The sequence below is a fragment of the Pelophylax lessonae genome (genome assembly GCF_965119305.1).
Source record: "Pelophylax lessonae genome assembly, chromosome: 2".
Taxonomy (NCBI): domain Eukaryota; kingdom Metazoa; phylum Chordata; class Amphibia; order Anura; family Ranidae; genus Pelophylax; species Pelophylax lessonae.
This window is the reverse complement of record NC_138769.1, coordinates 332,900,834-332,972,922: the sequence shown is the minus strand read 5'-3', so window position 1 is coordinate 332,972,922 and position 72,089 is coordinate 332,900,834. Positions and strand designations below refer to the sequence as shown.

Below are 72,089 nucleotides of genomic sequence, written 5' to 3'. Positions count from 1 at the left end.
ACTCTGTATGTAACCACTCCCCCCAAACTCTGCATTTTGTGCGAAATGCACTCCTGGTATTTAAGTAAAATTTGACCACACTCACTATTTCATGCGGTTTAAAGGTGGAGGAGGAGGGGGGGGGGGGGGGCTTTGGGGGTCGTGGTTGTGTTCCTGTACCTATTTTCTGAGAAAAAAAGCCCTGGTTGAAAGCATCAGACCTGGCCAGCAAACTAGAATTTCAGCAAAAGGTTATCTATGCTGTTAATTTCCAGCAATGGGATTACTTTAACCTACAGTACATTATTTTGTACGATTGTTTTTAAAAAAAACTGTTAGAATGGACATTTCCTTCTTTTTCATGCTGCGTTCCCTTTACTTGCTCAGTTAGAGAATTATAAAGTACCTTCTAGGTGCCTACTTATTTTAAAACGTGTATGACTGAAGCATGCAATTGTCATTTCAGTGTCCAACCTACAACCTGTATCAGATGCCAATTAGGTGATGGTTGTACCAAAATAAACCATCCAATGATTTGCAGTATATAAGGCACCTTCAAAAAAAAAAAAAACTAAAGTAAACTCTATAAATTATTATTTTTTAATATTTTGTATTACAGATAAAAAGAAATGATAAGCCCATTCAATTATGATGTACAAGTAAGACAAAACATAAATATTCAAATATTACTTGACATGGCAGTGTTTTATGAAAGCCCAGATCCTTGTTACAATACAGTATGAAATGAATTACAGGAAAGCCACACTAATAATCTTTCTGGAGGGTCAAGCTGCAGAGCATGTTCAGAGTTCCTACAAGTTTTCTGCCATAGAGTAGGAAACTTAAGGCCCGTGCACACGTACCGATTGTCGGCCGTAAATGTTCGGCCAACGTCCGATCGGCCGATTGTAGGCTTGTTAGTATGATGCTTCCGACAACCGACTGTGACTTTTTGGCCGAACAAAATCTGGTGTGCAGGCTATAAAATTTTCGTTGGCCAACAACAGAACGGCCGATTGTTCGTCAGTCAGTACAGATTTCGGCCGACAAACATCAGATGAGCAAGACTGGGCATGCTCAGAGAAGAAAAAACACACGAAAAGGAGACTAGAACATGACATCACTTCTGAAGTTGGTTGTTGTTGGCCGACAAAATTCATGTGCAGTCTAGAGCACATTTCAACCAACATAACAACACTGGACAAAAGACGGCCGATCGTTCGGCCGACAATCGGTGTATGTGTACGGGGCTTTAGAGCCCAAAGTGTGTGCTTGAATTTAAAATGTGAAAGCAATTTTAGTGTAAAACAAATTCTGTCATTTTAGTGGTATTTGATCACCTATGCGATTTTTACTTTTTGCGCTATAAACAAAAAACAGCGACAATTTTGAAAAAATAACAATATTTTTCAAATTTTTTTATATGAAATTCCCCAAAAAAAATTTAAAAATCTAAATTTTTTAACATTTTAGGCCAATTTGTTTTCTGCTACATATGTTTGGTAAAAAAAAAAATCGCAATAAGCGTATTTTGATTGGTTTGCACAAAAGTTATTGCGTTTACTAACTAAGGGAAAGATTTTTGTCATTTTTATTGTTTTTTTTTAACGAATAATGGCGGCGATCTGCGATTTTTTTTGCAGGACTGCGACATTGTGGCGGACAGATCGGACCCTTGACTGACATTTTTGACACTTTTTGGGGTACCAGTGACATTACTACAGTAATCAGTGCTATACATATGCACTGTTACTGTAAAAAGGACACTGGCAGGGAAGGGGTGAACTTTATTGGTGATGCAGAGGTTAAGTGTGTCCCTAGGGGCATGCTTCTTACTGTAAAGGGGTGTAGCTAGTGATGAAACCACAGAGGCATACGATCCTACATAGCAAGACCGTATTATCTCTGCAGTTAGATCAGGGAGAATGACAGGCGGCTTTGTTTACATTAGCCGCCTGCCTTTCTCCCTCTCCACGGGGAGATCGCGGGTGACCGGCGGACATTCTCGTAAGGGAAAGAACGGGGGCGGGAGCGCACCTCCGTCGGCGCGTGCTCGCCCCCTAGAGGCTCTCAGGCTAGCGACGTAGTACTACGTCACTTTGCCTGTACGGGGCTGACTGCCGCAGTAAATATACTGTGGGTGGTCGGCAAGTGGTTAAGGAACTACAATCCCCATCATGCCTAGTCATGTCTGTAAATGTCAGAGTTTTACAATGCCTTTTGGGACGTTTAGTTCCGCAACAGCTGGAGGGCCGTAGTTTGGAGATCCCTGGTCTAAGGAGATTTGGCCTGCTCTCATTCCCTAGGAATTTTGACGAAATGATGGTGACATCACATCCAGCAATGTGATGTCACCATCGTGAACCTCATTTTTTTATTTTGCACCTTTTGCACCTTTTAAAAGCAAGTGATTTTTACAGAGGGAGGGGACCTTCCTTTACATAAGGATTTGGGTCACCATCTATCTACCTTTATGGGTTCACACTGGTGCAAACACAGACTTCGCATTTCATTTGCACCACATTGCTGTGCAGATTACATGTTAAGTCTGTGCGATGCAAATTCAGCCATACGGTTTGTATCGCTGAATTTGCATCGTATTTGGACTAAAATGGTACAGGACCCTTTTTTTGGTCCACATTGGAATCGGATCGCATGGGTATTCATACCCATGCGATCCGGTTCCTGTACCATTTCACAGTTCGCACTGCGATCTGTGAACCAATCTGGGGGTGTTACATTGCAGATGTCAGTGTGAACCATCTGCGATTCATGTATGATGAGGGGACCAGCACAAGATTCGCAGGGTTTCCCGCTTCACACCAGGGTGAACCCAGTCTAAAAACAGCTTTGGTTTTCCTTGTCATGCCATCTCACAAATGGGCAAAAATGACCTTGCACTCTGTACGACACAACCCCAACCATTCCATAGTCAGATCTGGTGAATTAGGTGACCATGGAAATTGATCGACCTTATGCTGGTGTTCACAAAATCACTCCTAAATCTGTCTTACAATGCCTATAGGGGCAATATCATGACTGCTTTGACTGCTGGGGAGCAGGGGCATAAAATAAACTAATCTGAAAGAAGAGTTTTTTTCAATATTACATAAGGCAGAATAATTGGAAAGGGCTAGACCATGGTGGTTACTGCAAGCACACCTGGCTGAGATGATAACCATAGCACAGACAAACATAAATTTCCCCGCTTACTAAAGCTGGGTACACTACTACTAAAAAGTTCAGTTCCTGTCATAGCTGCTGTACTAACCATGCGAGGTTAGTTCAACGATCTCCGCTTCTGAGCTGGTGTGTTCTGACATGGGGGTGGCCCCCCCCACAATAACACTCTGATCAGCACTCTCTGTCATTGGCTGAGAGTGCTGATCGGGAGTCAGTCGGATGGTGGTTTACAAGTATGTACGTCTGACAGAAGCCAGCTGAATGGCCGGCTTCTCTCGGACAGACTGACATACACACGGGCTGATTGTTGGCTGTTTTTTTTTTTTTTTTACCGGCTGTTGTCCCCCAACATTTGGCCCGTGTGTACAGGGCTTTAAGCCTAGTACACGCTACCAGTTTTTTTAACCCATAAACCTGATAGCTCAGGTCAGAGCCACTGTACTAACAATCTGATGTTAGTACAGCCATCTTCTCCGCCTTTCTATTGTGTTCTGACGGGGGAGGGTTCCCCCCCCCCCACCAGAACACTCCAGTCAGTGGCTGAGAGCATTCAACAGGAGCCGGTCGGCAGACCTTTCTCGGTCATGACCCTTCGGCTGGCTTCTGTCGGACCGGCTGCCATACAAACGCGCCGAATGTCTGCCGATTTCTGTTGAACCAGCTGACACCGACATTCACCCTGCCTGGACTAGGCTTTACTAGCTATCCCACAAAAAAAAAATTTACATTAAAAAAAGAGGGTTTAGTTTACACACATTTGTCATCAAGGCTCGTCTGTATATGGCGGCCCTATCTCTATAGATTTGAGAGTCTCCAAATTGGAGCATACAGTATATAGCAGTGGATAGATTAAAGGCAGGTCTGCCTGGAGGGTGCCCACCCCTCCTTAAAGGCACAGGGAGGCATGAGACGATCAGCAAGAGAACAAAAGCAGCTGAAAGCATCTACTGCGTCCCTGCATCAAATTCAACCAACTGTACAAACAAGTGGCAACCACTCCACCCCAACTATCCACTGCTATATATATGCTCCAATTTGGAGACTCTCAAAACTATAGAGTTAGGGCTGCAGTATAGAGGAGCCTTGATGTAGGCACTGCGCCTTACACATATATTTGCAAATGTGTACAAAACTAAATCTTCTGTTTTTAACGTGAATTGTAAGAAAAGGACAATTTGTTTTTGTTTTTTTGTTTTTTTTGCAGGCTAGCTGGTAAGTGTGCTGGGAAGTTTTTGTTTGTTTGTAATGTGCGTTGCCCTTTTATGTGCACCTTACTGCAAAGGCTAGTAATAGATTAGGGTGGTTGCTACTTGTTTGTACAGTTGGTTGTATTTGATCTGGGGATGCACTGGATGCCTTCAGCTGCTATTGTGCTCTTGATAGGCGTCCCATGCAACCCTGTGCCTTTACGAAGGGGTGGGATCACTACAGGCAATCCTGCCCTTAACCACTTGCCGACCAGCCGCCGTAGGTTTACAGCGGCAGGTCGGCTCTATTACGCAAAACGACGTACCTGTACGTCACTTCGTGTAATAGACAGTGGGGGTGCGAGCACCGCCTAAGAGGGGGACCCAATCAGCGGGCCACCCATGATCGCTACCCATGGAGACAGATAGCCAGTCTGCCTATGTAAACAAAGCAGACTGCCGGTTTGTCACAGATGAACACAGGAATCTTGTGCTCCTACTTTTTAGGAACATAGGTCTCTGTGTTCATCTATTCAGTACATCCCCCACAAAGTTAGAAAGCACTCCCTAGGAACACACTTAGCCCTTCGATCTTCCCTCGTGTTAACCCCTTCCCTGCCAGTGTCATTAGTACAGTAACAGTGCATATTTTTAGCACTGATTACTGTAGTACTGTCACTGGTCCCCTCAAAGGTGTCAAAAGTGTCACTTAGTGTCAGATTTGTCTGCCGCAAGTAAAAAATACTGTTTTTTTTTTTTCCAGAATTGTCACTATTTTTTTGTTTATAGCGCAAAAAATAAAAACCGCAGAGGTAATGAAATACCACCAAAAGAAAGCTCTATTTGTGGGAAAAAAGGACATCAATTTTTTTCGGGTACAGCATCGCACAACTGCGCAATTTTCAGTTAACGTAAAGCAGTGCCGTATTGTGAAAAATGGCCTGGTCATTAACCACTTGCCGACTGCTCACAGTATATTTACTGCAGCAGTCGGCCCCGGCCAGGCAGAGTGACGTAGGTCTACGTCGCTCGCCTGTCACTCCTTCTAGAGCCAATAGCGGGCGAGCGCGCGCCCGCCTCGGCTCGTTCACGGAGGAGTGCGGGAGTGTGACTGGCGGACCCGATGTCCGCCGGTCACACTACGATCGCCGGTACAGCGGGAGAAAGACAGAGCGGCTTATGAAAACAAGCCGCCTGTCAGTTCTCCCTGTGTAAAAATGAAGATCAGACGGTTCTACAATGTAGAACCGTTGATCTTTGTTTTTACACCAATAGCAATGTCCCACTACAGTTAGAAGCACGCCCCTAGGACACACTTAACCCCTCCCTGTCCAATACAGTTAACCCCTTCCCTGCCAGTGTCATTTTTGCAGTAACAGTGCATATGTATAGCAGTGATTACTGCAGTAATGTCACTGGTACCCCCAAAAGTGTCAAAAATGTCAGTCAAGGGTCCGATCTGTCCACCGCAATGTCGCAGTACCGCAAAAAAAATCGCAGATCGCCGCCATTACTCGTTAAAAAAAAAAACACCAAAAATGACAAAAATCTTTCCCTTTGTTAGTAAACGCGATAACTTTTGCGCAAACCAATCAAAATACGCTTTTTGCGATTTTTTTTACCAAACATAGGTAGCATAAAACAAATTGGCCGAAAATGTTAAAAAATTTCGATTTTTACATTTTTTGGGGGGGAATTTCATATAAAAAAAAGTGAAAAATATTGTTATTTTTGCAAAAATTACGCTCTTTTTTTGTTTATAGCGCGTGATCAAAAAATCGCACAGGTGATCAAATACCACCAAAAGAAAGCTCTGTTTGTGGGAAAAAAAGGACGTGAAATTCGTTTAGGTACAGCGTCGCACGACCACGCAATTGTCCGTTAAAGTCACACAGTAAGAAAAAAATTGCAAAAAACCCCCTGGTCTTTTAGCAGGAAAATCCTCCGGTGGTAAAGTGGTTAAGGAGGTAAAACCTTTCCGGTCCTTAAGTGGTTAATCTATCCACTGTTATATACTGTATGCTCCAATTTGGAAACTCTCAAAATCAAAGCGATAGCACTGCAGTGTACAGAGGAGAATTGACGTTGGCTTACACATATATTTCCAAATGTGTGCAAACTAAACCCTCTGTTTTTTAAAGTGAACATTTAGACAGGGCTGGTTTTTTGGTTTTGGTTTTTTTTTTTGCAGGCTAGCTGGTAAGTGTGCTGGTTAATTTTTGTTTGTGATTTGTACCTTACTGCAAAGGCTAGTTGAAGATTGGGGCAGTTGCCTAAATGCCTGTCCTTACCATGAGTTGTGAATTGGCAACCAACTAATAACCCCCCCCCTCAGGAATGAGTCAGTAACCACAACTAACTGCTGGTAAGGTGAAACTGCCCATAGCGGCTGACAAAAGACAACAGACTAGGGGAGGCAGACTGAAACTCAGTGGGTTGATCTACTAAAGGAATAGAGACTGATGACATAGCAAATGTAATGGCCATCTAGGTAAGACTGTGGAGCTATCACTTCATGTGGGAAAGAAATTTAAAAAATAGGTTTTGCTTGCACATGACTGGGTGACTGAAGTAAACACAACTTCATCTTTATAACACAAAATAGAACCTCAGACCCTCCCTTTCAAGTAGCAGCCAGTCAGGCCCACCAAAATCGTAGACATGATTAGGGTACATAATTGCCAAAAACCTCTTTATGTAAAGCCAGCCATAGACAGTTTGAATCTTGGTCGGTTTAGCAGGGACCATGTATGGGCAGGCTAACAGTAACCAAGTTTATTGATCGATCAACTTGGGTAAAACCAGCCTGTCAAAATTTTCATGCGATTATTGCCAGCAGCTATAGCCACTAGCAATAATCACTGTGTTCTCCCAGCCGGGACAACTCCCCCACCCCCTGCCAGGAGAGCACAATAGCTTGGCAGGACACAGTTGATGTTGATGGATGAATCAAGCAATTTTCTTACCTGCAACCCGTGGTTGCAGGAAAGAAAACCGCACTGTCTAAGGCCAACTTTACACAAAAGTGCAGAGGGCACTCATCTTGGAATATGGGATGCTCAGTCATGAGGCAACAATGTTTGCACTAAAGGGTGCATCTGGTCTGATAAAATGGGCTTTGATTCCTTGTCTGTTATGTCATTAAACAGAGCAATCAATGATCCAATAACCCTAAGGGATGGTTTCCTACGCCATGATGGATTCCCTGTTATGTCTAACATGTCAGCAACAGACTTTGGGGTTCATTTATAACAGAACATAAGATTGTTCACTTTACAAGGTGAATGTTCACTATAGAAAATGAACAAAAAATGTGGTTAACTAAATTAACCAATCGTGTTTGTTAGTAAATACCCTGTTTAAATTTTACTCATGCATGATAGGGTATTTGAAGTGTACACAGTTTCACCTTATTTACTATCATATGCTTGTTCAAGTGAGCATTCAATTTTCTAAGTGAAGAAACGTTTCTTCATTAATAAGAAGTAAACTGTTTAGAGGTTTGAAGCAGGGTGATCATATCACTTTTTCCATTTCTCTGGGGTCCAGGTTTGCTGATCCTTACACCAGGTCATGCATCTTTGTGAACTGGATACAAGAAGTCTCTGAACAGTAACTTGCCATAAGTTCCAGCTTTGAAAATGCTGGGTTATGCAAACTGGTTTTATTGAAGATATTGGTAATGTTACTGATTGCAGAACTCGCTTTCTGCCACAAGATGGCAGTAACTGATATGCCTTGTGACTGACCTTAGGCAGTGGAACCATGGGCAGGGCCACTGATAGGGGGGGACCACCGGTCCTCCTGTAGAGACCCCGACAGCAGGAGGATCGGTGGAGCGGAGAAGGAACAACAATGCCCTCTGTTTCACTCACCCAGCAACTGGGGGGGGGGGGGCGTCAGGTAGGCTGTATGGGGCCTCATGATTTCAAACAATGGCCCTCACCATGGGAGATGTAAGACCAAAACTATGACTCAGAAACAACAACAATGCCCAGGGATGCTGTGCCATGCCAAACTGTTCCTGTCCTGAGTTTCACTGGGCACTGTAACATCCTAGGCCAAGAGGCTGAACTGAGCAAAGTTCCCAGCATAATCAGCCTTTCTGATGCCCACTCTGAGAAGCTCGCTATTGAGTCAGACCACCACCGTCCAGACCGGCTGAGCAATCACCATGGTGTTTGCCATCTTGCCTGCTGCGGTACCAGTCAGCTACAGGAAAGGGTCATAGACCCACTGTTTAGCTGTAGCAATTTGCAAAAAAAGCTGCAGCCATAGACCCTGTACCTGCTGTTGTGTGAACTGCTTATACTGTTCTAGGGCAGGCCGAATGCAGCTAAGTCATTTGATCTGCTTTCCAGAGTACTGCAACTGTGAATACCCTTACATCTGACTACTGTAACTGTGCACATCCTTTCATCTAACTACTGCAACCATGTACAACTTAACACCTGGATGCTGCAACTGGGCCTGCCTCTTACTAAGTTTTCATTTGTACCCAAAAAGCCCTTCCTCCACTATGATCAACTTTCTAGGGACATTGTTGGAACAACCAGTTTAAGGACATCCCCTTATTTCCCTGCGATCCAACCCCCCCCCCACCCCCACCATAGCCAACAGGGCCCCGCCGTAGCCGGCAGAAGATCCATCACAAAGACTTATTCAAACCACCCAATTCTGAGAGCAGATCTGCCTTTAACTATAAGTCTTTATCCCACAGGCCTAAACTTAGCACTTTTGTTTAAGAGCTCTCAATTGGTATAGTTGATTTACATTGTTAGTCTTGTTGGTTACTTGGGGCGATTTATCTCCTCTTATGCGCTTAGGGTCACAGTATACGCGGGTGTTTGAAGCTTCTAGAAGGGGGACCTGAGAGGTTAATCATACAGTCATTGTTGTTCTCATGCTAATATGCCAATATACTCTGTTATAATTTTATGACCTTAACTTGCCAATACAGTTTGTTTTTCTTTTGTAGAGTTGTGAGTCAAGATCTTGTGTGTGCCAGCTAAGACTTACAGAAAAATATACTGGTGGTGTCAGTAAGGGGGAGGTCTTACATAGGGCTGGAACTGAGCAGAGGACCCAAACTACTAGCGGCTCCTAGGGGGTAGTGCTACAGGTGCTTCAAGTTGCAACCAGCGTGCCACTGAACGCTTTCTTCATGTTTAGCGTATGGTATGCTGTCATTTTTCAGACTATCCCTTTTCATACATTACATTTCTCAGCTTTTTTGACTCATGTACCTGTAGTATGGGCGCTGACAATTTGTTTTTTTTGTTAGCTAGCTGTCCCTGATTACTTTGAAAACTCACATATTAAAGTTTCGTCTTATAGGCTGATGACCTGGGTGGCTCTTCCTAGCAGTCTAATGTAACAGGCAATTTAGGTCAAATATTTCTGTAAAAAGATTGTGGAAAGATAATTTATAGGAAGCATTATCATAGACAAATATTGCCCTAAAAATCGCTTAAAGGTGAGCTTTTGTATCTGTTTTTAACCAAAATGAACAATCTTTTCACCTTTTTTCCACCTTTAGATAATTGAGGGTACTGTTTATGCATGGATATTTCCTTGTCCTGCTGTTATCTGTTGTTCCTCTGCTGCATGCCAGTCCCCACTCCACTCATTGGGAGCCACTCTCTTTTCCTGGTTCAGGCAGCCTGCCCCCTGATGATCCACACCAGGTCCACCCTCCTCCAGTGCCATGTTCCTTCTCCTCCAGTACTATGTACATCCCAGAAGGCTCCAGGAACACAGACATGGCATTGTTACATATAGAACAGAGGCAGATGGCGGGCTAAAATGTACTCTTTAGGGGCTCACTACACAAGTTTAGCTCAGTGAAGAAAGATCTGTAGTTCATCACTTTTCAGAGTGCGTTCAGCAGGGAGTGAAGAACCCCTAAAAAACCCACAACCATGCATTGCATGCAGTTGCAGAGTGATTGCGACACAGCCCTATTCACTTGAATGGCCTTAAGGATCCTTAGAATTATTAATCTTTCAGTATGATGATCAGTCTCTGCAATGGACCATAGATTTTATTTAACGTTTCTGGAAAGGGAACAATTCTTACATTATACAATTTTCTTATTCAATTCCCTTTAGATTTACCTGCAACTATGTAATGGACTGCCTGATCGCATACAAATTGAAAGTGTTTAGGTTTAACTTCATATTATATGATTTTGGAAAATTGTATAATGTATGGCTAGCTTTACACTCTGCATCCTTTAAGTTAAAGTGTTAGTCACCCCTACATCTTATATTCCTGCTATGTGCCTGCTGTATCATGTACTTGTATGAGAAAGTATCCTGTTCTCTTTGCATTGCTTCCTTTGTGTGAAATCCCTGGTTGTTCATGTCAGTCCCTCTGCTTTTCTATTAAAAACTGACCACAGTAAGCAGGAGAACACACTGTGGTCAGTTCTCTAGCTATGCTGGAAACTCAATGTGCTCTCCTCCAATGATTAGACTTGTCCTGACATGCTTACCCTGCACAGCCATTCACTGGGAAGCTCAGTGTACTGTTGCTGCTCCTTCACTTATAAAAAAAAAAAAGGGGGGAGAAAAAGGTATTTATAATGTTTTTTTAATAATTATACACAGATGTTTTGCCTTTCATTTATATTTTAAACTAAATATCAGACTTGTCCTGACATGCTAACCCTGCACAGCCATTCACTGGGAAGCTCAGTGTACTGTTGCTGCTCCTTCCCCCAGCTTTTATGCAGCTGAGAACAGAAGGATCAGAGGGAATGTGATCACTTATAAAAAAAAGGGGGAGAAAAAGGTATTTATAATGTTTTTTTAATAATTATACACACATGTTTTGCCTTTCATTTATATTTTAAACTAAATATCAGACTTGTCCTGGCATGCTTACCCTGCACAGCCATTCACTGGGAAGCTCAGTGTACTGTTGCTGCTCCTTCCCCCAGCTCTTATGCAGCTGAGAACAGAAGGAACAGAGGGAATGTGATCACTTATAAAAAAAAGGGGGAGAAAAAGGTATTTATAATGTTTTTTTAATAATTATACACACATGTTTTGCCTTTCATTTATATTTTAAACTAAATATCAGACTTGTCCTGGCATGCTTACCCTGCACAGCCATTCACTGGGAAGCTCAGTGTACTGTTGCTGCTCCTTCCCCCAGCTCTTATGCAGCTGAGAACAGAAGGAACAGAGGGAATGTGATCACTTATAAAAAAAAAGGGGGAGAAAAAGGTATTTATAATGTTTTTTAATAACTATACACAAATGTTTTGCCTTTCATTTATATTTTAAACTAAATATCAGACTTGTCCTGACATGCTTACCCTGCACAGCCATTCACTGGGAAGCTCAGTGTACTGTTGCTGCTCCTTCCCCCAGCTCTTATGCAGCTGAGAACAGAAGGAACAGAGGGAATGTGATCACTTGTAAAAAAAAAAAAAGGGGGAGAAAAAGGTATTTATAATGTTTTTTTAATAAAATATACACAAATGTTTTTCCTTTCATTTATATTTTAAACTAAATATCAGACTTGTCCTGGCATGCTTACCCTGCACAGCCATTCACTGGGAAGCTCAGTGTACTGTTGCTGCTCCTTCCCCCAGCTCTTATGCAGCTGAGAACAGAAGGAACAGAGGGAATGTGATCACTTGTAAAAAAAAAAAAAAAGGGGGAGAAAAAGGTATTTATAATGTTTTTTTAATAAAATATACACAAATGTTTTTCCTTTCATTTATATTTTAAACTAAATGGATTGGTTTACAAGGTGATCCTTTACAATCAATTTAAAGACTTTTGAATTTAGGGATTTCAACCCCAGCAGCTTAATTTATGGTGATTGTTGGGATAATTAAATGAAACCTTATTAGCTTTGTCTTATTCCTGGTTACCCTAGGTAACTGTGAATGCATTACTATTTATATCCTTATCTAAAGGAACAATTTCTTGAAATGATGGATGGATGGATGGATGGATGGATGGATGGAGTGATTGGAGGAGGGTGGTGACAACTAACTGTCAATTTGGAAAATTATAACTTATCACCCAGAGTGAAACTTCTTTCCACCCAGTTTTCAGCATGAGCCTCCACCCTGCATAGAATACTTGTGATTAAGTAAAAAGTCAGCCCTCTGGCCATCACTATGTGGTAAATGCATGAGATCTACTAGCAGAAACTTCAAAGAACAGCATAGGAGGGGTATGAATCCATTCCCACTAACTGCAAAGAAGAGTCACCAATCCCCCCCCCCCCCTCTTTTTCCCTTTTGTGTGACTTCAAGTACTTCCCCAGGCAATAATAATTAGAGTAATGGCACACACTGGAGGGGGAGCGGAGTGCAACTTCTGGGGATCTTACACCATTTATTCATGTACTCTTGTTACATTGTATTGATAACTTGTTAATGACATAATATACATAAGCAGTAACACTTTTCTCTATAATGTAACAAAATCAACTTCCAACTACGATTCATTAAATTTAACTTCAAACCATTTTTTATTATTTAAAAAAAATAACTGTTCTGTATTATAGAAAGATTAGCCTAGCCCCGACAATTGCATGCCTTGATTTTCACAGATACATAAAGATTTTTTCCTTTCTGCCATGGCTTTGTTCTGATCATCACCTTTGTATAACACATTTTTTTTTATTCGGATTATAATGTAGCTATGTATTTTTTCTGCAATCTAGGAAACATATACCGTTCCTATGAATCTTTCTATTGGTTTGTTAGAATGCCTCCTAGGTGTGATGAGGCATCAATTGTCAGTTCTTGTGCCCATGCCAATGATGTGGGAGGCTTCAATGTAGACTGTGGCACCCCATTTATGTTAGATCGCCTTCTGATAATATGACATGCCCTGGGCTAGATCATTATATAGTGACCCAATACCAAAGACTTTATTACATGTCAATCCCAGTCATGCTGACGTTTTAATGGGTTGTATGTTGGATTCCTCAGTGCTCTGTTGTGTTCTTACATAAAGATGGGATAGCTTCTGTTTTGTAGATCTCAGGTTAGACCCTGGCGAATAAATACGGGGGAATAGTTGTGTCGATTTCAGATCTAACCAAATATTTGTGTCTCCTATGACTCCAATAGGAAAATCTAGGGTGTTGGGGTGGTCATCAAGCTTCCAGATTGTCAGATGTGACTGTGATCTGAGTGTGTTGTGGTTGTGTACAATTGACTGTTGTATGTCTATGTCTTTGTTCAGACTCCTAACTCATGTCTATGTGCTGGGATGTCTTGTGTCAGTCTCCAGCTGGTTCATTCAGTGCAAATCATTCCCAGAACCCCATCTTCTGCAAATACTGTCATCTGCCCAGCCACCCTGCTTTGTCATTTCTTCTCATTATTACAAGATCAAAGTTTATATCCCTTCATCGCCTATATAGACACCAAATAAAATAAGAACCACAAAAGCCTGAAAAACATGCACCATGTCATATTATTTAAAGGGCAGATATTATGTAAGTGGTTGACTGTCAATATTATAAACACCATCTTCATGCAGATGGGATCTGCATCCAGCAACCATAACTGATGCCACGAGCACTATTGTGTGTGTAAATAAATAAAGATCCCTTGTCTGTTTCCACATTTGCAATCAGCAGGAGGGAACAGTGGGGAGCAGACGAGCTGGCTCTTTAATGCGCGCTCCTGACCCCCCGGCGCGCTCCCGTGCCTATATCTGGAGTTCATGGAGATGCCTTAGGCTCAGAAGGAGAGTGAGAGAGAGAGGAGGGGGGCTGAGTTAGAAGAGGACACAGTCTACAAGCTTCACTATTGCAGCATAGACTCCTTCCTTGGATATGACAGGCAGCCTGTGATTTGGAGGAATCCACAGTTACTCTACACTCACTGCTCTTCTACTTTCTTCTTTCCCATCGGATCATCTCCCCAAGTCTGCACTCATGTTAGTCCACGCATACTCTGCCATGGTAAGTTGTAGGAAGGGGGGCTATGCAACCTGTCATCAGAGATGAAACTTTATACCTATTTACTTAGAAAGTGCAAGCCTGACAGATGGCTGCTCTGGGTTTTCTGGTGGGATTGTTTTTCTTTAGGGAATTGGGAATGTGAAGAAAAAGGGATCTTATTAAGGGAGGGAGACCTGGTAGTGATTGAGAAACTGTAAGGTATGCTACAGGCTGTAGATGTGGATGCAGAGGGGTCCCTTTAAGGGAAGGAGTCCTTGTAATGACTGGGAAGCTGGCCGGTACATGGTACTGGTGGAAGGTATGGGTGGAGAGGGGTCTTATGAAGACAGTTCTTGTAGTGATGGAGATGCTGGCTGTAAGGTAAATGGTATATAATGTAAGTATGGAGATGGAGAGGGGTCTTATGAAGACAGTTCTTGTAGTGATGGAGATGCTTGCTGTAAGGTATATGGTATAGAATGTAAGTATGGGTGGAGAGGGGTCTTATGAAGACAGTCCTTGTAGTGATTGAGATGCTTGCTGTAAGGTATATGGTATATAATGTAAGTATGGATGGAGAGGGGTCTTATGAAGACAGTCCTTGTAGTGATTGAGATGCTGGCTGTAAGATATATGGTATAGGTAATGAAGAGGGGTCTTATGAAGACAGTCCTTGTAGTGATTGAGATGCTGGCTGTTAGATATATGGTATAGGTAATAAGTATGGAGGTGAAGAGGGGTCTTATGAAGACAGTCCTTGTAGTGATGGAGATGCTGGCTGTAAGGTACAGTATATGGTTTGGTGTATGGATGGAGAGGGGTCTAATGAAGACAAGAAGTCTTTGTGGTATTTGGGAAGCTGGCTGTAAGGTACTGTATATGGTACAGGTTGTAGATGTGGATGCAGATGGGTCTTATAATGAGAAAGAGGTTTTGTAGTGCCAAGGAAGCTGGCTGGATGGTATATGGTGCAGATTGTAGGTGTGAAGGGAGAGGCATCTTATTAAGGGAAGGAGTCCTGTTAGTAACTGGGAAGCTAGCTGTAAGGTATACATTAGAGCCTATAGTGAAAAAAGAGGGTCTTATGAAGGTCATCACAGAACAGAACAAGTTAGCTGCATCATAACAGGGGCTAACTCTAGAGACAAGGAGGAAGGGAAATACTTTACCCCACTAGACATCCTAGTATAGGCACTGTATAGTCTTGTGAAGTTCTGTGTGCTTATGGATGTACAGTACAGTATCAGATCTCTGTGGGCTTGTGGATGTGAATAAACTGCATGAGATCCTTGTGAAGCTCTTTGGGCTTCATGAATGTGTATAACCATTGTATGAGATTCTTGTGGAGCTTTGTGGGCTCATGGATGTGTATAGGCATTGTATAAGATCCTTATAGAACACTAAGGGCTCGTGGTTGTGTATGAAACTGTGTAAGATCCTGGTGAAACTCATGGATGAGCATAGAACTGTATAAGATCTTTGTGGGGGAACACTGTGGGTTCATGGATGTATATGGGCACTGTATGAGATCCTTGTGAAGCTCTGTGCTCATGGATGTGAATAAGTACTGTATACGATTCTTGTGAAGCTTTGTGGGCAAATGGATGTGCATAGGCAAGGTATGTGCTCCTGGATGTGTATGGAACTATATGAGAACCTTATGGAACACTGGGTTTATGGATGTGTATGGTCACTGTATGGGATCCTTATGGAACATTGTGGGCTGGTGGATGTTTATGTGATTTGTATAAGATCCTTGTGGATTACTGTGGGCTCATGGGTGTGTAAGGGAACTATATGAGATCCTAGTGCAACACTATGGACTTATGGATGTGTATGGGCTCTGTATGGGATCCTTGTGGAGCACTGTGGATTCATTGATGTGTATGAGCACTGTATAAGATACCTGTGAAACATTGTGGACTCGTGGATGTGTTTGGGCTTTGCATAGGATCCACGTGGAACACTGTGGGCTCATAGGTGTGCATGGGAACTGTATGAGATCCTTGTGGAACACTGTGGACCCAAGGATGTGTATGGGCGCTGTATGAAATCCTTGTGGAACATTGTGGACTCATAAATGTGTACTGGAATTGTATGACATCCTTGTGGAACTCTGTGGACTCATGGATGTGTATGGGAACTGTATGAGATCCTTGTGGAACACTGTAGACCCAAGGATGTGTATGGGCAATGTATGAAATCCTTGTGGAACATTGTGGACTCATAAATGTGTACTGGCATTGTATGACATCCTTGTGGAACTCTGTGGACTCATGGATGTGTATGGGTGCTGTATGACATCCTTGTGGAATATTGTGGACTAATGAATGTGTTTTGAAATTTTATGAGATCCTTGTGGAACACTGTGGACTCATAATTGTGTATTGGCATTGTATGATATCCTTGTGGAACACTGTGGACTCATAATTGTGTATTGGCATTGTATGATATCCTTGTGGAACACTGTGGACTCATAATTGTGTATTGGCATTGTATGATGTCCTTGGGGAACACTGTGGGCTCATGAATGTGTATGGGGGTTATATGAGATCTTTGTGGAACACTGTGGACTCATTATTGTGTATTGACATTATGGGATCCTTGTGGAACACTGTGGACTCATAATTGTGTAGTGGCATTGTATGATATCCTTGTGGAACACTGTGGACTCATGAATGTGTATTGACATTATGGGATCCTTGTGGAACACTGTGGGCTCATTATTGTTTAGTGGCATTGTATGATATCCTTGTGGAACACTGTGGGCTCATTATTGTGTAGTGGCATTGTATGACATCCTTGTGGAACACTGTGGGATCATGGATGTGTATGGGTGCTGTATGAGATCTTTGTGGAACACTCTGAGCTCATGAATGTATATTGAGATTCTTGCGGAACACTGTGGACTCATGATTGTGTCACTTTGTACCTTGCAGGATCGCTCTGATGCCCTGAACGGAGGTTCCAGTGGTGGCCGATTGTCCCAGCTTTCCTCTCTGAACCAAGGGGCTTATTCCTCTGCTCCCCCACTCTGTCATACCCCGGCATCTGACTTCCAGCCCCCATACTTTCCTCCCCCCTACCCCCAGCCACCTTTATCCTACTCACAGAGCCAAGAACCTGGATACCCTCACCTGGGAGACCCATACACTGGCATCAACCCCATCCACCAGCACCAGCAGTCGGCATGGCACACACAGAGGGGGCGGCAGGACGAGGCTGGTCTGCTCTCTCAGGCTCACAGGGGGCTCAGCCTGGACCCTCGGAGGGACTATGGGGGAGTACCACGTCTGATACATACTCTAGGAGATGGTGGCCACAGCCTGGCAGAGAGTGCCCTATCCTTACATGCACTGTCACATCACAGTATGGAAGACATGCAGGTAAGACAGCTCACCTTTATCTCTCTCATCAGATCTGTACCTGAATGTGTCCTGATCACATCCTTTCCCCCATCTTCCAACCTGTCAAACTCCTATTAATATTATCTCCACAAAAATAAGCTGTATACACTGTATATGGATAATCACTTCTAGTCCTGAATCAATCCCTATCCATTGTCACTCCATAATGTCACCTTCAGTGGCCTTGATGCCCCGGGCTGGCCCCCAACATAATAGAGTTTACAGCTTCTCCTATTCATCATCATCATCATTTGTCATGGAAGACACGGCCAGCATTGAAATCTTTCTCATTGTCCAAGTCTACAGGACATGATGGAGCATTACAGGCAAAATTGAGGTTCTTTCCAGAAAAAAAACTTTGTACTTTACCCCTGTAATCATAAGAGAATAGCTTTATATAGATATATATATAATATTATGGCAATACTTAATTAAAAAAAATTTTGGTTTGATGAACGGTCAGTTATACAGAGAGAAAAAATATTATTCAAATGAAAAGTTTAAAAATGAAGGGCCACATTGTAGTTTAAGGAGATAGATACATACTATCACATTCACATGTAACAGATATCATTTTGTTAATTTTTCAAAAAGGTGTTAATGATTTGATCGTTCTTTTATCTGTCATTGTATCTATCCATACCTTTTTATGTATGTATGTATGTATGTATGTATGTATGTATGTATGTATGTATGTATGTATCTATCTATCTATCTATCTATCTATCTATCTATCTATCTATCTATCTATCTATCTATCTATTTATTTATCTATCTACCTACCTATTATCTATTTCTTTCTTTCTTTCTTTCTTTCTTTCTTTCTTTCTTTCTTTCTTTCTTTCTTTCTTTCTTTCTTTCTTTCTTTCTTTCTTTCTTTCTTTCTTTCTTTCTTTCTTTCTTTCTTTCTTTCTTTCTTTCTTTCTCCACGTTGTACATCTAAAGGTACTACTGTCTCCTTTCTTTCTTTCTTTCTTTCTTTCTTTCTTTCTTTCTTTCTTTCTTTCTTTCTTTCTTTCTTTCTTTCTTTCTTTCTTTCTTTCTTTCTTTCTTTCTTTCTCTCTCCACATTTGACATCTAAAGGTACTACTGTCTCCCTGATCTTCTTTCTTTCTTTCTTTCTTTCTTTCTTTCTTTCTTTCTTTCTTTCTTTCTTTCTTTCTTTCTTTCTTTCTTTCTCTCTCCACATTGGACATCTAAAGGTACTACTGTCTCCCTGGTCTTCTTTCTTTCTTTCTTTCTTTCTTTCTTTCTTTCTTTCTTTCTTTCTTTCTTTCTTTCTTTCTTTCTTTCTTTCTTTCTTTCTTTCTTTCTTTCTTTCTTTCTTTCTTTCTTTCTTTCTTTCTCTCTCCACATTTGACATCTAAAGGTACTACTGTCTCCCTGATCTTCTTTCTTTCTTTCTTTCTTTCTTTCTTTCTTTCTTTCTTTCTTTCTTTCTTTCTTTCTTTCTTTCTTTCTTTCTTTCTTTCTTTCTTTCTTTCTTTCTTTCTTTCTTTCTCTCTCCACATTGGACATCTAAAGGTACTACTGTCTCCCTGGTCTTCTTTCTTTCTTTCTTTCTTTCTTTCTTTCTTTCTTTCTTTCTTTCTTTCTTTCTTTCTTTCTTTCTTTCTTTCTTTCTTTCTTTCTTTCTTTCTTTCCTGTTGCCTATGATATTAAATCATTTAATATTTTCCTGGCATTGTGGATAAGATATCAGTTAGATAGACATCAGTTCCTGAAAACTTCTCAGCCCCACAAGTGCCCTCTACAATGAAATGTCCCCCTATGAGTCCTTGCCTTATTAAATAAAGAAGTCAAATCATTTTCAGAAGAGTCCACTGATCTGAGTAGATGTGTTTTATTTGAAGACCAGAAATAAAAAGGAATGCGTTAGGAAGTGGCACTTGTGATTCAATAAAGGAGTGTTACTGTGATCTCTGCTTTCTCTGTAATTATCTAATTGGTTTGGGATTTCACAGAAAATGATTTTAACCTTGATCGCATTTCCTCTATGACTTTCCCGTTGACCCCTCGGGCAAACGGATGTTTATTTAATTTAATGAAGCATATAACTTTCGTTTTTATAAATATATTGTGAAGCAATGTGCGGTATCTGCTACCTGTAGCGCCGACTTTGTACTCATCGCGCTGACGCATGTCGCTGCCGTTAATAGCGTCAAATGTTGCAGATTTATCGCCTGAAATGCCTTGTTCTTTAAAAGAAATGATAATGTTCGTTTGGCCATCACAGCGTTAATACATTTTCTGGTCAAATGCTTTTTTTTCTATGCAATAGGCTAATAGTTTTGTTTCGCATTCCATATATATTCTTATTGTATTTCAAAAAATGTCTAATATAAATGCCTAATAATATCATAACTGTTAAAAAGCGTAATAAATTGGTTGATGCTTCTTGAATAATACGAATGTACTCGCGTTTGAGCCATAAATACTGTTTGCAGCTTTTGGGCTGAAATTCTTTTGTGATGACTTTTTAAGGCTGACATCGGCCCCACTTCTATGTATTTCAGTGTATCCCTTGTAATAGTTATAGTGAATACACGGGGCTTTACATTGCCTAGGTGTCCTTTGCTGCAAAAAGGACTTTAATACAAGGGCAAAAAAAACACATTTTCTTCTGCAGAACAAAAATAATATTTCTTTTTTTTCGTTATATTCTTTTTAACATAACAAACCAAATATGATGTCTTGCTCTGTAGAATTTGCCTTTTTGCTTTTTTTTTTTTTGCTTAGCTTTTTGTTTATTTTAAAATACCAGCCTGTCTTATTGTTAAACATGTCCTAATAAGTATGCCATTAACAGATTTGGGTAAATAAATATACATTATATATATATATATATCTCTATGTGTGTCTGCCCTTTTGACACCTACAGTTAATTTAATCCCACTCATGCAAGCTTTATAGACATTGAAAGCAGGGATGTTTTTAATCAAACACATCTTGTCATTAGGAATCAGTGGAGCTAAGCACTGAATGGGGTTTAAAAGCAATTTGTAGTGCTGTAAATAAAGACTGGGTATTTGCCAATTGTTTATAGGCACTGGTCTTTGCCTGATGGCCTGAATTATTTTCTATGTAGTTATACAGTCACACAGGGACATGTTTGTGTTAGGCTGGCCATATATTATTCAATTTACTTGTACAATTTTCCTTTAGGTTTACCAAAACCATATAATATGAGGTCAAGCCTAAACACTTTCAATTTGTATGCAGTCAGACAGACCTTTGTACTACATAGTTGAAGGTAGAGCTAAAGGAAATTGAATAAGAAAACTGCATAATGTATGGCCAGCTTTAGTTTCAGCTAGCCCCTCGGATTCAGGTGAATACAATTACCCCAAAAAAAAGAATAAGAAAAGTTATAAATATATATAAATATATATATATATATATATATATATATATATATATATATATATAATAGTTTGTGTGTATAATATATATATATATATATATATATATATATATATATATATATATATAATATATTTTTTCTTCTTTATATGTATGTATGTATATATATGTATATATATATATATTTTTTACACACAAACTAATATATATATATATATATATATATATATATATATTGTACATATATACCATACTACATTATATACAGTATACAGGCAAATAAGGAAATCAGGCTGTTTGATTTCACATTTTGTTTAATCTAATTATTACTGATTCTCACACCCATGTGCAGTCTATTTATTCTTTTGGCAGCTTGGCCAACTGATAAATGTTTAAACAATTAAGCTGGGTACACACTATATAATTTTTGCCAGAGATCCAAACCATTTTGCAATTTGCCACGAATAATTTTGTAGTGTGGGAAATAAGGGACCACTATCTAGAAAAATATTGTAATTTGATAACCTAATCCTGTTAATACATGTGATAATTATTTGCAGTATTTTTTTTTTCATTTTACATTACTTCAGTTTTATATATATATATATATATATATATATATATATATATATATATATATATATATACCCCATATTTGCTTGCAGACAAACTGTATAGCAAAAGGGACAGTGGCAGGGGTTGATGCAAACTGTATCACTGCCAGGGGTGCTTGAGTGGTTGCAGTCAGTTTTTTCTTTTGCTCAGTAGATTTAAATCATGTATACATAAAAATGAACTGTTGTAAGCGCCCCTGGCAGTGTTATAGTTTCTCACAACTCCTGTCATTCATTGATTTCTTTTTGTTGTTGCTCTGCATGTAAATGTAAAGAAAAAATAAATAAAGATATAAAAATAATCATATACTGAATTCTATCATGACATGATTTTTTTTTTTACTTTTTTGGATGTTTCATGTATATACCTTTGGCTGCTGTTTTTTCCCAATATACCTGCTATAGCTGTATTTCAGTTAAGGAGTATTATAAAAGGATCAATCCTGTGCATATTTTGGAAATAATTACTGTTAGAGACTAAAGTCTGGTAGGTTTAAGTACATGGCATTTGCAACAAAAAGAATCTTCTGTTGATATATATATATATATATATATATATATATATATATATATATATATATATATATATATATATATATATATATATATATGCTGACCACAAAGACCCTGCTAAGATAGAACTGGTGGTTTTTTTTTTTTTTTTTAGTATTTATTTAAATTTTCATTGCTGAAAAACCAACACATGTAGTTGCATGATACCAAATGCTTATCAAAAATAGCCTTCTAATAGCTGTTATTTTGACCAAAAAGAAACAAGGTGTTTAAACCTAGTATAGTAATATAATAAATAAAAAAAAAATAAATTAATAAAATGTAAGGAGCTTCATTTTAATAAAAAAGCAAAAAAAAAAAAAAAAGGCTCAGTTGCATGAACTGGTAATTACATACAGCATTAAGGTATGTCTGTTTAGTGGACAGAGCTAACGATTATTTGGCCAGGGTTATGTATTGCTGTATTGCTGTACCTTTAAACGAGATATGATGAACATTTGTTGCCAGTTAATTTGTTGCTTTACATGCATATATGTATATGACTCATGAAGTAGGATTAGGCATTGTAGATGTAGCTTGACATATGTCTTCCACATATTTGTAAATATATGCAATTTAGAACTCTGTATCAAATTAATAGAAGCAGGTTTAAAATTAGTTAATCTTTGCTGGCTAGCAAGGCTTAGTGTTGAATAATTTATTTCTCCTATAGTATATTAGTGAATATACTCACTGTTGTGACTGTAAAATGTATAACTGCTGATAATAGTAGATTAATGTATGGTATGTGCATTCATTCAGTGGAGGAAAATTCTGCTAGCCAAAACTAAAAGGAATTTTTGTCATTTGGCTCACCATGGGTTAAAGGCACACCGCTACTGTATATGTTTCCTTATACAAGAAGTCTAAGCTTCACTAAGGTGAAGAATTCTAATAAGGAGGAGTACAGTTCTAGTTTTCATATCCATTCCCTCTGTCAGGGAAGAGGAAAAGGAGCACAGTTTGGAGTCTTCAAATTATTATCTTTTTTTTTTTTTTTTAAAGTAACATCATTTACCACCTTTATCATGGAGGTGATTTAACAAAGGGTGTCATTTTATGGCAAGTTTATAAACGTTTATTCGTTTTAAAGACCCAGTCCTTTTGGAATTTTCAGGTTTGGTAAAGATTATCAAAATTAAGATAACCTAGAAAAATATTGTACTATGGGGATTGATTTTCCAAATTCATAACATCTGATTTCCTGCCCAGCTACATTGTAGAATTCTGCAGGCAGTCTCTACTAAGCTTGCTTTATCCTAAAATGACTGATAACAGAGAACAGTTAGCTGTACTTATCTTCCTAACCAGCCTCATTACAGCAGCAAGCATGCTAAGGTATGCACACACATGGGACATTTACATACATAGTTATGTATAATGTTAAAAGTTTATTTTACATTATTAAGAATCTTTTACAAATGAGGCAAGAGCTGAGCATTGCTGAGTAGATACTGCAAAAACACAGTTTAATTTTTCCATTTTCCATTTGTAAGTAATAAGCAATGGAAAAATGCTTTTGCTGCTAGTGAATAACTAAACTCACAACATGGCTCTGTGCCTTGACACTGCAAAGCGCTATTCAACATGGCCACACCCACAACATTTCTTTTTATTACAGGGTAATATTATTCTGGTCTCAGGTCTCTGATATATAAATGGTCTCCTTTTTTTAAATGTGTGCATTGCTGCATATGCAAAATTTTTTTTTGAATGGTGACAGGTTCCCTTTAATAAGTCTATAGGTACAATAATACTATAATATTTAGATTTTCAATAGCTTTGGAAATGTATTAGCCTAGCCTATATATACATCTAAGAGTGTCCCTGGTAGCTCTTTTATTTGGTTATATTACATTGCATTATTTTTTTAAGTTGTGAATTGTTGCATGTGCAAGTAGTTTTTTTGAATGCTGACAGGTTCCCTTTAACAAATCTATAGGTTCAATAATAATATAATATTTACATTTTCAATAGCTTTGGAAATGTATTAGCCTAGCCTATGTATACATACCTAAGAATGTCCCCCTTAGTGGTAGCCCTTTTATTTCATTATAGTTGGGAATTATTGCATGTGTAAGTAGTTTTTTTCAATTGTGACAGGTTCCCTTTAATATAGCTAAATGTATAACAATACCATAACATTTCAATATTCAATAGCTTTCGAAATGTAATATCTTAGCCAATATATACATCTAAGAATTTCCTTTAGTGGTAGCTTTTTATTTAGCTATATTACATTAACTTGTAAATTGTTTTTTTTTTTTTTTTTTTTATAGGAAAGGATGAGAACCTATGCTGGGTTCTTTTTTTTTTACTACTATCTGTGGGTCAATCAGAGACATCTGTCCTTACTTAGGCTGGCCATACATTATACAATTTTCTTATTCAATTTCCTTTAGATCTACCTTCAACTACATTATGAAAGGGCCTGCATGATTGCATACAAATAGAAAATCTTTAGGTTTAACCTCATATTATAGGGTTTTGTTAAATCTAAAGGAACTTTTTACGAGAAGATTGTATAATGTATGGCCATCCTTACTATCCCAGTGGTAATGATTTCACCATACAGTAAGAGAGGGAAAATCGTCAACAAGGAGGCAAAAAACAATAAAAAAGCTTGCATGGGTTCGAGCCTTTCCTTACTCTATATTAAAAAACAATTTTTGGTTTTTATGCTTGACCCTAAATCTGACATGTTTTCTGATCCTAAACTGAACTAAATTAAAAAAAAAAAAATATATATATATATATATATATATATATATATATAGATTGATAGATAGATAGATAGATAGATAGATAGATAGATAGATAGATAGATAGATAGATAGATAGATAGATAGATAGATAGATAGATAGATAGATAATTTTATCTGGACATTTACTTTAAACCATGCATAGAGCAGTCAAATCAAGAAATGTAACCTTCAGTTATATATTATAAAATATAAGGGGCCTACCTCCACAAATCCATTCAAACTTTATTTGTTCAGGTATATTTTCACACTACGCAGCTGTTGATAATTTTGCTGATCTGAAAGATGAAATCTTAAATAAAATCTCCCAGTGTGTGTGGCCATCATTAGATGTGCTCCTGGAGTACTAGTTTGTTTCACAGGTCCCCCAGTGCTGAGAATTTTATAATGAAATGCCTTATCTGAAGCTTTGTAAGCTGATGGTGTTCAATAATGGGCCAGGTGTTAATTGTTCTTTTTACTTCCAGATGGATGACTCTGGAGTCAGTTTGCTGGACCAGTCAGTGATAAAGAAAGGTAAGTTCTTGTACTGCTATCACTTTCATGCCCTCTCATTAGTCCAATAATGTGGCATATGCAGTTGTTCCCACTGTAAACCACTGTTCATTTTTTTTTCTCTTGGATTTGTAACACTTTGGGGTTGATTTACTAAAAGAAAATAGACTGTGCACTTTGCAAGAGCAGACGCTCCAGAGCTTAGTAAATGAGCAGAAGCTCTGCTGACTTCCATCATCCAATCATGTTCAAACAAAAATGCTGTTTTTTTTATTTTCCTTGCATGTGATTGGATATTCTTTGCAAAGTGAAGCTTTAGCTGATTTACGAAGTTCTAGAGCAACTGTACTTGCAGAGGGCAACTGCACTCTGCAAAGTGCGCAGCCTATTCGCCTTTAGTAAATCAACCCCTCTGTAACTATGTTGAAGAAATACTACTATCATAGGCTGTTGCTGGTCATGGTTGTAATAATTTAAATGTTTAATATACTCAATGTATTATTATTATACAGGATTTGTATAGCACCGACAGTTTGCGCAGCACTTTACAATACGAGGGAAGACAATACAGTTACAATACAATTCAATACAGGAGGATTTAGAGGGCCCTGCTCGTTAGAGCTTACAATCTAGAAGAGATCATAATGATCATTTTAATCTACAAATTACCACTTTCATTAAAAAGGGACAAACTGTCCTCTAAGAAAATCCAATCAAATTAGAAACAAATTGTATTATATTTTGCATCCCACAATTGTTTCCAAGTGACTAGATGCTTGGAATCACAAATCTATACTTGACCATTTGTTTATCATTATATGTATGGCCAGCACAAGTGCAAAGATACTCAGGTATCTTTTTCTAATGTCACTGAGCAGTTTAACCTCTGGTTAGCAACTCTTTCAAAGCTGTAAATGAGCTAGTGGTCAACAACAGGTTAAATCTCTCAGTAGCAAACTGCGGTTCAAACATTAAAAAAAAAAATCGTACTTTTCTTTAAGCTACTATTGTAACTTGAGCCTAAATTTAGCATGTCTCACCAACAAAAGACGACTTGGACATGTGGCTATTCAGTAATGTGGCACGTTTTTTTGTGAGCCTTTCATTGTCCAGACTAGTGCTATTGTGTAACAATACATTAGGGAGAAGTCATGTGTAGTATGACTGTTTCAGTCATTATAGAGTTTGCATTTACTTTTTTAAAATAAAGTCTATCTCTCGGAAGAACCCTTTTTTTATATTTGGGATAGAGTGGAGAAAGGTTAGACCCTCGTCAAGTGTGTCCCCACTGTTTGTCCTGCTAAACATATTAACAGATAAAGATAGTAAGAGGAAATGTTTGGGTTGTCCCCAGAAGGAGAAATTTACCCAATGGTACGTAGACCACAAAAAATAAAGTGGCAGGTCTTTTAACTATTCCTTTCTTTATCCAAAACAAAAAAAGATGGCAATACATACACTTTAATTACTAAATCAAAATTTATTTAAGCAATCATTAATTAATGAGTGCTGCAGCTATATACTCTAACTGTGTAGATGGACAAGTTGTTTAACGATTGTGAGGTTGATTTACTAAAACTTTGGTGCCACTTTGCATATAAACCAATCAGCTTCCAGGTTTTTTTTTTTGTCAAAGCCTAATTAAACAAGCTGAAGTTAGAAGCTTATTGGCTACTATGCACAGCTGCACCAGATTTTGCACTCTCCAGTTTTAGTAAATGAATCCCTGTATGTGCTATGAAAATATCTAACGCTAAGGCTGACCACACAGTATACACTCAATATGTACAAAGTCTTTTAGATCTGCCATCAACTATGTAGTGGAAGGGCCTATCTGATTTGATATTATTTTTACATAGTTAGGTTAAAAAAAAAAGACATCTAGCTCAACCAATAAAAAAACAAAAAAGAAAACACAACCATAAAATCCCATATACACAATCCTATACCCGCAGTTGATCCAGAGGAAGGCGAAAAAAAAAACAGCAAAGCATGATCCAATTTGCTACAGCAGGGGAAAAAATTTCCTTCCTGATCGACCAAGAGGCAATCGGATATTCCCTGGATAAACTTTACCTATAAATATTAGTACCCAGTTATATAATTTACATCTAGGAAAAAATCCAGGCCTTTTTTAAAGAAATCTTCTGAGCTGTCCAGAACGACCTCTGGAGGGAGTCTATTCCACATTTTCACAGCTCTTACTGTGAAGAAACCTTTCCGTATTTGTAGACGAAATCTTGTTTCCTCTGAATTTAAAGAGTGTCCCCTTGTCCTCGGTGAGAAAGTATGGTTTAGGCTTGTCCTCATAGTATAAATTTTTGGTAAACCTAAAAGAGATTCTACAGAGATTTTACAATCAGATTATATAGCGTATGGCCAGCCTAAAACCCACACTGTTGAAAAGGAACACTTGAGGGAGCAGGTCTAAGTGTACCTTAAAAATACATTTATTAAATGAGAAAGACAAATGGCAACTCACCAACTAAAAAGTGTCATAAATCATCTCCACCAGCACTGCTGTCATCTTCTATAGTTTTTTATTGTGTTCTATTACATCCAAGAAAATTAGTGTAAAAGGTTATGTCCCCTTGCATTGATTATATATATTTATATATATATATATATATATATATATATATATATATATATATATATATTCTCAATGTAAGGGAATGTGTATTCATATATATATATATATATATATATATATATATATATATATATATATATATATATATATATATAAAATAATAATATAAAAAAATATATATATACTCAATGCAAGGGAATGTGCATATATATATATATATATATATGTATATATATATATATATAAATAATAATAATAATATGAATATATATATATATATATATATATATATATATATATATATATATATATATATATATATATAATATATCTTTTTTTATATTATTAATATTTTTATTATTATATGTGCAAACTATAAATAGTAAAACTAACCTTTCCACATCTTTTTTTTTTTTTTACAAATTACAAAATAAAAAACAGAAGCAATATTATTTTGCGTAGGAGACACTTGAAACCAACAACCAGCATGTTTCTGTTAACTTTCACTGCTTTGAAGATGTAGTGTAAATATAAAAATGAAGAAATACACATTTAAAAGAGTGTCCAACTCTTCTGGTGCTCCACAGAAGGTGTAGTACAACACTGCTCTGTCCCTGCACGCTGCAGAGATTTATTAAACATGGCAGAGCACATACTGAAGTTAGTATTAAATAGTAGCTTTTATCCGGACAGACTTATGTATGTCTAATTAGTGAACTGCTACAGGTCTAAACACTCTTTGTTTGGAGACAGAGTCCCTTTAATCTATGTTTTATTAATGCTATCTTTCATATATTATTCATGAGAATTTTTTTCATACTCATAATGTAGACAGCACGATATTTGGTAGATTAATTTTAATAGGAATCTTGTTTTTTTAAGTGAATGCCTTCTTATCTAGTAGGCTGCTGAATTCGGGGCTCTGGCATTTAATATGAGTGGCTGGTAAAGTCATTATTCTATAAAAGTATAGATTAGATATACTTTGTAATAAAATATAAGACCTGTGGAAGCATACGGTATAATAGTTTGACTAATCTTCCTGGGAATTTCGTATATAACACTAGTTCACCATTGACAGATTATTTTAGTATTTTGCACTGCTAGTTAGTAATAAACATCAACATTTTCTATTTTCATTGTTCCTTTAATATCTACATTAGAAATTGTCTTTGGATTTGCTCAGCATTATATTACTACATTGTTATTAGGAATACTATTATTTTATTTTATTTATTATTTTATTTTATTTCAGGTACTTATATATCGCTTTACATATACATTGTTACATTGACATCAGTCCCTACCCTCAAGGAGCTTACAATCTAAGGTCCCTAACTCACATCCATACATACACATAGTAGGGCCAATTTAGACAAGAGCCAATAACCTACCAGCATGTCTTTGGAGTACTATTTCTATAAAGTTATCTTTGTTATTATATACCATTACCTGTAACCTCTTATGTTATGTGCACACACTGGGGTTGATTTATTAAAACTGGAGAGTGACAAATCTGGTGCAGCTCTGCATGGTAACCAATCAGCTTCTAACTTCAACTTGTTAAATTAAGCTTTGCAAAAAAAAAAAAAACCTGGAAACTGATTGGCTACTATGCAGAGCTGCCCCAGATTCTGCACCCTCCAGTTTTAGTAAATCAATCCCTGTACTGCATAAAGCAAATCAGAGAGGGTTTTGTAGAGCAGGCTCAGGTACTTAAGAAATAACTGTTGATTAAGGTATACTTTTGCCGAGTAATCAACAGTGGAAATGTGAATATGATTCAACAGTATAAATTCAATTCTAGCGCTGCTCTTTGTAGCCAAGAATGCAGTATCTTTAGCTGTACACAGACACAAAAAACAAGATTTACAAAAAACATGACCATGCAAAATCTGGTGCAGCTGTGTATCAAAACCAATCAGCTTCCAGTTTTTTTTTTTTTTGTCAACGCTAAAGTAAGAAGCTGATTGGCTACCATGCATAGCTGCACCAGATTCTGAATGCTCCAGTTTTAGTAAATCCCCCCCCCAAAGCCACAGCAAAATAAACCTAAAGGAGTTGTAAAGTCTCAAGGTTTTTCACCTTAAGCCCCCATTCACACTAGCGCGACCTGTCAGGCGACTTGGTCGCCTGACAAGTCGCGGGGGGTCGCTCGCCATTGATTAGCACAGGACCCGTTCTAATAGGAGCGACGCAAGTCACTCCGACTTAGAAAAAGGGTCCTGTACTACTTTGGGGCGACCTGGAGGCGAGTTGCATTGACTTCAATGATATGAAGTCTGTGCAAGTCGCGCCGAGGTCACAGGTCGCCCCACCAAGTCGTGTCGCCCCTGTCTGAACGGGGTCTAATGCATTCTATGCATTCTTTGCATTAAGGTAAAAAACCTTCTTGGTTGCGGCTGTCCCCCCAGATCCCCTGTTATTTCAGGTACTTGTATAGCGCCGTTAATTTATGCAGTGCTTTACATATACATTGTACATTCACATCAGTCCCTGCCCTCAAGGACCTGAACCCAAATGTTCCATTGACTAGCACATGCCCAGCAGTTCCAGCTACTGTCTCAGGTCCTCATTGAAAAGATTGAGAGCAGCAGGAGCCATTGGCTCCCACTGCTTGCCAATCAAACCCAGTGACACGAGATCAGGGGCGGGGCTGAATTCTGCTGTCTGTGTCAATGGACGCAGCAGCCGGACTCGTGAGCGCGCCCACACTGGTGCCCCCATGGAAAGCGGCTCTCCATGGGGGCACCCGATGAAGAAGAGAAAGGAGCGCCAATGGGGCACCCCAGAAAAGGAGGATCGAGGCTGCTTTGTGTAAAACCCTTGCGCTGAGCAGGTAAGTATAACATGTTTGTTATTTAAAAAAAAAAAAAGGAACCTTTACAATCACTTTAAAGGCAAGTGGATTTATGCTAGATCGGCACCTAATATTATTAGCACCTTGCTTTATTACCCTCTACTGGAATGCTTCACTCACGCATAACTATAGATATTCAAAACCAACTATGTACAGCAACCCCATGATTATAAACCAAAATTTGGGCATTTCTGTTTGGGCCCATTGGGGGTGATAAGTAAAGGACTAGAGCATGTTCACTTTGCATCTGAATTTTTCATCTGATTAGCAAATTTTTTACTTAGCTTTTGTGAATGAGTTGAAGCTAAGTAAAAATTTACTTTGCAAAGAAAGACCAATCAAATGCAAAGAAAAGAATGTTAATAATAAAAAAAGATTTATACTTGCAGATGATTGGATGATTAATTTTACAAAGTGAACATGCTTCACTCCTCTAGTAAATTGACCCTACTGGGTACTCCTATAGTGTGCATAAATGTAAGGGAATGCATGCTATGTACTAAGGTCATGTTTGCACTGTCATATTTTCCATTATTGTCAGAATCACAGAACTCCACTTTCATCCAAGTGTCATCAGACAGCTAGTGTGGAGTCATCCAAAGTCTGCCAAGCAGATGATATTTTGCATGAGTTCATGTCACATCTCATAGCCCAGTGATGAAACCTTAATCAATAATTACAGTCCAATTTTACACCAATACATCGAGATGTGATGTGGGAAGCAGCATTGCTAAAGCCGCATCTATACATCATCCCCCCTCCACCACCAGCACCGTATGCTTACAGGCGCAGGATTTTAGGGAATACTTTTCCAATCTGTACTGTCTGCTTCAATTTCCTGCCCAGCCGTATGATCAAACCTCCGGCCTCTCACAGAGTCCCGGATTTTTCTATTAAAACTAATTATGGGAGACCAGTCTCGTATCCCCAGATCCTCCTTTCTGTTCCTCTGCATTTACTGCCTCATAAACCACTAACAATGTCACAACTAAGGACTTCCAGAAAGCTGATTAGAGGATACTAGCAAAATGGCGGGTTCTTTCAGCCTGTTAACCCTTGTTTTTACCAAGACGGGACATTTCAGGAATACAGCCATCATAGAATAATGATGGTCAGTAAGGACAATTTAAGAATCCATGAGACCTAAATTCTTGGACTAAAAAAGGCCCTATATAACAAGTGCAACCCAAATATTGTAAACATTAGCTCCAAATTGATGTCAGGAAATATGCAGGTCTAGATTTGGCAGTTTGGCCCAAAAGTAATTTGAAAATTGTTCTTGGCTCAGGAAGTATGAACCACAAATGTTTATGGGTTCCTTGTGCCACAGTTGTGCTGCACTAACTGACTGCATTCAAATACTTCCAGCATCAAGTCAGGGAATCAAATCATCTACTTTGCCAACGTTTCTACCACATTTAATCGGCAGTTTTATTTTTCATTTCTATAGATCTGTTTCAGTAATATTTTATAAAATTAAAGCTAAAGTGAAGGTGTAAGCAAATCCAGCAAATAGAGACGTACAAAAAAAAAAAAGGAGAGAGAAGGGAGTGTGCATGCGACATACAGATGGGCCCATTTAAAGTGGAACTAATCTTATCGATTTAATGGTTTCCAAAACAGTTACATTCAAAGCATGCTGTAAATAATATCTGTAACATTTGTTTGTGTTCTCAACTGAACTATCAAGCCATCAAATGGCTGGTGTCATAACTGATCACATGTGCAGAACCATGAAAACTGCGATCAAACAGAGACTAATGCCCAGTACATACGATCCGAAAATCGGACGACGTTATGTCCGTTTTTGTTTGGTTGCTAGGAACTCTCAATTATATTCGCAAACGGGAGAGGTTACTTACGATACGAATTTTCTCGGACGATGTTTCAAAAGCTTTCGGTATGCGTAACCACGCTGTAGCGTGTGAGGGGAAATGATGTAATGTGCGTGTGACCCCTCTAGCCACGCCTTGAGCGCCATCCTATTTTAATCCTATTAAATGTCATTGTGTGATTTTAAACGATTTTTCTTCTTTCCATGGTTTTTCTTCCGGGTCGTTCTTTCGTTTCCGCTCATGCGCTGTCTACTGCTCACCATTTTTTTCGGACGAACAACATACTGATAATACGATTATCGTACAATGTGTTATAAAACGATCACAATTTTTATGCTTGCACGACCGGATAATATCAGGCGAACTGTCGTGATCGCCTCTCGTAAACTGTGTACTAACGATCCGATTATCGTCCGATCTTTTCACAAGTGTTATTTTTCATCCAATTTTCGAATAGTGTGTACGGGCCATAAGATGGCAGCTTCCTTGACTGCAAATGATATAAGGGTCCTTTCGCACGAACGATCCGATCAGATCCGCCTGTCAGTTTTTTAGGCGGACCTATTCAGATGCTCCATGCATCCCTATGGGGCAGCAGATGTCAGCAGAGACATCTCCACTGACACCCGCTGCCATGCGATCCGATCCTGTCCATGAAATCCAGACGGATGGGAACCCTATTTTCCATCCGTCCAGCGGATCGGATGGGATCGGATTAGAACGGACAGGCGGTCCATTCTCATCTGATTCCCCCATAGTGGACAGCGGGGATCTGACAGCTCCATCTCTGCACACAGAGCGGAGACGGAGCTGCAATCTGCCTGCTCAGCGGGGATTGACGGATCGATCCCCGCTGAGCAGAATACAGTCCGCTGGCGGATGCGGACAGTGTGAAAAGACCCTAAGGGTTTAATCCCACTTTGACTTCTCCCGGATTGCCCCACACATATATGCTGTTGCAGGGCGGCCTTACTGCACAAAATCACGTACCTGTATGTGATTTCTAGTTCCAGGTCTAGGGCGCGCATGCACGCCTGCCAGCGGCCCACTCCCGCTGTGGTTTGACACTGCGGGTCAGACAGACTCTATGTTCGCCGGCACCCCGCAATCGTTCCCGAGAGAGGCGGAACGGCAGTCTGCCTATGTAGTTAAATTAAAGTGTCACCATAAGGAGGCAATTATGGACACTATAAATGAAAAACAGTGCCTCATCCTAATTAACCATTGAATATGTTGAAATAACCATATGGACTTTAGTGGCACATCATAGTTTACAACCAGCCATAAATTTTGTTAAAAATATATGAATTTTAAAAATTTTCAGTTAAAAATGTCTTCAAAAGACAACATACAATTTGCATACAAAAATGTTTTTTTAACAATACATCAAACCTTTTCTAAAATAGAACAGCCCTGGGATACACCTAAAAGGTTGATGCAGGCCAGCCTGAAGGATGCCCCAACCCCTAATCAGGAGCAAACAATGATGATAGATGCCACCTTTGACAAGGTGCCCTCTATGTGACACTCAGTTCTACATGTTTTGCGCCCTAGCGCTTCCTCAGAAACATGTCATTGGGCCAATCAATATTCTCCATGAAAATAGACAAAACAAAACTCTGTATGTACTATGTAAACAAGGCAGATCGCCGTTCTGTGAGATGAAAAGATGGAGATCCTGTGCTTTTGCTAAGCAGGAACACAGATCTCTGTCTTCCCCCAGTCAAAGCAACCCCCACTCAGTTAGAAAGCACTCCCAGGGAACACATTTAACTCTTTGATCGCCCCTGATGATAACCCCTTCGACACATTTTATTTACCACTGATCACTGTATTGGTGTAACTGGTCCCAAAATAGTGCCAAGTTTCAGATTTGTCCGCCGCAATGTCGCAGTCCCGCTAAAAATTGCTAAATGCTGCCAATACTAGTAAAAAAATTCCATAAATCTATCCCATAGTTTATAGACGCTATAACTTTTGCGCAAACCAACCAATATGCGCTTATTGTGATTTTTTATTACCAAAAAAATACCAAAATACATATTGGCCTCAATTGATGAAGAAATTTCATTTTTTTATTAGATATGCTTTACACCAGAAAGTAAAAAAAATATATATATATTTTTTTCAAAATAGTCTTTTTGTTGTTTATAGGGTAAAAAAGAAAAACCGCAGAGGTGATCAAATACCACCAAAAGAGAGCTCTATTTATGGGAAAAAAGGACATCAATTTTAATTGGATACAGTGTCGCATGACCACACAATTGTCAGTTAAAGTAACGCAGTGCCGTAATGCAAAAAATGGCCTGGCCATGAAGGAGGGTAAACCTTCCAGGGCTGAAGTGGTTAAAACAGAACTAAACCTATCCTTTTTAGACAAGGAAGCTGCCATCTTGGCCTCTGTTTACTATGTAACTGCCACGGTGCTGCACATGTGATCAGTTATGACACCAGCTATTTGATGGTTTGACAGTTTGGTTGAGGGCAAAAGAAAATGTGACAGTTAGCAACCCCAGTATGCCGGGAATGTAACTGTTTATTTTAAACTGTTAAATTTATAGGTTTAATTCCATTTTAAAGCTCAGCTATATTTGAGATTTTCCCCCATATCGACCATTGCATCAGATTAAATTAACCAGGCTGTTAACTAAATGAGTATTAAAGCGGAGCTCCACCCAAAAGGGGAAGCTCTGCTTTTTTGCTTCCTCCCCTCTTCTGCTGCCACATTTGGCACCTTTCAGGGGGGGGGGGGGGAGGGAGCGGATACCTGTTCCCCGCTCCCAGGGCCGCTGATGGGGGGGGGGGACCCAACAGCACAGGGAATTGGTGCGGTCGGGAGGAGGGGCAATTACAGAAAGAAACCCTGTCTTCCAGCTTTCAGCTGCCACAGAGAGAGACATAGACACAGGGCATCATTCCCTGACATTGATCCCCCTCCCTGCCTTGCCTGATTCTGATCCCCCCTCCCCGTGTGCCTCCCTTTCACCTTTGCCCCCCCCCCTCCCCTCCCGCAACGCTGCAGGCTTCCCTGTCCTGTAAAAAGATAAAAAATTGTAAAAAAAAAGAAAATAATTAACCACTTGCCGACTGCCTAACGCCGATCTACGTCGGCAGTCAGCCCCTCACAGGCAAAGTGACGTAGGGCTACGTCACTAGCCTGTGAGGGTCTAGGGAGCGAGCGCGCGCCCCCGGAGGCGCGCTCCCGCTCCCGCGTGGTCACGGACCCCCCCGCGCGTGTGACCGGCGGACCCGATGTCCGCCGGTCACTCGGCGATCGGCGGGGGAGAGGGAGAATGTCAGGCAGCTTGTGTAAACAAGCCACCTGTCATTCTCATTGCTGTTAGGATACTGATCACTCGGATCTAGTATGTAGATCCGTTGATCAGTGTCCATACAGCTCAAGCCCCAGCCAATCACAGTAGAAAGCACGCCCCTAGGGATACACACAGCCCCTCCCTCCCAAATAAAGTTAACCCCTTCACTACTAGTGTATTTTTACAGTAACAGTGCATATATATAGCACTGATTACTGTAGAAATGTCACTGGTAACCCCAAAAGTGTCACAAATGTCAGTCAAGGGTCCGATCTGTCCGCCCCAATGTCGCAGTACCGCAAAAAAAATCGCAGATCGCCGCCATTACACGTTAAAAAAAAAACAACAAAAATGACAGAAATCTTTCCCTTTGTTAGTAAACGCGATAACTTTTGCGCAAACCAATCAAAATACGCTTTTTGCGATTTTTTTTACCAAACATAAGTAGCATAAAACAAATTGGCCAAAAAAGTAAAAAAATTTTGATTTTTAAATTTTTTTTGGGGGAATTTCATATAAAAAAATGTGAAAAATATTGCTATTTTTGCAAAATTGACGCTCTTTTTTTGTTTATAGCGCGTGATCAAAAAATCGCACAGGTGATCAAATACCACCAAAAGAAAGCTCTGTTTGTGGGAAAAAAAGGACGCCAAATTCGTTTAGGTACAGCGTCGCACGACCGCGCAATTGTCCGTTAAATTCACGCAGTGCCGAATCGCAAAATACCCCCTGGTCGGAATGGGGGTAAAATCTTCCGGGGCTTAAGTGGTTAAAGATAGTAATACATAATTTAAAAAAATAGAAAAATAAAATACTTGTAAACATTTTTGACATTTAAAAAAAATGTATACATTTTTTTTATTTAAATGTAAAAAAACAATCAAAAAAGTGCTAATTTGCACAGGTTCTCTGTTAAGTTTTATGTCCGCTATTAATGATTTTAGTGTATTTTTAGTAATGATATTGTCTTGATTAATTCGGGGGGAGGGGGGGCCCTGCCAGGTAGGCAGTTTGGGGCCCCGTGATTTCTAACAGCAGCCCTGCCCGCTCCCACTTCTAGGTAAGATCGCCACAATCGTTTGTGAGGCGATCTACGAAATTTCTGGCCCCTCCTCCTTCCTCCCCGCTGCCTTCTGGGAGGCACAGACAGTGGGACCATTTAGGAGACGCAGTATGATTTGCGCATGCTCAGTAGTAAACAGGCTGTGAAGACAACAAGGCTTCATTTCCTGTTTCTCTTAGTGAAGATGCCGGTGTTCTATCAGAAAACCCTACCCCGTCAGATTTCCCTACCTACGTCATTTCCGGTGCGGGTTCGTCATGCACCAGCTGTAGCTGCGTCACACGTCCTACTGCGCATGCGTGGAATAGGTATGGAATTTTGATAACATCGTAAGGGGTGAGGCAAAAGTCCTACTGCGCATGAGCAAGCACCAACGGATCAGGTAGCGGCATCTCTTATAACAAACATACATCCAATCTCCATGGCATACACTGCTCCGAGCCGACAATGGGACAATACTATTCCCTACCCACACGCGCACGCCCACTGTCTCATTGTCGGGTCGGCGCAGTGTGGGGCATGGAGATCGGATTGTCGGGTCGGTGCAGTGTCGGGTCAGCGCAGTGTGGGCCATGGAGATGGGATGGATGTTTGTTATCAGAGATCCCGCTGCCTGACCCGTTGGTGCGCATGCGCCGGTGCATGCACACTAGGACTTTTGCCTGACCCCTTACAATGTTATCAAAATTCCCTACCTATTCTGCGCATGCCCAATAGGACGTGTGACGTGGCTACAAGCTGCTGCATGACGTATCCACAGCTGATCTCAACCGGAAATGACGTAGGTAGGGAAATCTGATGGGGCAGGGAAATCTGACCCCGGCGCCTGCACCCGGAGCTGATGGATCGGCTTGCGGAGCCGACATTGCTACAGTATTTGATGACTTTTATATATATATATATATATATATATATATATATATATATATATATATATATATATATTTTTTTTTTTTTTTTTACAGGCTGGAACTCCTCTTCAAATGTTCACTAAGATAAAGTCCTGTTCACTTTAAATGCCTAATCCTGCACAAAAAAAATCCACAGGATTTTTATTTGCACATAGTTGGATGATTGAAGTGAACTGCGTCACTTTATTCACATTCTCTACTTCCCTTAGTAAATCAACCACCTAGTATTGCAAATTAAGCTGATGTTTAGAACGAGTTAAAATGTATCTAAACCTGAAATCAAAACATTAATATATTGTGGCTTACCAGTCCTTAGATTCAGTGGCTGCATTTGTTTTCATTTCTCAGGCTAAGAGCATTTTCAGCAACTACAGAAAGACCTGTTGATCCTGCCAGAAACGCAACGTCCTTGTCACATCCTGTGAGTTTACAGAAAGCACAAAGATCCTTATCTTTATGGTGTAAACGATGATTCCCGTCAGTCCTTGATAAAATGTAGATGAACAAAGGCAAACATTTTTTAAGGTTCAACCATTGTTCCTTCCATAGATACAGTGGATAAATTAGTGTAGGGATGTGGGGGCAGGAAATGTATTATTCACATGATCATCAAGGAAAGAAAGCCTTAAAAAAGAAAACTAATAAGAAAACAAATGCAGACACCTCGTCTAAGGACTGGTAAGCTGCAGAATAATAAAGTATCACACCAGGCATAAAGAAAATGTTGCCCTTTGCAAGGTTACCACTGCATATTCACAAGTCAGAGTGCTAATATTTCATTGATTATACAAGGGTTCTTCAAATTTTCTGCACTTTTTTATTAGAGTTAAAAATAAAAGAAACAATGGGGGAAAAAATGGGGGACAGGAATGCGGACTTTACTGGTATCAGAAGAAGAAGCCGTGTATAATTATAAAATTGAAAAAATACTTTATTTGTTAACAAAACAATATAAAAAGAACAAAGTTAAAATCAATGCATGAACAATGCTCTCATGATGTGTGTATAAATTACACAAAAATATCTCTGTTCGAAACGTCCAAGAGATCAACGCGTTTCACAAGTCTGCTTCCTCAGGACCTTTAATCTTGGCGATAGAGATACATCATGACTTGCATGACGACCTGAGAGCCTCAGAGAATGGCCAGTTGATGCAAGATATGTGTAGCATATAAAGGAGTTATATATGTAGTATAGCAGATAGATTGTATGCCGACTATAAGGCAACTTGAACTAAGTAGACAAAAAATTGTCTACAAATGTAGAAAGCAGCTTCTATAAGGTATCAAAATATATTACGCCGTCCTTATAGATCATGTCTATGGCTAACCACCTATAGACAGGCCAGACTTAAGGCACCACCAATAAGTAACGTTGAACATATAAGGTACCAGATAACAGAATCCCCATCAATGAAGGAGCAAAGTGCAAAATACGAACATATCTATAAAATGTGCGTACCATCCTTGGCCTTCAGCCTGTTGGCCATCAGAGTTTTTAAAAAAAAGCTTTTTGAAGTTCCCTCGTATAAATCAATTACATGTTAATCCTGTTCCCATGAAGATGTCCTTATTTCCTGTGGCAGTCTAATAACGCCACTCAGCCTCTAGTCAAATGACTGATCCCCCAAAGCATTGTCAGGACCTAGAAGTTGCGGCTCTTTAGGATTCATCAATAAATTCTTGTCCATTGCGCATTCACCGCTATTCTTTCTGAGCTCTGACAAAAGAGAGCTTGAACATGATGTTCACTTGTTGCAAAAGGGACTTCTTCCATCCAGGTCACTTCCTGTTTTTATGTCGTTCATTTACCTCAGCCTCTGCTTGCAACTCACTAAATACGGAACCAAAAATAATAGGTAGGGGGTCACATGACCGCATATCACAACATGGAAAAAGGTTTGCTGAAAAAAATTCAGATTTTTTTTATTATTTAAACACGAAGAAGTGTACAAGTAGTGTTGGAGGAAGCATTTACAGTTTATCTGTTGCTTTACTTCTATTTTAAATGTTTGTTTGGGTTTACATACACTTTTATTTTATATTAACCTAAAATCTATTTTTTCTTTTGTGAATTTTCGCCAATTTTCTTACCTGGAGATCCTACCAGTAACTGCACTTCCTGTGTGTTATGCTGACTACATTAAGCAACTGCCTCACTCCCTCGGCATTAGACTACATGTTAGGTCTACACACGCCTCCTGCAGACCTGATAGGCAGCCCAGCAGCCAATAAAACGAATGCACATGGCATGGTGACAACACCGCTACTAAGTACAAGGCAGTTACTTAGTGTTGTCAGCTTGAAGTGTTGCTACTGGATCTCTAGGTAGGAAACTTTGCAACAGCCACAAAAAATTAGTTGCTCAAAATAACACAAAATATATATATATATATTTGCTATTAACCTAGTTAGTTCTATGATATGACGTCTTGATTATTTTAAATTAAATATCCTTCACAGCCAAGATAAGCATAACCTGTATCTAAGTATTTCACTGAATGGATGTATACTGCAGATTCAGTATAAATTGATTTAACCACTTAAGCCTCAGGATGTTTACCCCCCTTTATGACCAGGCCATTTTTTGTGATACGGCGCTGCGTTACTTTAACTGACAATTGCGTGAACGTGCGACACTGTACCCAAATAAAATTGATGTCCTTTTTTCCCACACAAATAGAGTTTTCTTTTGGGGATGTTTGATCACCTCTGTGTTTTTTTGCGCTATAAACAAAAAAAAAAAAAAGACAATTTTGAAAAAAAAAAAAAAAAAACAATATTTTTTACTTTATGCTATAAAACATTCCCCAAAAAAAATGTATTCATCAATTTAGGCCAATATGTATTCTGCTACAAATTTTTGGTAAAAAAAAAAAATTAAAATAGGCATATATTGATTGGATTGCGCAAAAGTTATAGCATCTACAAACTATGGGATATTTTTTTATGGAATTTTTATTTATTGATTTATTTATTGTTTTACTAGTAATGGCGGCAATCAGCAATTTTTAGCAGGACTGCAACATTGCGATGGATAAATTGGTCACCTAATTGACACTTTTTTTGGGGGACTAGTGACACTAATCTAGTGATCAGTGCTAAAAAAATGCACTGTCACTGTACTACTGACACAGGCAGGGAAGGGGTTAACATCAGGGGCGATCAAAGAGTTAGGCGCGCTCCTAGGAAGTGCTTTCTAACTGTGTGGGGGTGGCCTAACTAGAGGAATGCAGAGATCGGTGTTCCTGCTTAGCAGAAACACAAGATCTCCATCTTCCTCTCTCACAGAACGGCGGTCTGCCTTGTTTACATAGGCAGACTGCCTTTTTGCCTCTCCTGTGATCGATCGCCAGGTCCCAGTAGACATCACGCCTGCCGGACCCGCGGATTGGCTCCCGCTGTGTCCAATCAGAGCGAGAGCAGGTCGCCAGCTGCGCGCCCTAGACCCTGTGCATGTACGTGATTTCCTGCAGGAGGGCCACCCTGCTGTGGTATATCTGCGTGGAGCGGTCCTCAAGTGGTTAAAGCAGATGTAAGGAACCTATACATTTGTAATGGCCAAAATAATAATCTAATAATATAAATCATAATGATATATATGTCGGTAGATAGATAGATAGATAGATAGATAGATAGATAGATAGATAGATAGATAGATAGATAGATAGATAGATAGATAGATAGATAAATGTACATTGTACACATATATGAACAAGAAAGAAGAAAAATAAATTGTAATTTTGTAGAACAAATAAATAAATAAATAAATAAAAACAAAATTGATGTATATATATATATATATATATATATATATATATATATATATATATATATATATATATATATATATATATATTATATATATATATATATATATATATATATATATATATACAATATATATAAATATCCTAAATTGTATTGGGAAAAAAATAAAAATGATGTATAGATAAATATATCTCTATAATATATATAGTTTTTCTTATTTATTAATAAATAATATTTTGAAATATCAAATCAGGAGGGCCACCCTGTTGCTGTATATCTGCGTGGGGCGGTCCTCCAGTGGTTAAAGCAGCTGTGAGAAACCTATACATTTGTAATGGCCAAAATAATATAATAATATAAATAATAATTACAATATATATCTATAGATAGATAGATAGATAGACAGATAGATAGATAGATGTAAATTGTACATATATATGAACAAGAAAGAAGAAAAATAAATTGTATTGGGAAAAAAATAAAAATGATGTGTAGATAAATTTATCTATATAAGGTATATCGTTTTTCTTATTTATTAATAAATTAGAATTTTGAAATATCATATCAGGAGGGCCACCCTGTTGCTGTATATCTGCGTGGGGCGGCCCTCCAGTGGTTAAAGGAGCTGTGAGAAACCTATACATTTGTAATGGCAAAAATAATCTAATAATATAAATAATAATTTTAATATATATTTGCAGATAGATAGATAGATAGATAGATAGATAGATAGATAGATAGATAGATAGATAGATAGATAGATAGATAGATAGATAGATAGATAGATAGATAGATAGATAGATAGATAGATAGATAGATAGATAGATAGATAGATAGATAGATAGATAGATAGATAGATGTACATGAAAGAAGAAAAATAAATTGTATTGGGAAAAAACTAAAAATGATGCATATATAAATATATATAATACATATAGTTTTTCTTAAATTGATTTTATTATTATTAATTTTATATATATTAAATTCATATTTTGAAATATCATATCATTGTGGTTTTCTTAAATAAAATTTGATGTAGCCTTTAATTTTTCATTATATATCATTTCATTCCATGGTCCTGTGTATACCAAGTTAAAAACAGAGCCATGTGTATTTATTAGATGTGTGTGTACAGACAGATAAGCTTTGTCATACTAGTGTTGTAAGTCAGACTTTATCAAAGTTTCCTTTAGTCTGTCCCGGTGCTTAAAAGGGCTTTCTTTGCTCTTGATAATTGCTTCCAGATCCATAAAGCAATTAAACACTTTATAAAGGAAGCACAAAGTCTCTGAAACATATACAAAGCTTATAGAATGTTCTCTATCTGGCTTGACTTATGTCCCTATTTTAGCACAGACTTATCCAGGGCCTTCAATGATGGGGTCCTTCTTAAAAGGAGAGGAAATCCTCAGATTGTATCTTCAGTCAAGATGCAATTGCTTTCTTAACATTCCTTTCTATCGCTGTCACTTATTAGATCAGGACCTGAAAAATAAAAATATTTCATATAAACTTGTAGTTGTGAAGAGAGATAAATTGTTATATACATATATGTCTTGTTAGGTTCTTTTTTTTTTTTAAATGGAGTGATCTTTAAAATTCAAAAGTCACATGGACCAACAAGATGTAAACAATTTTAAATCATGTTAATAATTTGAGTATTGCTTCTACTTTTTTGCCCAAAATATAAAACTTGATAGATAACCTAGGTTTATAAAGTCTTTGGATAGCACTGTGTGTTATGGTGCCCATACACTTGATGATAAATTGTTGGAAAACCTGTCATTTAGACAGTTAACGGGCACAAATTGGTTGTGATGTTTTTGAGCCGAAAAAACGAAGGACAAGTTTGAAAAATTTCTGCCGAACGAATGATAAATTTAAAGGTTAATGTGTTTGTCATCCAAACTGTTTGCACTAGGCATATATGACAAAACAGACGAAAAACAGATTCATTTATGTTCTTTGAACAATTTATCGATCAAAATTCGGTCGTTACATAACGGCAAAATTGTTGGCTCTCACAACTGATTGTTCATTTTTTGAAAATGATTTTTCTATAGTGTATGGCCAGCATTACGTATTGTTAGAGACTGCACATAGTTTTTTGTTTTTTAAAAAGACAAACCCTATGTATCAGCCTGATGGCGAGATATCAGGTGCATGTAAAAAAGGAGTAAGCATAACCATGTCTTTGTGTGCATTAACCACTTGCCGACCGCCCGCCGCAGTTTTACTGTGGCAGGCTGGCTCGGCTGCGCGAATCGACGTAGGGGTAAGTCGGTTCGCAAGAGTGGTGCTAGGGGGCGAGCGCACACCGCAATCCGGGCACGCTCCCGCCCCCACTAGGCAGCGGGGACTGGTGGCTGCGATTGCCGCCGGGCACCCACGATCGCTCCCCGCTGAGAGAGAAGGAGGGTCAGCTGTTGTAAACATAGCTGACTTTTGTTCTCTCTGAAATGATCACAAAGTGCCTGTGGTCCTTTTATATAGGATCACAGGTCTCTGTGGTCATTTTACAAGTTCCTCCCCCATACAGTTAGTAAACACTCCCCTAGGCTCACACTTAACCCTTTGATCACCCTTAGGTTAACCCCTTCCCTGGCAGTGCCATTATTACATTAACAGTGCATATTCTTAGCACTGATTACTGTAGTAATGTCACTGGTCCCCCAAAAGTGTCAGAAATGTCAGTTAGGGGTCTGATCTGTCCACCACAATGTCGCAGTCCCGATAAAAAAAAAATCACAGATCGCCGCCATTTCTAGTATAAAAAATAAATAAATAAAAATGGCATAAATCTTTCCCCTAGTTTGTAGACAACCAATTAAAAATACATTTATTGGGATTTTTTTTTTTAACAAAAATATGTAGCAGAATACAAATTGGCCTAAAAGGATGAAAAAATTAAATTTCTACATTTTTTTTTGGGAATGTTATATAGCAAAATGTGAAAAATATAGTTTTTTTTTTTTTTCAGAATTGTCGCTTTTTTTTTGTTTATAGCGCAAAAAATAAAAATAACAAAAAAAATAAAAACAACACAGGTGATCAAATACCACCAAAAGAAAGCACTATTTGTAGGAAAAAAAGGACATCAATTTTATTTTGGTAAAGCGCCGCATGACCGCGCAATTTTCCGTTACAGTTAAACACGGAAATATTTCTCATACGATACTAGATCATACAATTTTCATTTAATCAGTACAGTTTTTGCCCGAAAACACAAAGCAAATACATTACATCACTTCCAAATTTTTAATATGTTTTTCGAGAATTTTCATACTTTAGTAACCTATTCATTTTCAATATTAGACTAGCATCCAAAAAAAACAGAGGATCATTTGTCCGATAATCTCATCGTGTGTACTAGGCTTAAAGGGGACACAGAAAGCAATAAAGCAATAAATAGCATGGAAATATAGAAAAGAACATCAAAACTGGATGAAGGATTACATAGTTACATAGTTTGTCGGGTTGAAAAAAGACACAAGTCCATCTGGCTCAACCAATAAAAAAAAAAACAATCATACAATCCCATATACACAATCCTATACCCGCAGTTGATCCAGAGGAAGGTTAAAAAAATCTTGGATTCCAAGACAATTTTGCTTGTTGGTTATAAAAGTCATATGAAAATAGCCAAGACATTTGGAGACAACCTCGCTCCCTTTCATCAGGGCTAGAAAAGCCCTGATGAAAGGGGAGTGGTGTCCCCCTCCCCCTTTAATGCATTGGCAATTTTTAGGACTTTTTTGGTCAAACTGTAAGTTTATTTATCTAATTGTCTATTGCTGAGTATAGTCTTCAAATACACTGATGTGGTTGCAGTGTAATACAAACATGTGGCTATTAGGGAGGAGGTGAAGGCTGCATTGGAGGCCCAAAAAATGTTATAAGGGTCATGTGGATGGACTTTCTGTTTTTCTGCTTGGGACACTTGTAACTGAAGCATGCTTTACTCTCAAGTAGGCAGATTTTAATTTACTTTTATATTGTAGCAGGGATAATTTACCGTTTGACGGGCTTTGCGTTGGTCACAGCCAGTCCTGTTCAGACTTTTTCTAGTTGTTTACAAAGTTCTTTATTTGTAGCCAAAGGCAGATCAAATCCATTCCCTGCTCTTGAACCTACCTTAGGACTTTATTTGGAGTTCCCCTGACCTGGCCTACGTTCACAACACCAAATAATATTGATGGCACTAAATTTAAGAATTTGCTGTCATTAATAAGAATAAAAATCATCATATTTGATAAAGATAATGAAACAGAAGAAAAGTACACACTGACAGGGAATGCTTATTATATCACAAGCACAGGCAAGCCTTTATATCAGGGATCCTCAAGCTACGACCCTCCAGCTGTTGCAGAACTACACGTCCCACGAGGCATTGTAAAACTCTGACATTCACAGACATGACTAGGCATCATGGGAATTGTAGTTCCCGAACAACTGGAGGGCCATAGTTTGAAGACCCCTGCTTTATATAAAAAAAAACTTGGACATGGCAGTTGAACAGTCCTTCAGGCTCAAACTGGTACGTATGGGCTGCCTACGCACTAAACATCAAGTACAGTGACATCATTGGTGTGTGGCAGATTTATTCTTTCTTCCAGCATATTTGGAGCTCAGATGGCTTCATGGGCCAGACAGTGTTCGGGGCACAGTGGGAGAATTCTAAAAAGCAGCTTAAAGCGAAGTTCCGGCCTTAAAAATCAAAAAAAATCGATTTTGGGCCATCCGCTTGCTAAAGGGCAACCTGAAAGAGAAATGGATAGTGCCAATTTTTTTTTTTTTTGGTCACTTACCTTATTATAGAAGAAAATATACTCACCTTCATTCCACTTCCTCCCTCTGCGGCCGCGGCCCACGCCGTCGCTTCCGGTTTGCAATGATTCCTGGGAGCTGAAAGTCATCACTCCCAGGAATCAATGCGCCTGAACCGGCCCCGCTTGTCACTTCTGGTGCAGGCGCGGCATTCACTGCTAAACAGCTTCTGGGCATGACTGTTGTTCTCTCTGGAATGAACACAGAGTGCCTGCGATCCTCCTATTTAGGATCACAGGTCTCTGTGTTGATTCCACAAGTCCCTGCCCCATACAGTTAGAAACACTCCCCTAGGCTCACACTTAACCCTTTGATCACCACTGTGTTAACCCCTTCCCTGCCAGTGTCATTATTACAGTAACAGTACATATTTTTAGCACTGATTACTGTAGTAATGTCACCGGTCCCCCCAAAAGTGTAAAAAATGTCTGGGGTCCAATCTGTCTGCCGCAATGTCGCAGTCGCTTAAAATCGCAGATCCCCGCCATTACTAGTAAAAAAATAAATAAAAAAAGACATAAATCTTTCCCCTAGTTTATAGACGCGACAACTTTTGCGTAAACCAATGAAAATTCGCTTAATGGGATTTTTTCTTTACCAAAAATGTGTAGCAGAATACAAATTGACCTAAAATGATGAAAACATTTGACTTTTACATTTTTTTGGGAATATTATATAGCAGAAAGTGAAAAATATTGTTTTTTTTATTTGTTTATAGCTCAAAAAAAAAAAAAATTGCAGAGGTGATCAAACACCACCAAAAGAAAGCTCTATTTGTGGGAAAAAAGGACATCAATTTTATATGGGTACAGCGTCGCACAACTGCGCAATTGTCAGTTAAAGGAACGCAGTGTCGAATTGCAAAATATGGCCTGGTCATTAAGGTAAAACCTCAGTCCAGAAATGGTTCATTTTACCAACACATCAAAATGAAAGTTATACGCATTTTAATATGTTACCATGGGCCTCCTAACACACTAAAATGCATAAAATATTTTTCAAAACACAAAGCACTGCAGCACCAAGAAGGGAACAGATATCTTAATTACGGGGGAATCAAAAAACACATGCAATTTAGCATGCCGGAATGCATGCGTTAAAAACACTGTAACTGGGCCATAAGTGTCGTGACTATAGATAGCTTAAATCTTCTCATCTCCTATGGCTTGGACCCATCTGGTACATCACTGTAACATTTATATCACCATTTTGATTCAGAGTTATTTCATGATTAAAATAAAAGAAAATGTATAACTATTTTTGTTCCTGCTTGGTCATATTTCCTGCATTATATCAGAGGATATCACTTAATATAATAGTTGGTTCTCTTTATTTCCCCGGAGGTTCTTGTTAATCGGAGCCCCTCCCCTGACAGATGTAGCGATGCCAATGGCGGAACACAGCGAGAGAGGGAGTTATTTCTCACATTACACAAACTCCAGGGATCAAGATGTATCAATTAAAGCAGTGCGCACAGCACAGCACCTGATGTAATGTCCCGGCCTCCTCCTACTCCTAGACCATGCTGAACTGTTCAGCTAAGTGAAAATAATGCATGACACATACAGTGCATAATGATGGAGGGCACCCTTTCACACTAAATAATCCTCACTCGGCACTAGTAGAGAATGGCTCATATGGATACATAAAACACACTTTACCCTTAACACATTCATTTCTCATGTAGCAATGTGTGGGAAAGAGCTGTTCCTTATCATACAAAAGGGAAAATTGGACTGGTTGATACAATTCTTTCATATGAATCTGAAGTTTTTAGAGCTGTACACATTTATTTAAAAAGGCACATCTTTGGTTGAGATATTTACAACGTAATCTCTTTTATACTTATCTTCAGATTGCAGGTTAGAGGAACCGTCATTGTTGTTGTTGTTCAGTCTTTTAGTCGTGTCTGACTCTTCGTGACCTCATGAACCCTAGCGCGCCAGGTTTTTTTGTCCTCTACTGCATCCTGGAGCTTGCTTAACTTCATGTTCATTTTTTCGAAGATGCTTTCTATCCATCCTTCTTATCCATTTCCTGTCATTGTCTTCCCCTTTTTCTTTCAATGTTTCCCAGCATCAAGGTCTTTTCCAATGAGTCCTCTCTTCGCATTAGGTGGCCAAAGTATTTGAGTTTCAGATTCAGGATCTGTCCTTCCAGTCAATATTCAGGGTTGATTTCCTTCAGGATTGACTGGTTTGGTCTTCTTGCCGTCTAAAGCCCCGTACGATCGGCCGTCTTTTGTCCAGGGCTGTCGTGTCTGTTGAAAACTGCAAAAGACTGCACACGAATTTTGTCGGCCAACAACAGCCGACTGCAGAAGTGATGTCATGTGATGGTTAACTTTCCTTGTCTTTTTTCTTTTCTGAGCATGCCCAGTCTTGCTAATCTGCTGTCTGTCGGCCGAAATCTGTACTGACTGGCGAACAATCGGCCGTTCTGGTGTTGGCCAACAAAAATTTTAATGCCTGCACGACAGATTCTGTTCGGCCAAAAATGCGCTGTCGGCTGTCGGAAGCATCATACTAACAAGCCTACAATCGGCCGATCGGTCGTCGGCCGAATATTTACGGCCGACAATCGGTACGTGTGTACGGGGCTTAAGGGACTTTCAAGAGTCTTCTGAAACACCATAGTTCAAAAGCATAAATTCTTCAGGGTTCAGCCTTCCTTATGGTCCAGTTTTCACAGCCATAGGTTACGGCTGGGAATACCATAGCTTTGACTATACAGCGCTTTGTCGGTAGGGTGATGTCTCTGTTTTTTATAATGTTGTCTAGGTTTTCCATTGCTTTCCTCCCAAGAAGCAATCGCCTCTTCGCATTAGGTGGCCAAAGTATTCGAGTTTCAGCTTCAGGATCTGTCCTTCTAGTGAATATTCAGGGTTAATTTCCTTCAGGATTGACTGGCTTGATCTTCTTGCCATCCAAGGGACTTACAAGAGTCTTCTCCAACACCATAGTTCAAAAGCATCAATTCTTTGGCCTTCAGCCTTCCTTATGGTCCAAATTTTACAGCCATAGGTTACTACTGGATATACCATAACTTTGACTATACGGCACTTTGTCGTTAGGGTGATGTCTCTGCTTTTTGTAATGTTGTCTTGGTTTGCCATTGCTTTCCTTGCAAGAAGTAAGCGTCTCTTAATTTCATGGCTACAGTTTAATGTTTCATTCGAAACATTAAAGTGTTACCACCGTACACAGAACATGGGAATTCAATTGTTTTAGTAAATAAAAACTGCTAAATACCTTTTCTCATCAGCAGTCTTTAGCAGTCTTGTGACTTCTAGCAGTGTCTGGTTAAAGCTTGTAGGAGGAGATTTCCTTCTCCTTTGACTGTCCTATGAGGACGCATGACCCCTGACCCTCTGTCTGGACAGTGCTGATTGGCTCTGCTGATCACATGCACTCTCCCTTCATTCACTATATCTGGCCTCCCACAGTATAATGTTCTGTGTACTGTGGGAGACCAGATATAGTGATGCAGGGTCCTGGGTTTGGCAAATGCTCAAATTATCAACTTAAAGGGCAAAGTTAGTCAAATGGCAAAACTATACAACCACAACAGATAGACAGGAGTTGTTTTACATACCTAAATATTTGAATTAATTGACCCACCCTTGCTGTACTGTATAATGTCTTAGAAAGGTGACAAAGGTTGGACTACAGTTCCATGTTTGTGACCTCTCCCCCCCCCCTACAGACATTATTAAAGGGGTTGTAAACCTCCGAAATTAAATATGAACAAAGCATATCTCTCTATAGTGTTTACTCGTCTCACTAAGGGGCATTTATGTCTGCTGCCTTGTTCCTCTGCTATCAGAATGAGTCACGTCTGACAAATTTTCCTGACACCAAGAGAAAAATGGTGATGGGAAGGGATCTCCGGCACACAGCCTGCGATTGACAGCCTCAGCTTAGTTCACAATTTTTAAAAAAGGGGCTAGGCACATCTTTTGCACATTTCTCATGCATAGGGCAGCCCATTGAAATGAATAGGCTGCCCTAAATGCGAGGCGCGGGAACATATGAAAATGCACAACAACGTGCCCACACTCCATTGCACCTGCATAGGTGTGAACTTGGGTGCCTTAGTAATCCTGCAGGTAGCGACTGTGACCAATTGTCAGCAGCAGGATCGCTAGCAGCAGAGTCACCCGTTTGCCATCAACCTTGACCATACAGGGCTAAATTAGGATTCAAATCACACAGGGAACAGACATGCTTGCACAATGAGATGACATCATGTAACTGAATTCCTGCGATATCACAAATAATAGTCTCAACACAATGGTTAAATGTTTGGCACTTCTGCCTTGCAGAACTGGGGTTCTCAGTTTGAATCCCAACCAGAACATTATCTGCCTGGAGTTTGCATATTCGCCTTTCACTCCAAAAACATGCTGGTAGGTTAATTGGCTCCTGTCTAAGGCCCCTTTCACACTTGTGCAACTTGTCCTGCGACTTGGGACTAAAAAGTTGCATGACAAGTTGTACCCCATGATTTCCAATGAGTACAGTTCATGTCTGTGCAACTTCAAGTCGCAACGACTTCAAAGTAGTCCCTGCACTACTTTGGTCCGACTTTGGTGCGACTTGAGGTCCAGGGACCTCAAGATTACACAGGCATTGCTTCAAGTCACGTCAAAGTTGTGTGGGAAAGAGGCATCAAAGTCACGTGACTTTCAGGTCATACAAGAGTGAAAGGGGTCTGAATTGGTCCAAATATGTGTATGTATGAATGTGTGATAGATACCTTAGATTGTAAGCTTCTTGAGGACAGGGAGTGATGTGACTGTACAATATACTGTATGAAAAGTGCAGCGTAAATTGTCAGCGCTATATAAATACACTTTAGTATTTATACACTATACATTTAGTACTCCTTTAGCAAATATTGTCAAGGAAGTTATCCTTATTAAAAGCACACAAAAGTTTTGTCCAATTCCATCAGAGTCCGCATAGAGGAACTTCTGTTAAACGTCTTATTTTGTGAGTTAGGAGAGGTCTAAAAAAAGCCCGTCGGTGATCCAAGCGGCAGGGGAGCCTGTTATCCTGTTATTAAAGATGGATCGGAGTCATCTGAGGTAATAAACATCGAATTGCTTTATTTCACCAAAGAAAGACATGTTTTTTGTCAGGTCAGGCTGAGTGCTAGTGCAAAGCGGGAATTCCGCTGCAAACCCTGTTAAAGCTCAATTCTATCCAAAATATGTATTTATTTATTTATTTTCTACTGTTTTTACACTTGTCTTTGACACAACTGTGGAGATTTGTTTTCATACGTGTTCATCTGAACAGGAAGTAAAGGGAATATTTTCAACAAGGACACAGCAAGCAGGGGAAGCATTAGAGGGGTGAATGGTTTTATTACTTTTTGTATGCCTTTGTATGAGATTCTTCCCCTGTAATGACAGAAAGCAAGCAAATGCCACAAATGGTAATTGTAGCACTGTCGGGTTGGGCCTCCTCTGATTACCAGCAAACAGTCAATTAGGGTACAGTTCACACATTCATCCTTAGTCCCAATGGCTCGTTGCTAAATAAACAGTCCAGGGGTGTTGGTTGTTAGTACTTATTGTGGAACTTGGATGGGAGAAGGAAATAGTGGAATACTCTGACTGGAACTATATACATTGGATAAGGACAACTCTCACTTGGCCTCACCAGGTTGCTTGTGGAAGCAGTCTCACTGCTTAAGCCATACTGCCACATGTATGGAAAGAGTTAGTTCTCCTTGCTCTTTCTCCAGCAATTGACTTGGTGATCTACTTTATCTTCAGGACACTCACTAGCATCCCCTTTGCTGACACCCGTCCACTGACTCTTCTAGCTGCAGAGGTGGCCCCCCTCAGGTCAGGCCCCTTGACACAGATCTGTACTCACTGTACAGCAGAATCAGATCCGTCCAGTGTCTCTCCTTCCTAGTCAGCTTTACAGGACATCTGGGTTCGATTCCTCTCTAGCTCTTTAGGCCCTTAGGTCGACCACCTGAGGCTGCATGGTACTTTTACAGAGGAGGAGGCAGCCGCCCCTGCCTCTGGGACTCTGGAGCACATGTGCTCCTGGTATTTATATCCCAGCATGCACCGATGTATTTGCCAAATCACCACGGCAGTACCAAATGCCTGTGCACTAACTTGTCAGGTTTCCTCCCACTGTCCAAAATGCCTCCCTATTGGACCAGTGTGAAATACTCTTTAGACAGACTGAGTTGCACCTGAGCACATTGAGCAGACCTCACTAACAGATCCTGCTCTCTGGTAGGCAGAGAGCAATATAGATTTACCTGCAATCCCTCTGGTAAGCAGAAAGGATTCAAAACTATACTCTCTATCTAGCACCTACCTAGGAGGGTACTACACAATAAATATCTGACAAGGGTTCTAACTCGCACTTATTCTATCCAAAACTGAAAAGCTTTTTTTCTAACGCTGCACTTTAGCCACTCTGGTCTCTAACAAGCAGGTCATCTCAATGAACATGGATATCCACTGTTCACTGTATACCATGGAGTACAACTGTCCTATAGCTCTAGCTCATACTGTATATAATGAATCAGAATACGCAGGGGGTTCTGCACTGTAAGAGCAGTAAGGATGTGGAATTCTCTTCCGCAAACCGTCGTATCAGCAGGGAGCATTGATAGTTTCAAAAAACTATTAGATGGGCACTTTAAAGACCACAACATACAGGGGTATACAATGTACGGTTAACAGCAAACACACACACATCATAGGTTGAACTGGATGGACTGATGTCTTTTTTCAACCTCATTAACTATGTAACTAAGAAGGGAGCGAGATGAGATCAAGCTTGAATTTCTAACTAATTAATGGCTCAAATAAATTGTATGATGATCTTTATCTGTACATGGCTTTTTTAAACTTGCCCTTGCTCCTTCCAGGTTCATAAGCTTCCCAACTGGTCACCTAGGCTGCCCATCCCAATAAAGGGCCAGCAGAAAGTCTTGGGGCTATATATGGCAGTTTCATGACTATCATCCTTGGTATGCACCTGGGCTGTGTACTGGATGAAAGCCACAGGGGTTGATTTGCTAAAACCAGAGTGTGCAAAATCTGGTGCGGCTGTGCATAGAAACCAAACAGCTTCCAGGTTTTTTTTTTTTTTTTTCAAAGCTTAAAGTGTAACTAAAGGTAACACTTTTTTGTTTTAGTTTTGGATAGAGTGGAGAGGGATTAAAATGCTTTTTATTTTTGTTTTTGTTGCTGTCTGTGCCCCCTTTAAGACAATCCCCCCTCTCTATTTTTCCTATTTACCATTATTTTTTAAAGTAAAAGTAAAAGAAAATCCCAAATTCTGGGTTGTCCCCAGAAAAGTAATAGAGGGGAATTCTTCCAATAGGGACACTAGTTCTGGTGACCTGGGGGTCCCCAATTAACTCCCTTAATTTGCAAGGATTTCCTCTCACTTCCTGTTTGGCTATTGGACAGGACGTGAAGGGAAATCTCCGCAATGGGACACGGATGGCAAAAAAAAGTCTGACTGGGGTTATAAATCTCCCTTGCTCTATCCAAAATGGAAAATAAAAGTTTTGCCCATAGTTCTACTCTGATTGAACAAGGTTAGAAGCTGACAGTTGGCAATCATGCAGAGCTTCACCAAATTTTGCATTCTCCAGTTTTTGCAAATCAACCCCACAGTGTCCAGCCACTTCTGTTGACTTCAGGACAGGCTGACAATGGGATTCTGTAGGCATGTTGTGCATTGGCGTGGTGTCCTGCATCCCCAATACTGGAGCTGCTATAGCGGGATGACAACACTAATGACTGTATTAGGAGTCTATGTTTATTGTTGTCAGGAAGAAGCAGATACTGGCAAAACCAATAAATACTTATTAACACTTAACTAACAGATATACCTGTGTGTATATACAGTATATGTATATCCCATTATGCTGAAGTGTTTACCTAAAAAAAGAGACACATTCAACAGAGTGCATGATTTTGGTTAAGGTACATTTTAAGCTTCCTCATTTTAAATCACATTTTTAACACTTGGTAGAGAAAAAATATGTGTTATGACTTTAGATGGGCAATATTACAAATATGGTCATTGCGTTGCAATCAACACAGCTGTCAGTATGAATTCAGCAATATATTTACCATATTTAGAAAAGTCGAAGACAGGAGTCTTTGTCTGTTTGTCAAAGTGCCTGCATTCCAGGAAAGTGTTTTTCATGCCTGTTACCCGGCCGGTATTTAAGATCTCACAGTGACTATATTGCTGCCTCTATAATTGTTAGACACAATTAAGTTGCTTATCCATCCTCATATTGTTCTTGCATCATCCCCACTCACCTGTCTATATCGGGACATTCATAGCAAGAGACACAATGACAACTCATTCAGCTGTATGGAAGTATGCTGGTTCATGGCAGTGGCAGAGAAGCATATTGACAGAGAGAACCTCAACGTTACACTTTTAGTAAACATACATACTGTATTTGCATTCCCCTAAAGGGGAAGTTCTAGTTTATGCCCTCCCTTCTCTTTTTCTTTTGGAACATTTTTTTTTGGGGGGGGGGGGGGGGGGGAATGGGTACCTGGTTTTGACAGATTGTCTAGGCAATTCCACTGGAATTTCTCTCTACCTCCCTCAACCTTCTGGAACACATCATAGGTCTCAGAAGGCTGCAGGACCATTCAGAAAGTGCAGCACGGCTTGCGCATGTGCAGTGAGAATCCGGCTGTGAAGCTGCAAGGAGTCACAACCAGCTTCCTACAATTAACATCCTGGCACTAGGGATCAGAAGACCGGTGAAGGATCAGCCCAGATGGGGATGGCACTGGATTCCTGAACAGAAAAAGGAAGTGTCCTTTCAATAAAAGACAGTATGACTGTCAGTCACTGCCATGCAGGAGAGGGGCAGTAGAGGCTGGCTCAGGCTTTCAGTGGCACACTGAGGGGCTAATTCAACTGCATGTGAGGCATCTGGGTGGATCTCCACATTATTGTCAGGATCCTTTCAAACTCTGGAGCAGCTCTGTTACCTCAGCCAACAGCAGCTTATTCTGGGTTACAGGAGAGCACAAGTAAGTGCACTCCTGTGACCCACAAGAGAAGTATGGTCAAAAGAGCTTTGGCCATATTTCCCTTTTTGGACACACCAGGGACCATGAATCAGGTTTGATTTAGCTGTGACTATTCCCACCCAGCTGAGCTATAGGATTGGCTCTTTAAACTCAGACTGTTGGGTTTATGATGGAGTATAGACTTTGAATCTAGACCCATACACTACAGGTTTTAACCTATCAATCCGAGTGGTCGTTCTGCTGAACTCTCTGTATTTTGGCTATTAGTGCCGTACTCTGCTGCAACCATTCAATTGCTCTTACATATATCCTCTTCTGCCGCTTATCCGCTGCTCATTCTGCCCCTGCTGCTCTGATTGGTATATACTGCTCACTGGCCACTTATGTTGTTATCACATATGATGAGTTCATGAGGTATCAACCCAGGGTCAATACTGCTGCTTTGACATTCGCTGCTGAACTTCCAATGCCACTTACCTGCCATTTCATGCCACAGCTGTTGCACTTACAGTAGCTGTATATCTCACTAACTGCCTTTGATCAGATGGACACCTGTTGTCTAGTAGCCCAGTCTATTGTTTAGACTTTCACTTCTCTGAGTTGTGTCTAACTTATTGCTTTATTATATGCTTCCAGCAGGTTTAGTGACCGTGATATGCTATTGCTTAATGCGCATCCACTGACTCAGTTCAATGCTTCAGTATCTTTAGAACATTGACTATCTATAATTTTGGTGGCCATACTCATTGATCTATATCTGTTCTTTACCTGCTGCACCATTCAAGGAGTCATTATTGGTGAATTCCATGCACTTTTTATTGGATTATTGCTTATAGCATTACCAATATTAATTATTTTGATTTCCTATGTATGTGATGGTGTGGTGTCTGCTGCACCATGTGGTCTTTTGTTTTTAAGACAACGTTGTCTTTTTTATTGGTGATAGTGGGAAGGTGTTTTGTTTTACAATATCTTTAACAGGTTGGATTTTGCTTATATTGTATTTACAATAAATTTGTTACTTTTTGCTACACTTATTGTAAGTTGCTTTAATATGTTTTTGTAACCATTCCCCAGTGGCTCATAAGATATGGTGCTTTAGGCAACTCTTCCTATTTGCGTACTTTTTCTTGTATCGTGTGTACTGCAGCTGGTCCGACAGAAGCTGGCTGTTAGGCTTCTATTAATGGGGCATGACCGAAAATGGTCTGCAAACCGGCTCCTGATCAGCACTTTCAGCCAATGGCTGAGAGCGCTGACCGGAGTGTTATAGTGGGGGCGTCCCCTGTCAAAACACAATAAAACAGCAGGGGAGATCACTGTAGTAACATTGGATATTTAGTACAGCGGCTCCTCCTGAACTGTCATTTTGTTTTTCGTTCAGCCGGGCTGGGTTGTACGAAAAATAACTACTAGTGTGTACTAGACTTTAAAACAGAAACTTGTGCAGCTACCACATCTAAAAAGTGGTAAGCTGCAATATAATAAATGTTAGCTTTTGAATTTAGTAGTACTTTTTATATTTTAGCTAACTCTGCATAGGCCCTAGCCAAACCAGAAGGAGCACCTGTGGAGGGCATATTATTATGGAGGGCCAGAGGGGCAATTTCCCCCTATGCTACTGTAAAGGATAATCATGCTACAAGAATAGTATCAAAAAATAGTTATGTACATAGAAAGGGTACATGCCATAAATTGGCTATATACTGTTAGATTTTTGTTTGAACGTTGATAGAAAATTAATTCGGCAGATGATTCTTTCCTGCTATAACTGAGTCAACTAATTTCATTCCAAAGCCCTTCAAATTCTGTGCAGGCCTGCTATTTGAAAGGAATACCAGACATAATAAACAGGTTTCCTTACAATATGTACCATTTTTCCCAAATTAAAACCACACTTACAGTTAGAGCTTTGTTCATTTGAGAAAAATGTTCCATCCTGCTCCTACAATTTCTCATCACTGCGGTCATAAGCAAATGCCACTTTCGCCCCAATAACTATTAAAAAAATCAATCAAATGTCCTGCAAAAATTATAATGGTTTATGGCCAGCTTATATGTACAAATGTTTTCGACTTTCAGTTAAGTGCTATGAAACGTGGGTACCTGCCAAACATTTGATATTCTTTTGGGCAAATACAGCTGTTTATTACAAACATAAATAAAAACATTGACTGGACAATTGATTTGGCCATAATGGCTACATCTTCTGATTGGCCACACAGGATGGATGTGTTTTTTTCTTTTCAAATTGCCAATGTTAGACTTCATGCACACAGGACGTAAAAAAATGCAGCTTTTGCAGGTGTTTAACTTTTTTTCTTTCTGCCTCTAAACGCCCCTCTATGTTAGCCTATGTACACAAGCCAGGTGATTAAAGGCAGAAAATGAAACGCATCACCAACGTGTTCAGAAGAGGAGCGTCTGAGTCGAAAAACAGCAAAATTGCATTTACACTAGCAACTTTAGGCGCATTTGCATGGTAATGCTTTCAAATGGCCTGAATAAATGATTGTTCTGGCCAATAGAATGTATTAATGCCAAATGCACAGAGGTGCATGAACACATATTAATGCACATGTGAAACGTGCATTTTTTCAGCTGCGTTTTCCTTTCATGGAGCATAGGCGTCCAGGGGAGAAAAAAAAAGTCCTATGTGCATGAGACCTCAGGCTGGCCACAGTCGTTTGAAATTCAGCTGGTTCACTAGGAACCGGACAAATTTGAATCCATCTATGGGCAGGCTGCTTGTTCTTCAGTACAACCAACCTGTCAGGATTTTTCATGCAGTTCTAGCTGCCAGCAGGGATCATTGTATTCTGACGGCTAGGAAACCTTCAGCTGTCAGAAGACAATATCATAGTGGTAGGGATGCCCCCATCAACACTGACTGACTGTGTTGATGGGGAAATCGAGCAATTTTCTTTCCTTCCACCCATGGAAGGGAAGAAAATTGTATAATGTTTGCCTTGCTTTACATATGCAATGAAGAGTCAAATGAGAGAGAAGAATTGCTAGAAGGAAAGGAAATTCAGATTGGTGCGTTTGTTTCTGGTAAACATAAGGTCTGCTTCAATGATCTGTCAAGATATCATCCTTTAGGGACCTTTATTGGGCCTCTGCAGACTTCATCTTTAATTATATGCCTAGGAAACTATGTAAACTCCCATATGACATTTGATATTACCTCTGTAGGTCTGAATTTGGGTGCCAATATTATAGGACTTGTACACAGTAAAATTATAATAATGCCACCAGTTTTATAGGCACAGATCTGTTATATGACTCTAAACTGCAAGGAAATACACAGTTATTCAGCATTGAGCTTGAGTAGGAACCAACACTGGCAAAACCCTGAATAAATTTAACAATTTAGGCAGGTATGTCATTTGTGTTACCACGATACAGGACAGGCAATATGCATCTCAAGTATGAAGGAGGCTATTAAGCTTCCGGAGGAGGGATAGGAAATTAGCCTCAAAGTGGGACAAATAGTCTCTTTTCAAGAAGACTCCCAAATATGGCAGTTTGTGGTGTTCCCACTGGTATTGGAATGTTTTATGAAGAGACTGGAGAAAGGGGGGGGGGGAGGGGGAGGGCTATGTTCAAAGCTTTTGGTTTTGTGGGAATGACCTGCAGACCTGAAAGTTTATCAAATTGAGCTAAGTATTTGTTCAAGTTAGGTGGGGAAATAAGCTTATTTCTGCTTTAATTGTGTGAGGGGCTCTATAACTAAAGAGAATAGAAGAGGAATAACGAACATCCTTGCCTAATACCTTGCATAATAAGAAAATGAGGGGAATTAAAGCCTGTAAACTACACACAGGTCATCAGTGAGTTATATATAGGCTGTCAACCCACCTGAGGAATTTTGGGCAAAAGCCTCACTTTTTTAGAACATAGAATAAGTATGGGCAGGAAACTATTTCAAAAGCTTTGCTTATGTCAAGAGAAAGGAGCATTAATGGTGTTTCTGATGCTTGGAGGTTTAAACCAGTAGAGCAAGTGTTTGTATGTTGTCACTGGTTTGTCTAGTAGGCCTAAAGCCAACTTGGTCTCAGTGGATAATGCCTTATATAAGCCTGGTGGCAAGAATTTTAGCCACAAGCTTGATATCAACATTCAAAGGAGATATCGGCCAAACATTAGACCAATGGGTGTCATCTGTATTAGGTTTGGGAATCAAAGAAACAGAGGCCTCGAGGACAAATTTATTTTATATGTCTCCATGATTTTATCCATGTACACATTCGTTTTAGTAAGTTACAACTGCAGAATTGTTGCCACTGACTTCTCAACAAACTGTATACAGGTGATGGAGCTACTATTGATGATCACTACTTTTATAGCTGAACTCTAGGCGGATATAAAAGATACAAATGAATACATATTTTCTGTTTCAAATGTCAAATGTTGATATAAGCAATGACTTACCTCCTAGACACAGTGGGGTTGATTTACTAAAGGAAAAGCAGTTGATCCAGAGCTTAGTAAATGGGGGAGAGCTCTGCTGAAATCCACCATCCAATCACGTGCAAGCAAAAATTATTTTTATTTTTTGCATGTGATTAGATATTCTTTGTAAAGTTAAGCTTTAGTTCTTTTACTAAGCTCTGAAGCAACTGCACTTGCAAAAGTGTACAGTCATTTTGCCTTTAGTAAATCAACCCCACTGTGTGCAGACAGCATGGCCATTTGGTGACCTGGCAGCTTAACGCTTGAATAAGACGCTGAAGTTGAATCTAACACAATTTTATTTCAGATAAGTTCAGTGTAGAGGATATTTATCCAGTCTTTTGAAGTGTAAGAAGACAATGACTTTCCTAAGCCCTGTCTTTGCTTGGAATGTGAAACAACTAAGCTGTAGAGTAAGACGCATGGAGTTTCCTAGCCAGTGAATGAACTAAGTAGCATCAAACAGTAGAGGAACATACCAAGGGCTCCAAAAAGACAGGCCACTGTGGCAGCACAACATCATTAAATATACTTTCACTTTTACTTACACAAGCAGTGTAAGCAGATTAAGAACCAGACATTTTCAGTCCCTGTGCGGCAGAACGTAGAATGGAGGAGGTATAAACAACACAATTCAAATGAGAGAGGAGAGTGACGAAATAGATAGAAATGAGCTCTTCAGTGTGCTGCTTCTCCTTTCACTGTCTAGTCACAGCGTGGGGTGGAGTAAGGAATAGGTGTTACTGAATTGCAGCAGAGAAATCTGGTCTTCTGTCCTGCCTGCGCTCTGTGGCATAACTTTGTAATTCTCAGAACTGGTTGGACAGAAAAACAAATTAGTTAGCAAGGAAAACAGCTGCCACATGTGTATTTCATCTGTATATGTAGTTGTTAGCTTGGAGTTCGGCTTTAAATATTATATGACTTTTCATATGTATTTGTGTTTACCATTCATGTCAACACACACATATAGTATAACATCAGTTAAATGCATTTTATAGAAATAATGCCTACATCTATAAAAACATCATATATCATATGTGTCATAAAAAAGCAGCTTCAGATAGCATATTTTTCACATGAACCATTTTAACACTACAAAATATATTATGTTACATATTACTGAAATATTATTCTCATTGCTACAGGGCTATTTTAAATTTAGGCAGCTGATGAGCAACCTGCTGAAGGCCCATTTCTGTCAAAACTCTTCTTCTGCATTATATGGGTAAAATGTTTGTTCTCATTTCTGTGGAAGAAGAGGAATGAGGTGTAATAATGCCCTACTCCAGCCAAAAATGTTATTGGCATTGTGTTGAAGGGATAGACTTCAGGTTCAGCAGGGATTAGATGAATTTCCATCATAGTATGGCTGTCCCCATACGACAGAGGTCGATCGTTTAATTCTGTTGAAGGGAAGTGTTGGAAACATGTTGGAAAATTGATGGGTGCAGCTGTCATAATGCATTGTCCTCTCCCTGGAGGGGTTGGGGTGGGTTATTTCCTCTTTTATAGAATAGAATAGGATAGAATAGAAAAAATCCAAGGTTATAAAAATTGAGTTTGAGCTGCAGTCAGGTTTTAAGTCAGTCAAACATCAAACATTCATTTTGAACAGTAAAATCTGGCCCTAGGGATTCGGGTTGGCTCAACGATTAAAAGATAAGTCTATAACCTATATCAGTGATGACGAACCTTGGCACCCCAGATGTTTTGGAACTACATTTCCCATAATGCTCATGCACTTGGTTGTGTAGTTGAGCATCAGGGGAAATGTAGTTCCAAAACATCTGGGGTGCCAAGGTTCGCCATTACTGGCCTATATGGTCTCAAGATCTGAAGGGGACTACTGGGCATAACAAGGATGGAAAAAAAAATTAGATGGAGATGTATCTCTTATATATTGATTGTCTTGTGGTAATGTACCATAATACCCAATTCTACAAGTGTTTAATGTATTTTTTTTTTTAATTTTGAAAATTAATAAAAGAGAAATTGAAAACAAAACATCAAATATTCATTGCACTAGAGTGCATGTTATGGCTTGTTTGTATTCTCTAATACTGGCTGGTTATTGATCTTAAAGTAGAAGTACAAGCAAAACCTTTTTTTTTTTTTTTATTTTACATTTTGGATAGAGTAAGGGAGGGTTATAACCCCTGTCAATTTTTTTTTTGCCATCTGTGTCCCATTGGGGAGATTTACCTTCACTCCCTTTCCTATAGTCAAAACAGGAAGTGAGGGCAATTCCCTGCAAAATGAAGGAACCCCTTGGGGTTCCCCCAGGTCACCAGAACCAGTGTCCACATTGGAAGAATTCCCCTCTATTACTTTTCTGGGGAAAATCTAAATTTCGGATTTTCTTTTACTTTCACCTTCAATGATAATGGTAAACAGGACAAATAGAGAGGGTGAATCCCCCTATCAGGGGCACAGACAGTGAAAAAAACCTAATAGGTGTTCTAATCCCTCTCCACTCTATCCAAAACTAAGAAAAAAAAAGTTTTACATTAGGTTTTACTTTTTTCATCAGATCACATTCACGACTATACAGAAATAAAAATTAACATAAAAAAATAAAATAATAAAAAATAAAAATAAATTGGGGGAGACTCAATGGAATACTTGGTCTTTTTTCTGCAGCCACTCCTGTTTCTTTATAAATTGGGCTGTGTATACTCTGCCTTAGTAATGTGCGTTATCCTTATCTATTAACTAACTAATCAACGGTACTGATAATTACTGCAGGATTTTAATTGATTGCTGTAGGCCTCACCTCCCCTTTACTTTGCTCCAGTTTTAAAATTCAGGCTCATAGTGTACATTACTATATCGCAATGTTATAATCAGTGTAATGTGTTAAGTTTCAACAAAGGGCAGCAGAGAGATAGCATTTCTTTCAGCACACTCTTTATTAATATTATCTCCTTTTCACTTATGATCTTTGTCTTCTCATTTAATAGTTCCAATTGCATCCAAGAACAATGGAAGCATGATGTCCTCCCTATCTCTACATAAAGAAAGCCTCATAGGTGGTGTGACCAATCCAAATGAAGTTTTCTGTTCTGTCCCTGGGCGTCTATCACTACTCAGTTCCACTTCTAAGTACAAAGTGACGGTGGGAGAGGTCCAGAGAAGGTTGTCTCCTCCTGAGTGTCTCAACGCATCCCTGCTTGGAGGAGTTTTAAGGAGGTCAGTAAAAAAAAATAATACTTCATTTTTATATGTATGCCAATGTTGCTAATATCTAGAACTGGAAGGAAGAAAGCGAATGCTTTAATAAGTATAAACCAGCTTATTGTCTTTGATTGGAAGACTTCATTTTTCTGTTGTCAAAGGAAAATTATACTTTTAGTTAAATCAAACTTTCCCTCATCTAAACTCTTCGCTCGACTGGCTGGCCAGCTGACTAAGGGTGACTGTGCCTGTTTAGCTTTTACCTTTACATTATAAGTGAGGTCATTTTCTTCCTAGGAGATGGCTTCTCTTTTGTATGGCAGAAAGCACGCAGAAGCATTACTGTTGGCCTGCCTGCTCAGAAGCTCTAAGATGCCACCTTTAGCAGTATAGGCCATAGCGTTTGGAAGATGATATGAAGATCTGACGTGTGTTTTGGGACATATGTAGCTGAAAATGGGGTCATGTTAAGCATTTATTTAAAAAGTTATAGGAATAGCTGTGAAATTAGGTCTCAGTTGTGTAACTGTATATAATTTCAGACATATTGTTAGGTAACGTACTATTTAGGTGAGCCAGAACCCCAATTTCGCCTGAGGATTCTTGAATATATATATATATATGAATATATATATATATATATATATATATATATATATATATATATATATATATATATATATATATATATATATATATATATATATATATATAGTTATTCATTAATATTCTACTTTTTTTTCTTTCAGGGCAAAATCAAAAAATGGTGGTCGCTGCCTTCGAGAAAGGTTGGAAAAAATTGGTTTGAATTTGCCTGCAGGGAGACGTAAAGCTGCCAATGTTACTCTGTTAACATCTTTAGTGGAAGGTAGGACATACCCCAATATGACATACGTTTATTCTGATCCCTTTTTAGCCTTAAAGTGGAAGTTCAGCCGAAAACTAAATAACTCTAAATCTACTGGCAGCCACATTCTAAGACTAATCTATCTTACCCTGTAAAGCAAAAATCTCTATACTTACCTTTTCTGCAACCGATCCGGTCCGGTTTCCAGTGGCAGATGCTGTGGGGAAGAGACAGCAGCCAACAGCAGTGGGGGAATGCCTGGGAAGTGACATCACCCATAGAGTTGATATGGGGCTTCCATCGTTGGCTCCCTCTTCTCCACACTCCTCCACAAAGAAGTCACAGCTGAAGGCTCAGCTTGACCGGATTGCCTGCAGGAAAGGTATGTATAGCGATTTTTGCTTTATAGGGCTAGGTCATCTAGTCTAGTCTTAGAATGTGGCTGCCAGTAGATTTATAGTTCATTTTTGGCTGAACTTCTACTTTAAAGATATGTAAGAGTAGAAAACAATATCAACTCTATCATTACTCTATCTATACTGTATAGTCTATTCTTTATACTGGCACGAATAGCTTGCTGTACCAGGAAACACTTGCATTTCCAGCTCATGCGTAAGGAGAAGGTTTGGTAGGTTTGGTTTCTGGCTGTAGAAATGCCGCATCCAAATGTTTTATGATGGTGGACAATGATTTTTTAGAGTTTGGAGGAAAATGTTGCTTTTAAAGTATATCAAAACCCAACAAGAAAAATTTAATATATTGCAGCTTGCCATCCAATACATAAGGTGCCTTTGTTACTTTTCTTTCAGGTTGTTTTCCCTTTATTTTTACTTTTATTTTCTCTCAGTAAACCTGTGACTAACACATTTCTTGTCCCTGGTGGCTATGCTTAATCACTCTACTGTATCTATGGAGGTAGCCATAGTTGTCGCACAGGCTGGACTTGAAACATGTCTGCCTTTATTCATCTCCATTATATGGGGGATGATGGAAATAGTAGCTACACAAAATATTGTTTTAGCTACAAGTTCATCTCACAAAAAGTAGGAAGTGCATTTCTGGCAAGAACAACAGCTATATTTTTGCACTTGCTAAAAATTTTCTTAGCCTGAGAAATTAAAACATATAAGGTTTCAAAACGCTATAGATCTAAACACGTGGTATGTCATTGTAACTGGGCCATTCTTCTATCTAGGGGAAGCTGTGCATCTTGCTCGAGACTTCGGCTATGTCTGTGAGACAGAGTTCCCAGCTAAAGCTGCAGCAGAATATCTGTGTCGGCAACACTCGGACCCAACAGAGCTCCACACAAGGAAGAATATGCTGCTGGCTACCAAGTAAGTAGCAGGCTTTTAACCCTCCTCTACTGTCATGGGGACTGCTCTCCTTACAACGCATCTGGCAAATTTCTGCCTGCAGTAAGCAAATTGTTCAAATGACATCATGATTCAAACAGTACATAATAACAGCATTCTGCAGAGCTGTAAGAAAAGAATATGCAAAAAAGTTGCCCATAACAACAAGTCTGATCCTAGGTGCTCCAAAAGTAAAAACAAGATCTGATTGTGGCACCCTGGGAGCTGACCCTTTCCTTGCCTCGAGTTTTATGGAATATCCTGGTTAGTATTAAACATAATACCAAGTATAGTGAACCAAAGCAAAAAGATCTTCCAGTGTCAGACTAGCTCATTTGACATGATGGTGAGAAATGTAAATTGCTGTAATTTATAGGACACAATCCAAATACATCTTTCACTGACCTGTCTTCAGCAAACTGAATCTTGGTTTACGGTATGGATTTCTGCATTTCGCACATCAGTGTACTATAGTCTTTCACCAAAGCCAACTGTCATGATATAAGCATTATGCAAGCAACCCTTAGATACAATAAAATACTACTTAAATATATGTTTACTTTATTTAAATGAGTGGGGTCAGCTCAGCAGATTCCAGTGGGGTAAGACTTTGTGCCATGTTATCCATCATTTTCATAAAGTGAACAGATTTTCACAAAGTGAAAGTGATTCTTTCTGATGATGGGTGCTGACTAAAAATCAGGGTAGAGCCACAGATTTATTTAAAAGTAGGTGCCCCCTCCCTGTATATACTCACCTTGCCTTTGCCTCCCCACTCCACACCCCCCGCTGTTCACTGGCTTACTTTCCTTACTTCCATATGACAATTCTGGGTGCCTGGGTGTAGTGTCCTTAGCTGTGTAAGCTCTATCCAGAGAGACTTGGAGGTTACATTGAGCTTCTCTTTGTTCCTGTTGGTGAATATATTGGTGGAGGAGTGAAAGAAAGGTAGCTATAAGCAACTGCACAAGAAAAAGTTAATGCATACAGTACTTGACCTTCAATGGCCCACCAATGCAGTTTGTAAAGAACCTGGTCCTTTGAAGTTATAGGTACAAATCACACTCTACCCTTGTTTCCATCATGCAGTTTGTTTGTGCCTGAGCAGTCACCTGCAAGGCCCAGTCATTTTAAAATGGTGTTAGGGGAACAGGGAAGTACATACAGTAAATATACCTAGCTAATATTAGACTTAATGTAAAAGCATTATCATGAATCTGTCTCCTCTAAAAAAAAAAAAGGCCTACTAAAATTATACAAGCACCCTAAGCACTATTTTCATCTATAACACAAATCCAATATAATTTCATAATAATAACAGGGTAGAAAAAAACTTGCTGTACTTTATGCAACTAAAAGCCAGACATGTGCAAGACACATGTAGGTAGATTCAAGCACATCACGATTCCTACTGGTTTTCAGTGAGGTTAAAGAAGGTTAGGCAGGGACAACTAAAGTCTGGTTTAAGAAGTCAGGTAATTTCTTTACTAGCAACCCTCCTAGCTTCAGAAACAATGACAGCATTGCTTATTGGGTATAGCCAGAGATATATGCTTCTCTACCCAGTAGAACTTATAGCAACATTTTTCCTTAGAACATACAGTAGCACTTCTATTTTTTTTTCTTAACAGGTAACTCTTCTAATTTTTAATGTTGCATTTGGTGTTGACATACTATTGAGACCTAAGATTACATATGGGCTCTTGTAAGGCTCTGCAGGTTGCGTAGTGTCAACCAAGCCTAATCTTGTGGGTTGGTTTTAGATTCTGTGGGTTGCTTAGTGTAGCCAAGCCCAACCTGGCACCAACACAGTTTACATTCCTTGTGCTTAGAAAATAATTGTATTGTACACAATTCTGGTCTGTTATATTTAATTCATTGAAGTTTTATTTAAGCACCTTGCAGTATTAACGGTTATACAATTTATAGTCATGAATTCTGTGACAAAGAAACCACACTCATTTATAACTCTAAACTTTACCTTTCAGGCAAATTTGCAAAGAGTTTGCCGACTTGTTGGCTCAAGACCGTTCTCCATTGGGAAATAGCCGTCCATCTCTTATCTTGGAGCCAGGTGTACAGAGCTGCCTGACTCACTTCAGCCTAATCACACATGGCTTTGGAGGTCCAGCCATATGTGCAGCACTTACTGCTTTCCAGAACTACCTACTTGAGTCACTTAAAGGCATGGACAAGATCTTCATGAACAGCACAGGGAATGGACATTCAACAGGGGAATCTAAATCTTCGGAGAAAGACATTAAACATAGGAAATAAATATCTGTGACAGCCACAGTGGGGCCTGGAATGAAAAGATGACTGCTAGACAGCCAAGACAGGTTTGCCCAGTGGTGCACCTGGGAGCTAGACCAACAATTCTGCATGTTTTCAGCGTATGGAGTTTGACAAAAAAAACTCTAAGCCTACTGAGGAGGGTGGTTGATGTGAAGATGATGACAGAATCTCACTAAGGTGAATTACATATCAGCTTTGTTTGCCAGGAACACAGACTACTATACAGTTACCAGACTCATTGCAACACTCTTGCACAGTACGTATGAATATCTTCCATCACAAAAAAATGGGTCCTCTGTAACATAGGAAGCAGTTATTGAAGGGATCACACACCTTAATCATATGCCTTTTCCTGATCTTCAGTTGTACAACCAAATGTTCGCATGTGTTTTACTTTAACTAAGATATTCTGATTTAAAAAAAATTGTATCTATGAAAAATTAAGAAAGCGAAGAACGTTTATGACAATCTACAGTCAATCAGAGTTCCTTAAATCTACCAAACTTTTTTTCAAGTGTAAGCTATAGCATAAAGGCAGCTACTTGTGTTATAATTGAGGTATGGAAATGGTGAGGTTCCTGAACACATACAGTATGCTTTAGGTTTGCGGTGTCAGTCACAAGCATGGGAGTAGTTCATACGTCCAATACAGCAATGCTAACTTTCTAAGCTGTGGTCCTTACATAGTCTGTTCACTTGGTCTACAGTTTTTGTTCTGGAGAGGCTCTGATTAAATAAATTACAGAGCAGCCTCATAAAGACTCCAGTGATGAGAACTACCTTCTGCAGTTCCCAGCTTGTTTTATAATTCAACAATGAATAAACATTATATGGTCTTTATTATGCTTGCAAAAATGTTGGGTTATGGCACACATAAACTTGTGTGTGTTCTACCAATAAGACCTATATTCTACACATCCTAGAAAGTCTCAGTATTAGTATTGGGGAGGCTTTCTTTCCTTAGGCAATAATTTCCTGCCTGCAGTAATTTAGGCTCAATGGATAAAATGTTCATTATTAATCTTCTTGGAAACCAGAGGCCACCTCCCCCAATCTGTCCCCTTAAAGATTTAATTAAAATAATAATAACACAAACTTTCCCACTTGTTGGAAAGCTAAATATATTATCCTAAATATTGTCTCCAATAAGTTATGTCTACTTATAAACACTGCCATAATTTATTTAATTGTATTCAGATTCATTATATAAAATACAAGACAAGATCAAATCAGTCAACTGGTAGTAATTTATTTCCAATGCATAAAATAAATGAGCTGCAAGGGTAACCAGCACAATAAAAATTAGATTCCCTAAATTAGTCCTCTACAGAATGTGAATGTAAAGTTAAAACTGTTTTTCTAGTTTTGGATAGAGTATGGAATGGTTGAGACCCCTGTAAGGTTTTTTGATTTTGGTCTGTGTCATATCGATAAGAGATTTCTCATTACTTCCGGCCGTGGAGTGGAGAGAAAATAAGAACTGACTAAGAAATTTGAAATCTCTTCAAAATGAGAGAGGAATCCTCTCTAAAGCCTTGTTCACACCTATGCAGGTTGCAGTTTGCATATGCCAGGTGCATTTTGCGTTTTTTAATACACGTTTTTGATCTATTTGAAGTCTGTGGAACCAAAAAACAGAAAAAAGTCCCTGGCCCTTTCCATAAAATGCACAGATGTGAAAGTGACCCTTAGGAAACCATGTTAAATGGACTGTAGTGTGTTTCTGCAAAACTGAAAAAAATGCATAAGTGTGAACCAGGCCTAAAATATTATTACCAGGTACCCCCACTAGAAGATTTCCATTCACTTTCTGGTGACAAATCAAAAATTCTGGATTTCCCTTACCTATCTATACCAGGGACAATGGTCACCAGGACAAATAGAAAAAGTAAATTTTGACTTCTTTCTATCAAGGACTAAGGCAAGCCATAAATGATTTGATTTTCTTTCCTTCTACCACGGGTTAAAGGAAAGAAAATCGTTCAATTCCCCCATCAATGCAGGTAGAGAGTGCTCCCGGCCAGTGAAACACCATTATTAATGCTGGCGACTATAGTTGCTTGCAGGAATCATATGCAACTGGCCGAAATTCAATCTATCTATGGTTGGCTCTAACCAAAACATTTTTGGCTTTAAATATACTTTATAGGAATAATCCACCTAAAGCTAATGTTTTGGTGAGACTGCATAGTGAGGAATAGAGATAAGAACAGGAAGATTTTGGCCTCTGGAGTCCCTTGATCAATCCATTTTTTGTACAATAGTAACATTTTCGTGGCTGTCTCTTCAAACCAGAACACTGATACTGGCCATCTAGTATCAGAAACCACTAATGCTTAGCACTATTTATTGACACTAGCCTATTGTTATAATTTTAAATAGTTCAATGAGAATGATTAATTTTCAAGATGGCCTCTCTAAAACCTGAAGACCTAAAAAACAATACATCCATTATTTCTACTGAAAGTGATTTTAGCAGTGACTCTGGAATGAAGAAGCTGCTCACTAATTGGTTTGATGCCACATTGTCACATTGACTACAAGAATGGAAAGCCAAACTAAGCACTGTCAGAGGTCAAGAAGGCAGTCAGCCTGTTCATGTATTTGATTTCCACATTTAGGAAGGAGGTTAAAAAAAAAACATGAATTTATATATTTTTTCATCCATTATCACAGAGTTAAAGCAAAACAGCTACATTTGCAGCTAAAATGCATATACTTTATGTGAACACGTTTATCTGCCAAATAATTGTAATTCTGATTAGTCACTCTTGTGATTCACACATCCCTGATACGCAGCATAGCAATGAGGTTGAGACCACTTTTCACTACTTCAGCTTTTTCTGTCTGCTCTTTGAATGATTATCACTTCACTGAAAAGATCCTTCTTTTCTATCCTTCCTCTTGCAAGATCATATACAAATCCCCTTACAGCTATCAGGGCCTGAAAACATGTTAGTTCGACAGCCCTGTACAATGCAATGGGCATGATTGGTTCACAGTACAGAACTACCTTAATCTTCATTCTGCTTTATGGGAAATTTTGTAAAAGTAATATAAAGAGTCATTTAATTTAGCAGTATATAAAATACATGTAATATTTTTTAATGAGTACGTATCTGGATTGGCACTTGGCTTATTGAATATTTGTCTGCCATTTTCCTGTAAGAAAGAAGCCTATTTTGTACAAAAAAAGTGAATTATTGTGCATTACTGCTTCTCTTCCTTGATCCAGTCCATATCAATCATCTCTAGTGAATGTGAAGTCAAGATCATATCAAGTCAATACCATAGAAATCCTAACAGCCAGTTCTATATCTGTAATAATTTTTAATGAGTACATATCTGGATTGACATTTGGTTTATTTAAAATTTGTCTGGCGTTTCCCTGTAAGCAAGAAGCCTATTTTGTACAAAAAAAGTGATTTTTTTTGTGCATTTGAGCCAGTCCATATCAATTAGCTCTAGAGAATCTGAATTCAAGATCATGTCAAGTGATTTCCATATCAAACATCCAGTTCTATATTTAAATGCTTACCCTAAATCGGACAAACATCTGGCCTGTACAGTATATTACTAGCTTTGGTGGTAAAAATCAGACTGGCCCCCTTCCCTATTTGCTAAAAGCCAACATAAGCATTTAAAAACATCTGTAGGGGGAGAAAAATGGTTTTATTATGCTCAACATTTTGGTAAAGAAGGGGTGATACCATCCTCCTGATGATGAGACCCTGGGAAATGCTGAGTGCTCCAAATCTCCTGAGAAGACACTGCATCACATAGAGGTTTGGAGTACTCCACATTTCCCAGATCTTGCTGGATGAAGTTTGCATTTAGCTTTGCCTAGGCACTTCGGACAAAAGCCAGGGAAACGTTTGAGCTGGCCACACACTAGAACAGGGATCCTCAAACTACAGCCCTCCAGCTGTTGCAGAACTACACATCCCATGAGGTATTGTAAAACTCTGACATTCACAGATATGACTATACATGATAAGAATTGTAGTTCCTCGACAACTGGAGGGCCATAGTTTGAAGACCCCTGCACTAGAACAATGTTTGTATTTTTTTGTTTTAAGAATGTTTGTTCCATTTTCTAATCATTAGTAGGGTCAAATCAACATTTGCTTTCGACCTAAATGACAATAAAACTTGAAGGAGCAGGATGGAAACATTACTTTTTCTCAAATGAATACATTTCTAACAGTGTATGTGGTTTTCCTTCAGGAAATTACATTCATTTCAAAATTGAATGTTAAAAGC

The 72,089-nt window shown here is 39.0% G+C and overlaps 1 protein-coding gene across 1 annotated transcript; it reads left to right on the top strand.

Annotated features, from left to right (window-relative positions):
• Window positions 1-14,065: 14,065 nt before the first annotated feature.
• On the top strand, window positions 14,066-68,473 carry TFAP2E (transcription factor AP-2 epsilon). Its single transcript, XM_082245992.1, has 7 exons — window positions 14,066-14,294; window positions 17,213-17,659; window positions 25,439-25,487; window positions 63,116-63,344; window positions 64,079-64,197; window positions 65,372-65,513; window positions 67,520-68,473. Exons 1-7 carry the CDS (start codon window positions 14,268-14,270, stop codon window positions 67,806-67,808), a joined length of 1,302 nt encoding a protein of 433 aa, XP_082102118.1. The 5' UTR covers window positions 14,066-14,267; the 3' UTR covers window positions 67,809-68,473.
• Window positions 68,474-72,089: the final 3,616 nt, after the last annotated feature.

Bases quoted from the DNA above. Each gene is read 5' to 3' on its own strand.
- TFAP2E (XM_082245992.1), top strand. From the start codon at position 14,268: ATGTTAGTCCACGCATACTCTGCCATG. The intron at 17,660-25,438 runs GTAAGACAGCTC...TTTTACTTCCAG, and splicing joins ACAGTATGGAAGACATGCAG to ATGGATGACTCTGGAGTCAG. The intron at 63,345-64,078 runs GTCAGTAAAAAA...TTTTTCTTTCAG, and splicing joins CTTGGAGGAGTTTTAAGGAG to GGCAAAATCAAAAAATGGTG.